Genomic DNA, 70161 nt, shown 5'->3' on the forward strand with positions numbered 1-70161 from the left:
TAATACCACTCCTAAAAAAACAGGCCCTCCAGTGCACAGTGAAACATCTCACTCAATGGAAATGTTTACCAAATTTACCTTACATGGAAATGTTCACATCACAAGTCCCAAATGGAAAAATGCTTAGGTGTGCATGTTTTTTATACGTGTGTGTGTGTGTGTGTGTGCGTGCGTGTGTGTGTGTGTTTACTGCCTAGCAACAGGTGTTGTGCAAATTAGGAAAGTTCTTGCTTTATTTGCTTAAACAAATCTTTTTTGAAATATCTGTTATAAAGCCACAGAGTTACAGTGTTCCCCAATGAATCTAAATAAAGAACTGATGAAAAGTGTTCTCCTATCAAGTAAATGTCTGGGTTTACAATCCAGACGTTAAAGCTCTCAGCCTGGCTATTTGCTGATGTCAGCATTACTTTGATACTGTAGGCCACTGTTCTTCCCATAACAATGTTGAGCTCATCAACATGTTATCAGTTATATTTAATAGATGTAGTTTGCGCTATAAAATCCTATTTTTACTCTACCTAACCTATTTATTACACCATCAAACATGAAGTCAGAGGTTACATTACATTGTTTGTTATGTGAGCATAAGTGAAAATAAGATGAGCTACATTACTCAGAAATCTATATATTTTCTGTAACTATTCACACTAGACATAATAATATTCATATCATGTGGACAGCTTTGTTTTTTATTAAGGCCACAACAAGAATATAGTTTGCCCAATATCTGCTAACAGGCAGGTGTGGTCTGAGTAAATTTGACAGCTGCCATTTATTAAAACCTCAGCCACCATGAATTAGACTTTACTGCTTGGGACTTAAAAATAAGGAAGCACAAAAGGCCTCATGTTGACCTTTAAAAGGTACATATATGAAAGATTTTAAATGCTGTGTTCAGCTCAGGGATGAAACCTGGACCTTTAGCTTTGGCCGAAACCACAGTAAAAATATGCGTGTCAGCTACTAATGCATGGTGCAAATGGTCAGTTTTCTGTTTAATGGATCTGTCTCCATTAACATGGCTTAAGAGTCTTTACTGGTTGCATTGACTGGTTAATTTGACATTTTCATTTGCAGTTGTGGTCATTATGGATCCTTATGGGTGATCAGTGCGCCACCCTGTGGCCACCAGCAATGCTATCAACCTATAAAAAAACAGCACAGAAATAAACTCAATTAGTGTGATTTTTAAACGGAGCTAATTTAAAGGTTGTGTTTTCTTTAAAAAAATATATACATATAGAAATAAAACATGAAGCAGCCTTTTGTGTTCCCTTAACAGGGAAAAAAGCACCAAAAAGCAATTTGAGTTGGACCAGCTCATCTTTAAGAAAACGCATGAGGTTGCAATGATCAGCAACAGTGAAAAATAACTACATTTCCATTTTGTTCTTATACTGAACTGTGGACATTATGAGAGATTAAGAGCTTGCGCCTTATTTTGATTAGAAGTAGTTTTTGGTATATGCAGGCCACCGTAGAGGCTTTTGCCGTTTTGTCATGTGATGCAAAAAATGTCAACATCTCTGTACACTGTTCCATGAGACTAACAAAATACAGAAACACAGAAAGGTCGTTTTCCCTTATGTACTAAGAGCACCATGTTTTAGTACTAACTTCTCCAGGGGAAGAACTTCATGTTAGTTATCCACGTCCTGGCTGTCACTGCAGAGGTTTGTGGTTTTAGCTTGGCTACCAGGAAATTAGCTGGCAACACAGCGTTTTGATTGCTAATGTTAGCTAGCGTTGCTCTGAATGTATCAATTGTAATTCATTACTATACATATTATCATAGCGATGTGGTTACATTTAGGTCAATAAGCTGACAAGCCAATATCTGAAGGTTAAGGTTAGCAGCTCCTCTTTTTAGGAAACGTGTTTAGCAGCAGCTGCAGAAGAGGAACAACTTATTTTGATTTCTGCTGATACATAACTTGTCAAGTCACGCTAACATTTGTCTTGAAATGTTACAGGATGGCTGCTTCTCACTCTGGCCAGTCCCCCCTTGTACACAGCTTGGCCACACTCCTCCGAAATGATGGTATGTTGTGGCGTGAGGATACACTGAAACACACTGAGGGTATTTAAAACCACATCAGCTTGGGCGACAACAGGGCTGTGTCAAGTGTGTCAGCACTTCACAGCAGCCTGAGCCAAAACAATAGCAGGGTGCTCTGTATCAGTGGGTGTATTCAACTAGACAGGCGCTTATTAAGACAGTGTGGAAGTGTGAACACCAGGCTATGGAGATTTCCTTTGTGTGAAAGCCTGATGCTACTACACATCTTTTTTTGCAATTATGAAAACCTAATGTAACTGTGCTTTGGTCCTGCTTGCACAGAGATATTTTATCAGAAGTGGATTTATCTTATATGTAGAAATTGATAGAGGGATTAGACAAGTTCAGTTTAACATTGCTGTAATTATGGCAATCTCAGCTTAATCTCTCACACTAACCTGAATGTGTCAGCTCTATCAGGATTTGACAAAGATAATAATCCACTGGAATTATTGCTTAGTGGATATTCAGTTAATAGATTTTTTTTTTTTTTTTTTTTTGCTGTAACCCCAACCCAAATTTTCATAGAGGTTGATCTTTGATTGTCTGATGTATAAGAAACTCGTTCTTTGTCTCATTCTTTCTCAGTTCCCTTTTGTTACAAGATTATTTTCGTATGCCTCTCTTCGCTGATATATTAAGCTTGTTTAGCATTTCCTTGTTCATTCTGTGATTTATACATTGTTTTATAATGTTATTTTATTATTTTAATGTTGACCCAAGAAAGACTATTAACCATTTTCTGGAAATTAATTTGGGTCCAACTATTGAATAGAAACTAACTTATAGTACTCTGTGGATTGGAACTGGCTATTCAAGTCTTTAGACTAAAGTAATTTGTCTTTCCCAATCCCCAGGTGACTTGGTGCTGAATGGCAGCAGCACCCTGTCTTTGACGGCATCTACCTTACAGCAGCTCACCAAGCTGTTTGAACAGTACTTGCTGTCCAGGAGCCAGCAGCGTGGCTTCCTGGCACTGCCCTCTCATCCTGCTGACACAGCCTCCTTGCTGCAGCTGCAGTTTCTGTTTGATGTCCTGCAGAAGACTGTTTCCCTCAAAGTGAGCTAGTACCCTCAGAATTGGTTAAGGGGGTAGGGGTGAAAAAGGCCTCCCTAAAATATTAAAAGACAAGAATGATTGTATGAGAATGTTGGTTCTTTAATATTTGTTGAAGCACTCAGATCAGTATTTTCTTGTATTGTTGGTTGTGTAGAGCTAATATTTCTGCTGGCTTCTCTTTGCAGTCACACAGTCTGAGTCATGGTCACTTATTCTTTCTGTAGATTACTTTTACCTCTACTCAGTTTCCTTGATATTTTTTTAAATTCAGCTCATCAACCCACCAGAGATGAGACTTCAGTCTGTGGTGAAAATCTTCCCTTTCAAGTCTCTGAAGTCTTTGGAGGTAGTGTACGAACCTCACTACATTCATTCCCTATTGTTTGCCTTTTTCTCTTTTTATTTCATCCTGCTTCTTCCTGTCTATCCCCAAATACTTATGGTTGTCTCTCTGACTAGCTGAAACGAATCCCCCCACACTGTCTGGAGGGACTCAGAGGAGTTTACTCCCAGTTGGAGGTCTTCACCTGCTCAAAGAGTCTTAGCTCCCTGGAGGTAATTTCACTGGAGTGCATTTGTCAGAAAGTGTCAGTGAGTGTATGTGTATGGCATAACTGACAGAGGAGAAAACTAAAGACAAAATGATATGTGTGTCTGGATTGTTTTCTAGGAGCTGCTTTCTCTGTGTGGAGGTGACCTGAGTTCTGCACTGCCTTGGTTGGACCTGCACACCCTTAACTTCAGCTACAACTTTATTGTCTGCCTTGACCAGTCACTAGTAAGCAAAATATACACACATAAAAATAATTACTGACTTATTAGCCAATGTTATCTTTTTCTGACTTCAGCCTTCTTCATTTTCGTTTTCATAGAGTTTACTGAACATCCTGAAATCTTTGGATCTAAGTCATAACAAAATTCAGGAGTGTGCTGAATTTCTCAAGGTAGGATGGGTTCCACGACTGGCATTGATTTAATTTAAATGTCATTTTTAACATATAGTTTTGTATGTTGCTAGTTATGACAATTCCTTGTTTTGTTTTTCTGTCTTTCTTGTATTTCCCCATTACTTTCTCTCAGCCCTTGAGTGAACTGGAACACTTGAATCTCGGCTACAACTGCCTGCAGAGGGCGCCAATGCTAGGCCTAAGTGCCAGGGCAAAACTCCGCATACTCATCCTCAGGAACAATGAACTGGAGACTATAAATGGTGAGTAGACAGATGTGGTCAGTCACAGAGTTTCTCTTCTTGTTCCTCACAGACAAACATTACCTGGGCAGATCAGAAAGCACAGTTAGTCTATACAGTCAAACTAAGGATAGCATTAGAATGAGATTTCTGAACTCCAGGTTCCTTTTTATGCCATCTCCACCCCTTTCTTTGCATATGTTGTATGCTCTTGACATTTTTCCTGTTTTGTTGTGCTTTCTGATTAAACAGGTGTAGAGCAGTTGTCTTCACTCCAGCACTTAGACCTAGCCTATAATCTTCTGTTGGAGCATTCCCAGCTGGCTCCTCTTTCCCTGCTGCATTCCCTCAGCACAGTAAGAACTCACAACCACCAAATCTACAAATGCTCCAGTGTATACTTAAGTAGATGCATTTACTGCCTTAAGAGTTTGACTTACATACCATATGTGGGAGCAGGTTGCTGTAAAATGTGATATATTTTATTAGCTCAGCCTGGAGGGAAACCCACTGTACTTTCAGAAGACCCACCGCACCTGCACTGTCCGACATCTCTCCCCAAAGGCTGCTAATCTTCGAGTGAGTAATAATATATTTAAACCATCTATAATAATAACTAGTTAACTTGTGAAGAAATGTCGAGCATACCTTTAAAACATAAAATAGGAATGGAAACTGTTAAATTTCCAAAATCAGCTATGATCTTAAAATCTACTGTTACAATTGTAGCAGATCCTGGCTCATCTGCTCTACGACAATAAACGACAAGAAAGTCGTTATATGTCTTAATTTCTGTGTGAAAAGCACAGGCCATTTACATAACAGCTCCATAACATTTTCATGTATACCATGCATGAACTCTAAGGTGTCTTTATGACTGGCTGCACTGGTCCACAGGCTTGTTTTCTGTCATAATGATCAACAAAAAATCATGAACATGTACCAGTGGTCACAACTGGAAAATGGATTTAAAAAATGTTTTATTTTGTTTTCTTTTTACCAGCTTAAACTTGATGGTATCCTGCTTTCTTCATATGAATTATCAGTAAGTTTCCTTGTGATTATCCATCTAAAGCAAAATGTGGTTTTTAAATTGTAGAGGTAAAATGAATTTATTGTTAATGTGAGTAAATGATGTTTAGCTGCATTATATTAAGTTATAATAAACATTTATATGTACATGTACGGTATGTTGGAGAATGATTTTTAGTCTAATGATCTAGTCTTTTACAGGTTCTGCCAAAACCAGGCCAAATGACTTTGCCTCCAGTTTCCATGCCACCAGAACGGAGTTACCAAGAAGCATCCAGTGGTGCTGGGGAATTCAGTGATAGCATGTCATTTGGAGAAGTGGGAGTCTCACACATTCGCAGGAAGAAAGTGAAGGTGAGAGATGCAGATGCAAAGTGAAGCTTATTTGTATGTCACTTATATTTATAAAAGATTTTAATTCACAAATCTTTTTTCTTAACTGATCTTTCTTGACTGCTATATACTGGCAAAGTCAATGCTGTGACATGTTCTTCATTTTCAAAAAATGTTGTGTTTCAGAGTAAGGTGAAAGTGCGGAAGGCAAGCATATCTGAGCCCAGTGATACAGATTATGAGCCCAGACAGCTCCCCTACACACAGAGTGGGTTTTTGTCAAATGTGATTTTCTATTTGACTAATACTTTATATTAAATATCTAAATTCATCCTTGTTTTCTTCCTGATTTTGAGACTTGTAGTTATAAATACTGCCTTCTTTTAATGCTGGTGACCAAAAGTAAAGATTATTCAGCTTTTAAATAATGTAATTTTTTCACTAGGCATCACCCTTCCCTACCAAAAGGAGATTGAGCGCATGTCCAGGTTTAGAGAGCAGCTGGGGGATGATTGGCTGAGGTACCAGCACCATCTAGATGGCACTTCCACCTCCAGCGTCGCCACCACTGTTAGCACTAACGAGCCAACCCATCACCCAACCCTTCCCAACGGCCTCAGCACCACCACACCATGTCCATCCACCAGCACTCGGCACCAGGCATCTCCACCTTCCACAGAAGTCTCGGTTTTCCCCCCACCACTTCTTTCATCCGAACCCAAGGTGGAGATGTCCGACATGGAAGCAGACCTTGAAACAGAGTCCACCCTTCAGTGGCCCGGTGAGAACACTGGACACACAGAGTCCACTTTGGAGGACAGTATGGTGGGTGGTCAGGTTGTAAGCAATGGAGTTGTGAGCTCTCCTGGGACAAGTCAAGAGTGCCAAACATCGGTTAAAGCAGAGAGTGGAGACAATAAGGAGGAAGATGAGGAGGAGGATCTTGGAGGTAGGATATTTAAAATTTATTTAAAGTCATCACAAGAACCAAAATTCAAGTGATGCTTTAATGCTTTTATCATCAGTGCTTGATTCATTAAGCATTTAACATTGTTCTGCAAGATGAAATTCAATATTACTTATCAAATGCATATGGGTGTATATAGAGGATCATAACAGACAGAATCACATTTATATGACAGATTTTTGTAGGAAGAATAAATCATGAAAGACTCCAGAACATCTTAAACTGGATCCATTTTCATCTAAATTACATAACCATTACTGCATGAAGGTAAACAAGAGTAAGAAGAAATTACTCTTTACTATTAAGGCAACTAGTCTTACTTGTAACAGTATTTTTTTTCTTATTAAAATGATCCTTACAAGTGAGTAAAAAAGTCAGACCAAAAAAGCTTTTAAGGGTGTCCTCCTTTTCTGTTTCTCTTTTTTTGTTAGTGGATCTTTGTCACCCCCTACTTGTGGGTGTCTTATCTGACAAAGAGAATGACAGTGGTCAGGAGGAGAAGGGGAAGAGGATGGAGGTCTTTCTGTGCATTAAACAGCGCCTGCTGCTGGAGGTGGACGTGCAGCATGGGCAGGAGAGATGCCGCCTGGAGCTAGATAGCTTAGCTCGGGTGGAAACCACAGAGGCTGTATGGGCCCCTCTGGTAGGCAAACTTGACAGATATGAAGCTAGTTAAAAATGTGTTATATTCTTCTAAACATTTTAAACCTGTATCTCAATTTCAGCTGACAGAAACAGTACCAATAGGATTTCTGATTATTATATCGATAAACTCATATAGTTTAATAAAAGTTTATAGAACTTTGAACACATATGCCCCCTAATAATTCTGTAGTAGCGTTAAACTACTTTCTGTGCAGTTTTATTGTGATTATATTATCATAATATAATAATATTATATTAATATATTATATTAATTATTAATAATAATATTACCATGAACATGCTGCTATGTGACTTTTTACACGTTTGCTACATAAGAAGATCTATTTGTGTTACAGAAAATATAGGTTAATGAAGTTTACAAATTAGTTTTTTCCCCCTCTTCATCTCAGGATACAGAAGAGATGCGTCCAGCTGTGTCCCTTCAGTTCCACTACATCAGCAGGGCGAAAAAGAGGAGGCACTATGTCTTACTGGATGATGACCCACAGCAGTCACTGCAGGTTAACAGCCCTTGCACATATACATTTATTCACATACATTCTGAGTCCTGTTGCCATTAAGGTATATGATTATTTTCTTATCTAACATATATCCTGTAAGAGGAGACAAAATGTACACACTCACCTTCAGGATATGCATCACATGCAAGTCCTATACAGTGAAGCACTGCACATACAAGGATGCATACATGAGAACTCACCCAGCCACTGACTTCCTGGATGTTTAGTACAAGTCTGATCATGCTCACAGGCTACCCTCTACCCAAACTGTGTTACCTTGGTTTTCAAGTGTGAAGTCAACATCCAGCAGTACATGGTGTAGCATGGTTACTACTCTACCTTGTTAATGTTATTTTTTGTTATTTTTTTTCTTCTCATACTGTGCAACATTAACTTTCATACAGTTACATTTTAAACACAGAAAGTCAGTACTGATTGTAGTATGCGGGCTGTGTTTTTCTGATTTTTCAGTCAAACACTTGAGATTTAGGTTTTAATAACATATGTAGATCAAATGACAAGTATAAAGCCCCAGCAAACATCTTGAATTCTACCATAGTTGCCCATGCAACAAGACAGACTATCTAGAGAACACTTGACCTAAATTACCAGCAGTAAAATTTGCCTTTGTGAATTTTTTTTTTTTTTGCTCTTTGAGGTTAAGGCAGCTGCATAGTGTTTAACATGCCAATAAATTTTTTGTGAGTTTTGAACATTCCAGACAAAAGTAAGACATAACATCAACAGGGAAAAGAGGTAGCCTCCATATCTGATGAGCTGCTGACAGCCAAAATATGTGGCACACTTTTCCCAACTGAGAACCTTTATTTTGTAGGAAATAAATTGACTTTTATATTTCTCAGTGTGTTTTAAATATTATAATGTTACTGTTTCCTGACCAGGCTCTGACTGATGTGCTCAGTCATGCGATAGAGGAAAACCAGCAGCGTGACTCTGAGCTTCGTCCCAGCTGTGTCCACATGCAGTGCCTCCGCTGCAGGTCAGAGTTCACAATTCAGGCAGAGGGCAGTCAAGAGGAGGTGGGAGGAAGACAGAGAAGCAGAGGTGCTGTGATGCTGCTGAAGGGTGCGGAAGAACGGGATGAGGGAGAGCTGACAGAGGCTGAGTGTGATGAGAACAAAGGTGAGAGCAGTGGGATCCTCTGTTGTGGTGGCAGTACAGAGTATTTGTTCTGTTGCTTTCAAAGACGGATATAAAGAGGCTCTTTTTTAGGCTCACATACTACAGACATCCTTAAAAATGAAGAATGACATTGCAGTTAGCTTTTACTTAGTATAATGAGTTTTCATTCTTTGCGCTTACATCTGGCTTTGTGCTTGAAAACTGTAGATAAGACAGGGCACAGGACAAGGTCACACATTTCAGCTGGCACATTGTCACATCAATGTAAAAAATGTTTATCATTTGACGTCAAAGCACTTGATCTCTGTTTCTCAGCTATCAGGATCCCACAGAGGGCTACATATTTTCCCAAAACAAATGTTTCAGGTTTCAGGTGGGTTTAGGTGAAGCATCCCAGTAGTTATCTCTTCAATTTTATTACGAAGTGGCCCATTCTGCTGAGCTCCCACTTCTGTAATCAGCAGGAGTCGGATAATACTTTCTCCTTTAGTTCTCCCAAACCTGACAGTAAGACCTGCTCTGACATGCACAGAGTGCACAGGATTTGTTTGACAGATGTTTTGCAGGATTTGTTGGAGCCATGTTTCTTTGTTAGGGTAGGCTCTGCTTAGTTGTGGTGTACAGCTTTAATTTCACCAATAAATCTCTTTTTTATTTGCACGTGCCTGATCTTAGACATTTGTTTGACTGAGTTACAGAAATAGAGGCCCTGCATAAAGTAAAAAAAAATGTCTTCTTCATATGAAACTTGCTAAGATGGAAAGCATTATGTCATTTTGTCATCAGAATGATTAGATTAAATCCATATCCAATCTTCATGTGAGCATGAAGATTAAACTGCCCTTATGTTGAGTTACTTTTTAGTTTTATATGTAGTATAGTAATATGATTTTACATTTTATTTTTCAGTTTTTAAAATGAAATGAGTTTTGCTATGTTCCTTTCTTTAAAGATTTGCAATTAACATTACTCTGTGAACTCATCTTTATTATCATATTTCTTAATTAAAAACATTAAGAATAACCGCACAGTTACAGGTTTTGGTTTTTGATTGATGTTTTTGATCTATTGATGTTGCAGTGTGCAGATGTGGGGAGGGGAGCATCACCTGTTTTTGTCAGTGATTCTGATGTATTCACCATCAGCAATATGTAATTTTTTGTAAATACCCTTCTGTGTTATATATTCATTTTTTTGACAGGAAACAGTAATATTTGTTCAGAATGTGGTAGCGATCATGTCGTCCAGCTAGTCAGCCAGTCAACACCCTACAGCAGTACGCCCGTTCATCATCCGTTAAGGCCCGACAGTGCGGACGATCATCCTGATATAAACCAGAGCAATTGCAGCATCAATAAGGTTGTTTGATCAGTGACACATTTCTTTTTCTGTTTTGTCTTTTGCTGTAATTGCTAAAAAAAAGACTCTTGTTATTATTTCCATGTTGTCTTTAACAGGATGACTACACAGATGCCAGTATTAACAGTGGTCCTGTCCAAGACACTGCCACCACAACAGAGGATCCCACCTTCACAACTGCCCAGGGAAGCTCCTTTTTTATTGGGGATGGTCCCGATGATACCTGCAGCCTCTCGTACAACACAGAATGTCAAAGTAAAGAGGATCTAGCTGGAAGCTACCACTATACCAGTACCTGTACTACACTACCTGAAAGGCATACCCCACCTGCAGGAAGATCCACCCCAAACGGTGGGTCTGTTAACACTTTTCTTGAGGGTCTCTGCAGTATGAAAATCTATTATGGAATTTCCCCATAAAAAGTAGTGAAAGCACAATCATTTAATGTAAATGAGGCAATGCTGAAAAATAAACAGAAAACTCAATGAAACTAAAAAGGTGGATACAAAAGTTTTGTATAATTTTTTGTTACATCCACAAACTCATGATGGACCTATGCTCCACTTTTACACTATAACATATCAGGTGGAAACTAGTGCTATAGTGTATGAAATGCCCCACAACAAAACTTCACATTGTAGCAGCTAGAAACCGCGAATTGACAACTAATTTGGTTAATTGATTTCAATAAATCGTCTCGAGAAATGTACTTTGTACATCAAAAGTGATATTGTGATGTTGGGAATACTGTTGATTTAAAAAAAACAAGGCCACACAGCAGGCAAAAGTAACTGGTATTTCATTACTTGATTCAGTTTCTATTGTTCATATGGTCATTGTAAAATCCATCAACTGTGGCATGTGGTCTAAACTGTTGACATCGGCTTCATTGATTTTTCTGAAGATCTATTTAAGTCCTAATTGAACTGAGCAGGGAGTGGAAATACTTGGATCTTGTGGATATTGCGTGGCACAGAAATTCTTCGAAGAGCTTTGTATCTGTATGTAGCATCCTATTTCCCCCACATCTGTCTGCCATTTTTAAGATGAACCATATGGTAACCGTGTAACAAGACAGATTGGAGTCATTACTGAAAGTGATGGGAGAGGAATGAAAGCCTAAAAGCGGGAGGGCTGAGTCATAATAATAGCTGTCTGTGTCTTTTTGTAATACTGTAGTTGTGGTGCCAGTACCATATAATCTGTCCTTCGGAAACCAGTCTCACACCGGAGGAAACTTATACTCATCCTAAAATACTGACTGACACTGAATATAGCATCTCCTTTTGGTGACAGTGCACCCATTGTTGTTATTTTTTCCTTGTTGAAGATTAATCAACCTGCACTTGCACATGCCCTTTTCACCTTTAAAAGAGTGCTGTCTGAAGGTTCAGAGGTATTTTAATATGATCCCTGTACTTTTTTCAAATGAAAGACATAGGGTTTGTTTTGGCTTCTGCAGGCCCATGTCTTGTCATTATTGATTAGCTGTAACCATTTATCAGTGTTCAAACAACCTCAAATGGTGTGTATTGTTGGTAGCTTTAGTGCTCTTAAATTCATTGTTGCATCAGGGCAGTTGGGAAATGCTGCAGTAAAATCTGGCAAAAAATTAGAAAAACCCAAGAAATTTGTAAATTTTTTCATTGCTGCTAAGAAACTATATCGTAACTCTAATACAAGATATTATTTCATGGAAAAAATAAGGTACCAGTAGCCAAAAAGATTGATTTATTGTGCATATTACTAATGAACAATGAAGATATGTTTTTTATGTAGTAATGAAAAATACAAGCAGTAACAGCACTGGATTTTAGCTAACTGGCACCTGCTCACATGCAACATCTTGGTGTGGTTATTGTTGTAGACTGGCAGGTTTTAATGTTGATGAATATGTTTATAGATGACTTGGACCTACTGTCTGAGGACTGTGAGGTAGTGGACCATCGGCTAAAACTTTTCCTGGATGTGGAGGTCTTTGAAGAGGAAGAGGAGTTTCGCTCTTTCCTTAAGGTATATACAGTAACGGTAAGGCATTTATGCATTAAAACCCTAGACATCTCTAGTTTTTTTTTTTTTTTTTAGGTGTTTTACACTCAAAAGTCAAGTGGGTTTTCCAGCTGAGCCCTGCCTAATTAAACCAGTGAGAAAACTAGGGGAAAAACAAAGCTTTCATGTGAAATAACCAATATTCTTCTAAGAAAATATGTTTTTGTGTCCATCACTAGTAGTAATATAAAATAAGTTTTCATTAGCGTTAGTTTAAAATCCTTACTGGAGTTAATATTTAGAAAACTATATTTATGTAAGACTCTGCTCTTTAACCTGTTAGGTACCCCGCCCCTTTTTTTGCATACGGCCGAACAACACATAGCGAAATTAAACTACATTTTACATTTTACTCTTACATTTTAAGAGTTATATTGACGACCTTGGTGTCGTTTGAAGCAAAAGCGTCCCAGTTTTCTATCGGTGCGCTGTAAAATGTGAAACATGTCTCCCCTCCCCCTCTAGCGTCGAGCGCTGCTTGCCCAGTGTTGTCAAGGCAACATTTACAGTAGCGGAGGGGGCGCGTTAAAGCCCACTGCTGCGTCATCTGACATAACGTATCATATACTGTTGGAAAGGTCTCATCATTGGCTACGAGATGCGTCAGTCATCATTGGCGAACAATGTGACTGGCTGATTCTACTGTCAATCGAAGTTAGTCTATGCCCCCTGACTGGGATTATCTGTGAGGATGTGAATTGTATTGGTTTTGGGTTAGTTAAGCTGTGAAACGTAACAAACATGTTTGTTTGATTGAGGCCTCATGTGATTCACAGAAGCTTGCTATGTCAAACTTTATTGAATAAACGGCGAAATCAACCGTAAAACGAAGCGGATTACGGCTTTTTACGAGGAGGGCGATGGTTTTATGGATTTACTGTATAATATTACGTCTTTTCGACTAAAACATGGGTGCACTTTGTTCTATGGATTCTAACGAACAAAGCTATATGCTTTTGTTAAATATTAAGAAACTGTAGTCGCTGTGATTATTCAATCCTAAATTGCTTTATGTCATTTGAATCATGAGACTTTAAGGTTTTATTAGACATAACATTCATTAGACTGTATCCACATTTTTCCGACGATCTTTGGTGACATATCTGGACATACAACTATTGGATCGGATCCGCTCCAGGGGCACCAGAATTTAGCTAACAACGGCAGCTTGGGACACATTGTTCAATTTTAGCAGCAATGTGTTTCTATGTTGCTGTTACTGTTTCATTTGTAATTGCGGTTTTGAAAGGTCTTATAACATATCTCCCTGATAGCATGAAGATTCCAGCTTAATGGGTGGTGACAACTTTAAGACCTACAAAACTGAAGCTGTGGTTTCATCCCTGTCAACCAAGATTAATAGTCAGTAAATCTCCTGTGTGCTTATTCAGCCGTACACCTTTTAATCTGTAGCTCCTTTGACTAGTTTTTGGACCCCCTCATCCCATCCGCTATCACACAGCATTCTTTGAAACCCATTTCAATTAATACTGGGAGTTCTTCAAATCAGCAAGCTGTTATTTTTCTCTGTCAGACACCTGGACGAACACTAAAGAGCGGAACAGCATAGAGCAAACCACAGCTGGAAGCAGGAGGTCCTGCTCTATTCATCTTAGTTGTGTTTATTTATCCAGTGACAGGAGCTGCTTATGGTTTTACTTGTGCTTTTGCTTTGCATGTTGTTTTAGAGGGAGTGAAGCAAGACCTTGGTGTCAGGGTTTGAATTTTAACACAGTAAAGGCTTATGAAATCTAAGAGCTGTTGTCACCTGAGAATATTAATAATATAAAGTCCAGTGTTGAATTTATAGTTCTGTGCTCATTAGTATGTTGTAATCACAGGGGAGAGGAGTTGTTTGGTTTATGTGAAACTACTTTGAACAGATTTTTTTTCTAACTTTAGGTCATGTATCTCTTTTTTTTTCTATGTGCTTTTAGATGTCTGCTGTCAAATTTGGGGAGCCAGGGGAAGTTCCCTCGCTGTTGGTGTTGTCAGACCAGCGAATCTATTTTCTGGAAATGACTTCAGAAATGCAGTAAGTAGAGCAGTTTTACAGGAAAATAAAAAACTTTGGTTACTTTAACTGCATAGTTGTTTGCATTATTGCTGTATAGTTTATTTTCTGCATGTATGATTTTTTAACTGTCTTTTTTGCGTCCATATAAACCTTTGATTTGTGTACAGTAAATATAAACTTCACAAAAAACATCTAATTGGAAATGGGGACAGAACCTCAACATGTAATATTAAGCAGTTCAAATGCAGCATGTAGTGGAAGAGTGTTAATGTTAAGCAATTTTAGGTGTTTTTGAACAGATGGTCTCAAACCACCTACATTACTAGGAGATTTTGTGGACTAACAAAAGGAAACAGAAAAAGAACAGATAAATAAAATCCTAGGTACCTTTTACATGGTATAAGCTAAGTCAATGACATATTCCACATCCTAGTTTATCAAAAGTTTAATCAGCTCCTGTGGGACAGTGATTCAAAAGAGGGCAGTACACACACACAATTATGACTTTTAATGTTGGTGTGCAGCTCCACGCCCTCCATTTAGGATGTGAAGAATATTGCAAAACCTGCTCAGGTTTCTGGGTCACATCTTGAGAACACATTGACCTCAAAGTATCAGCTGAGGTATCTAAGTATTTTCGCTCTTGGCTAGTTTTATAACCATTTCTTATTTTTCATGTCCTCATTAATGTAAATGAAAAGATTTCCTTTCTCATCAAAGCGAAATTTCCCAAGTCTGCAGCCTGTTTTTTGATGGCTCACACAAAGTTACTGTTAGTTAGTCAAATCAACTCAGTTTTCTTGTTCTTTGCTTTGTGCAGGAAACTTTACTATTATTTTGACCTTTTGCCTTAATCCCTAAAAAAATTAGGTATTATGTAAGGTATTAACACATTTTCATTGAATAAACCTTGGAATAAACTGATTAACAAACACATTTTAAAGTGTTCCTCTGGCAGTCACACCTCCAAGCCCCAGAGATCAAGTAAACAGTTTAACATGACAGTATTTTTATTAATGCCTCCCATCCTTTCCCAGCAGAGGCCAGCAGCTGTCTGACTGGCTGCAGAAGAGGGACAGTCATCCAATCATTGAACTCAGCTACCTAGAGGTGGGACTGGGCTCTCAGAGCATCCACATGGAGTTTGGAGACTGTGGTGTGGCCTACACGGTCCTTGTGAGGGACAGTTTACGCTGCAAACGCTTCTTTGGCCTGTTGACAGGTAAACACTGCCTAATACAGGCAAAGTGGATAATGGGTTTTGTTTAATGTATAGAAAAAAACAAACAAAAAGGAAATTTTAATTTAGTAAGTGGGTGAAAGCTCGTGTTCTCTGTACACTTAGTGGTTACACTGGTTTCACATGTTTCCTCATGGGACTTTAATAGTAGATGCCACTAAATAAACCATGGACAAACTTAGATTAAATAAAAAAAAGTTGAGGGGCACTGTTGTATCCCTGAGGCAGGTATGCATGTTTTACTCATAGGCATTGTGTCACAGATTGAGAAACTCAAACTACTCCCCTCACAAACTGATATTATACCACGTGTGCTGTGTGATGCAAACTTCTGCCCCGTCCCCCATGATATTAGGTTCACACAGACTGTACATTCTGCCCAGACCCACCTGTCTTCAAAGGAGTACCAGAGGCGGGGAGGAAAACATTTTATTAGGCAAGGGCTCCTGCTCAAGTTTGGAATGTCTAGAAAAATATGGAAAATTAATTTCACTATTTCTACCCACTAAACATTTATAGAAAACAGGAAAACATCTGCATGTTTGAACAGTATTGAAATTTAGTTCTAGTAGATATAATTTAACATTTTGGGAAATTTGTAATTGTATTTTCCCGTAATTACTGCTTCATATTACCAATTTTGTAGTACAAGATACTGAACATAGGCAACATACAAACTTATTAATATAGCAGTGCACATTGTTCCACAAACCTCTGCCTCCAGCTATTGTCTGAGAGCACTTCTGTCCAACTTTCACTCACACACAATCAAGTGAGATTATTTCAGGAACTGGCTGGAATATTTTAACATTTTTCGTGGTGTTGTATACATGGACTTATATTTATGTAATTTTTGAATTTGTTTAAATCTATTTGAGGTGAAATTCTCTATTTCAAGGGAGAACTGGCATAGAAGGTAGCATGAAACATTGGTACAACAATAAATATGAAAAGATAACTTATAACTGTCACAGGTTACTATGTAAAAGTATTATCTTACATAAATTTTACGTCCTTCTTTACATTTTTCCTGGAAGATTAGATTGTGAAACTAACCAGTATCAAGTAATATTTTAGGTAAATGTTTCATTTTTTCCAACTTAACTGCTTTTTTTTTATCTCTCTCTCTGATTCCCTTGCTTTCTCTCTGCCCTCTTAGAGCTTTTTCTTACCATTTAAATTTATAAACAGCTCATTTACTCTGTTTTATTCTCTGTGGCTGAAAAATGATTCCAGATTTCTTTCAGCGAGACCACAGAGTTTGTCCAAAACAGAACAGACAAAATGAAAACATGAATAATGGTTTGCTATAACCTTCCAGGTACACCCTAAAAATTGCATGAAAATCTGATATTTCTGTTCTAGTGTCATTGTTTAAGTGCAAAATACCTACACATAAGGTGTATGATGTTCAGAGTTCCTGTTATTCTTAAAGACAATGGTAACTGGTCTCTAATATACCAAACGCTGTTATGAATGCCAGATTAACTCCAAAGCAGCTGTTGTAATATTTTGTCAGAAAAAGTATGGAAAAACTTAACCATAACAAACCCAGTCTATCATCCAAGCTGGCTCTCATCATGCGCATAGAGTTGAAAACCACAACTGGAACAACGAAGGACTCGCTGGCTGGAAGAGAGAGGGAGAGGATGTGGTTATATCTGGGGCAGTTTTCTGGAGCTCGAAGCTTCTTGGTTTGACACAACTTTAATGAAACATGAGAGATAACACGAGACCTATGGAATCTGCAGCCAGAAGAGACAAAAAGTGTCTCATCAGGCATTTGTGTTACTGATCTTCTGTTTCTGTTGGCCACTTGTTGTCTCTGTGTTTGGAAAGAGTGATGGATATGTCACCACACATGGTTATATTGTAGTTTTTGGTACCACTGAGAGAAAACATGTTGAAAATGCACCTTTAGCTGTTGCTTTGGAAATTGAGATCTAATCTCTACCCATTTCCTGCCTCAACTTTCCAACATATCAAATAGGTGTGAGGTATTTGAGTCTATGTGAAAATCATCAGGGCTATTGGTGTGCTTGGTGAAGGCCAAAACTGGTACTTAAACAGGAGGAAGGAGGAATAATGACATAAAGCAGAGTCAACTAGAGTCCAGTCCAAAGTTGGTTCTTAACCAGCTTGACCTGGCATTTTTGAGTCCTGAATGGCACCTTTCAAAAAAGGCCATGTTAACACCTTATTTAATCTTGTAGTTAGTGGGACCCTCAGTGTTTCTCCTTAAACATGTAAAAATGTTGTACCAGTAGTGTGGGATACTGTGACTTCAGTCCAACGCAAATTTTTGAGAAAGTGATGGAGCTGTCTGCCATTTTTGTCCAGAACATTTTGAGACAAACTGAAACTCATCACTGGCACCTATTTCTTTGAAAAAGAAATTATTAAAAGACTGAATTGTGAATCTGGTTAAATAGTGGTGCAAAGCATAAAAACATCAAAGACATGACAGAGAGCACCCTTTAAATCCAACAGCACAGATTCATTTTTTTTATTTGGACTTCAGAATCCTCAACATTTTAACAATTTTGCAGTTAAGGTACAGGTTAATGCAGAAGTGAAGTCATTTTCCAAGCTGTAACATTGTGTCCTGTACCCCAAATACTTTTTTGAGTACTGACTAAAATCTACCCATATTCCTGAGTTTTGACAACTGCCAAGCGCTGAAAGCATTGAAAACTTGGTCAGATTCCTAGTCTTGTTTACTTAATCTTTGATCAGGTGGTTCCTGTTTGACTCATAATTCAGCTAATTTTAGACAGTACATTAGTCAGGCAAAGTCCTCATATGGCTGTGTTCTCTTAAGTTAAATTTAACACATGCATTTGAGAAGGATGATTTTATTAGCATAATGTTTTTGTTAACAGATCTTTGGTCCAATAGTTCTTGTTTAAATCAGGATTGTATAAATCTAAGACAGCATTTTAGTTTGGCAGAGGCTTTATATGGAAAATTACTGGTAACACATTTGAGGAGGTTGACATATTTTGTTAATCATGAAAAAAAACATTTTTGTAGAAAAAAAGTAGGAGGGTACCAACAAAAGTAGCATTATACCATCAGTACTGAAACTGGTAACATATGGGCCTCAAAATCGAAGAGGTCAGTGTCTGGCCACAGAGAATCTGGTTAAATTGATAAACATTTTGAGGAGTTTTCAATCAATATAAACTCATGGGATAAAACCCAGGATAAGAGATGGCTGATGAAAAGTGAGGGCTATCATTCACCTTTATATGAACTTACTGAAAAGCAGTGAAGGTGAGTCAGATTTTCCTAAAATCCTATAGTTTAAAATGAATCCTGGAATTACCAATTCAGATTGTATTTATCTTGTTTAAGGTTTAAAAGATTTTCTGGTTTTGCTAATTTTAATCAAACTATCAGCAAACTCATATTCTGTCTAGGTGTTTAAGGTAATCTGATGTCTGACACGTTTCTGCTTTTGTCTGAAATCTATTGCACAAGCCCCCAAAAAATTAAGTACAAACTGCCTTGTTTAAAATGCTAACAGTCACTACTTACATTTATTATTGATAGATATTATTTCTCTGGTGGTGGAGAAAAACCAGAGAACCCAGGGGCTCTGTGGTACAGCCCATGTTGGACGAAGGTGCTTACAGGACAAATAATGGCCGCTGAATGTCCCGGTCCCCTGGTAGTGGTGGTGGTGAAGAACCAGAGAATGAAGCAGCACTGTTGTATAGCTCATGACGGGCAAAGGTGCTCACAGGCTGGCTAAGCGTGGCTGAAAGTCCCGGTCCCCAGGTGGTACTAAAGATTCAGACAACCAAGGGGTACTGTGCTACACACACCCCATGCCAAAAGTGCTCAAAGGATGGCTAATGGCCGCTGAACATCCCAGTCCCCTGGTGCTAGTGAAGAACCAGAGAACCCAGGGGCACTGTGGTACAGCCCATGGTGGACGAAGGTGCTTACAGGCCAAATAATGGCCGCTGAATGTCCCGGTCCCCTGGTAGTGGTGGTGGAGAAGAACCAGAGAATGAAGCAGCACTGTTGTACAGCTCATGACGGGCAAAGGTGCTCACAGGCTGGCTAAGGGTGGCTGAAAGTCCCGGTCCCCAGGTGGTACTAAAGATTCAGACAACCAAGGAGTACTGTGCTACACACACCCCATGCCAAAAGTGCTCAAAGGATGGCTAATGGCCGCTGAACATCCCAGTCCCCTGGTGCTAGTGAAGAACCAGAGAACCAAGAGGCACTGTGGTACAGCCCATGCCAGGCGAAGATGATCACAGGCCAGCCCCCACTGTTGCACTTTTTTGTTCCCTTTAAATCCTTTTGAAGTCCCATCTATTTAAACTTGACTGTGAAGCTGCACTACAGATATCCTCTGTGCCTTGTATTGTTGTCACACTCAGTGTCATGCTACAATTTGTGAATGTGAGCGTGACACTGTGCATTGTGTTTCCAACATTTTCTCACTCTCTCATTTTACAAAGCTGACATTTTACACCTGCAACCGGAGAACCTTTGGCTTTCTGATTAGAGTTACAATGTCTGGGTGTGACATTTTATGCCACTGTGCTAACTTGTGTGCTTTTCATCAGATTTGTTGTAGCACCACAACTTATTTGCCTCCCTGATAATGTCCATATGTGTTTCATCAGTTTTTTATTCTAAACATCACATTAATGTGCACAGATGGATCTTTCCATTCTGTGTGAGGTGTGTTTGACATTGTGTGTTTGAGCAGTTACACACAGCTGTTTACCTTGCCAGCTGTTTCAACAAGCTCAGAGCTGTAAACTAAGTGCTGCCCAAATGTGGTGCATCTTTTTTACAGTCTTGGAAATGAGCTTTAATTCCTGAGAATAAAATCAGCATTTAATGGATCTTTTGACTGGAAAACAAGCTTTTAGAAATCTACTCCATCCTCCTTCCTTGTGGTCTTTGGTTTTGAAATCATTTGTGAATCTTTAGTACTGTGACATTGCTACAAATGTGCCATGGAAGACACACAGCTGCATAGTAGATTTTCCAGATTGTAGCTCAAGAAATCAGACTGTAAGTGTGATCTAAGGCTGCAATGAATTAGTATTTCTTTTAAATCATCATGAATCAAACATCCAACTTCACTAAGCCAAATAAACTCTGGCCTTCATGACTAAAAACCTTCACAAATGAATGTTTCAATAGTGACTATAAGACTGATTTTGGTGTTTTTAATTTCATTTGTTTGGTTGTTTGGTTTTTTTTCAGGAATTGTGCGTGAGATGGCGCACAAATCAGACAGCAAGCTGAAGTCCATCTCCACCACAAGACTCAACCCTCAGCACCATCTCTGGTATGTGGTGCTCACTCTCTATTTTGTTGAGCTTTGATTTTGTTTCACTGTATATTTATTAATGCCTCACTAATTGTGTAAGATGTGGTCTAAATAGTGTTGTGCACATTTGTATGTGGTTGGGTTCAGGTGTATGTTAAAGGGGGTGATGGCTGTCACGTTGTAACACTGCACATTTCTGACACATCTTAAATTCATTACAGTCAGCTTTTTTTAGACTTCATTTTGTAAAGCTGCTGCAGTAAATGAGCTGGTAAACCACATTTTAATTTGAAACATATGTTCCTTTACAAATCCTGACACATGCATGTCATGTGGTACTGTTTGTTATCATGTGCAGCTTTTTTTTTTTTCTTTTTTACACTTTGTATGTTTTTCTCTAGCCCAAAACACTGCAGCGCTTTCTCATTGGAAAAAGAACATGGATGTTATTTAGTGTTGTTATTCATTATTTCAGTCGAAGTTGCTAATATTTCAAGTGCATAATGGGCAAAAAATACACTGTGAATAATCAGAACGGAATAATCAGCTTGGACAACCAGGCAAACATGCTTTACATAAGTCAACATAAGTCAGCAAACAGCAGTTTTCCTTAAGCCTCGAAACATAAGGAAAAACAAATCAAAGCAGCCTCTTTCTGTCATTTGATTGCACAGTCCAAGTCTTATCAATTATTACTGTCCAGTATCGCTGTTGTTTTAGAGCTGCCATGAAATTCACCCAGTGATGCACTGCTTCCCTCTGAGATAATATAGTAGCAGCTGCCAACTACATGCCACCCCAACACTGTCATCTTTATGAAAACAAAACCACAACCAGAAGGGGAAGTTTTATGTACATGCATTTTTATGCCAACACTTTATTTCTTTTGATCCAGGCATCTAGTGTGTGAAGACATCCAAGCAGATGCGGAGGATGGCCAGCTGTTTTTCTACATTTTGGCTTTTGTTCTGCAAGGTGACATATCCTCTTACTCATGAACTTTCTTTGCTCAATGTCTCTCTCAGCTCACCAGAGTTGTTGTTTCCATCCATCTCACCGGGTCTCATTTTCTTCACTGGTTTTAAGAAACATTTCAAGCCAACATGTCATGTTTAGTAACTTTTGAAGATGCAAAGATAAGAAGATAAGAGCTGTTAACACTTATTACTTCATACGATGCCACTATCTTTCTGCCTTCCTGCATTTATGCTGGTTGGCTTTATGTGGATGGTACTAAAGTTATTTATATTTAGGTTTTTTAGTTCACAAGAAAAACTAGAATAAGCTACTGAGTAAACATTAAATTAACCTTCCGTAAGGCAGCTAAGACAAAATGCCACAAAAAGCCTTGACATTATTCATGTGGCCCTACAAATATTGAAAGCCAGTGCCAGAAGAATGTGCTAGATGGGAGAAATACATGTGAAAATGATATTAGGTTTTATTTTCTTTTGAATAAAAGCAGACAGGAAGAGGAAAATGCAGAAGAGATTTGTAGGGAGCACCTGAGGTGAGGTGCCTGTTAACAATCCATGTGAACAACCTTTGCCATAAAATGAGAGAGAAATTCTCTGTTTTGACTGCACTGGTTGACGGGCGACAGTTTTGGCATCCGTGCGGTCTGTACATGTGTAGTGGTGCTGCAGGATGCCTTATTGTCTGTGTCTGAGCAGAAACATTTAAAGCCAAGGTAGCTGCAGGCTACACACAGCTGTGCATGCCAGTGGAATTTCAAGCACCATAACTTCAGCGTGCCTAGATCTGCCTTTTTCCTCTAAAGACAGAACCCAAGCACCATAACTTCAGCGTGCCTAGATCTGCCTTTTTCCTCTAAAGACGGAGCCTTCTGACACGAAATGCAATACCAAAACTCAATACTCAGAACAAAAAGGCACCTTGTAAAGTATTGACCTCTGACTATTTACTGGTACACACCACAGCTGATAAAATCTTGGCAGTCCTATTTATGAAAGCTCTTACTAGTTAAATAAGCAAGTTAGAACAATTGTCATGAGGAACTAACAGCATCTTTGACTTTTTATATGGTATTAAACTGCTCATATTGTCATCTTTTTGTCTCAGAGGACATTTGGATGCCATTAACAGTCCTGGCAACCCGGGAAACTCTCTGCCTGCTCAGAGAAGATCACCAGTGGAGAAGGAGCTCGAGCAGCCAGAGCGTGAATGGAAACAAAGAACAGAGCAGCGGCGGCGTCACAGTTTTAGAAACACTGCCAATCAGCTGTGTGAGCTCAGTCCACCTGTGGCCTTCAGATCAGTGCAGAATGGATATAAAGCTGTATGATGAGGTTAGTGTGATTTCCCCTCAGAATTTGAAACAGAAAACTAAAATACCACTAGAAAAAATGCTATCATGCTGCTTGCTTCTGTTTCTTTTGTGCTAGGCAAAACATACACGTTAACTGGGTGTCACTGTTACAAGACAGACTTAGCTTCCTAAGTAAAACAGGGGTGTTTGTGTCATGTCATCATCTCTTTCCAGGTCCTGTATCTGAATTTACTGAGCTATGTTTTGTGCTGAACTGTGCATGCTGTTGTTACTAATCTGACTCCTTTTTACTCCTTTTCACCATGATCTATCTGCAAACATGTCCATACAATTAGATAATCCAGAGCAAGATCAGTATAGTGTTAACTATAATTTACATAGGTTTGTTGGTTTGTAGAACTGTGGTATCAGTTTTGATGCATGCAAACACAGGTTTTCTTGTTTTAATTTAGCAGCAGCCTGTTGGTTTTGTCAAGTTGGATTTTGTTGTGATTAACTGCTTGAATTTTTAGAGTTTCTTGTGTTGGCTTTTTCTCTTGCAGACTGTGAAACAGGAGAAGATGTGGTGCGTGCGCTCAGAGAGCAGTGAACTCCTCCAGGGTCTGCTGGCCTGGGTCAGAGCACAGTGGGAGGCCATGTTCGGAGTAAAACTGCACACAAGCCTGCAAGACAAAGTGGCATAATGTGGGGGGGGGGTGGAAAAGAAAGTTACACAATGTGCATGTGCTTCTATGTCTTTTTTTTTTTCCGTGCGTGTTGATTCAGGGAAATGTTTAGTGAGCGTGAGTGAGTGTTTCTTTATTTCCTCTCAACACAGTCTGCACTCAGTCTAGTCCCATTACACTCATTGTTTTCATCTTCCTTTAAGCCTGGGACTGGGAAATGATTGCACTCATTCATGTAGTATACAGGCCTTTAAATGGACTAGTTGCATAATTTTTCCTTCGAGACACCATTCCACTAAACTTTCCTACAGCTGAAATGGAGTGTGCCTTCTTTCTTTTGCTGCTGCCATATTTTCTTAAAACGCACCTCAGTGTGTCTCACAGTCACTGTAGCACTGAGCTGATATGAAGCAGATTTTAGTTTTTTTTCAACAAGGCTTCAAATTGAAAAGAAATAATGTTCTGTTGCAGGTAACTGAGCCTAAATTTGTCTGTGCCCTCTTCTTAAGCTGACAGCCTTTCCTCGCCATCTGGGGGTGCAATGAGTTGTGACAGCATGAGGATGGGGGTGCTTCTGAGAAACCAATGCTCAAGACAGGCACTAAGAGTGACCTCATGGCCCCTCGCTGTCTGTAAAACAGGGAAGTGTTTATTTTGTTTGTTTGTACCTGTAGTTTTTTTTTTTGTTTTTTTTTTTTTTTGCTTTTCTGTAGAAAGACATATTTAGGCATTCTCTGCATTTAATAGGTGCTGTGGATTTGCAATCCTATTTACAATATAACAAAACTGGTGCACTTTTGTGGATTGTGTATGTAGCTACTGTAATGTGAAATTACATATTATGTACAAATGCAGTAAAGGTCAAATTGAAAGATTGACCATTAGAATCTAATTTATTTCTTTGTTAGCATTACAATGTGGGTTAAATCAGAGAAGTGTATTTTTCTATAAAGACAAAACAAACCTGATGTATGATATATACAATTAAATATAAAAGTAGTGTGTTCATTTGTGTCAGTTTTCCTTTTAGAAACAGTCATACAATGAAGAGAAAGAACAAATGTGCCTTCAGTGTTAGTATTTTAAAAAAATAGTTAAAAAGTTAATGTAACTTAATTTGTTCGTGTTAAAATGTTTCTTTCCTGTACAAATGTTTGGTACCTGGTTTCATTTACACAACTGAGTGACAATGCAAATTGTCATTCATGTCTACAAACCAACAAAAGGATGTAATCCAACAGTCTGCACATTTAAATCACTGTTAATCCCTTGAAGCCATCATGATGAAAACCACAGCAGTAACAGATGAGGTTTCTAAATGTACCAAAGAGGGATTAAAGAATAAATAGTCTAATAGTCTGATTAGTCAATCCATGACCTCTAAATTAATAAGATTTTGCAGTTTAATATTTTTACTTACCATATAATTTAATTGATTTATGTGTGATCATTATGAGTGATATTTGTGAAGAGTTACTTTAGCAGCTCTCTCTCTATATAAAAAAGTGCACATATTTGAGAAAAGTGGTTAAACTGTACAGAAATTTGTTATAAACCTGTGAAAACTTGTGAATGTTGTAACTGCTCCCACAAGTTCCTTTACCAGTTTTACAAAGTCATTACTTCATTGGTTCTAAAACATCATTTAAAAAAGACTTTTAAACCTGCAACAGCCATTTCTATCTTATTGGGGCAGCTTAATCACAGCACTATTTCTAGCCCCAGTTAAAAGGATCAACAGTGAAGGAATGCTTAAAAGCTGCAGAAGAAGTCATGGGTGTTACTGACCTTTTGGTTACACAGCATTCCTTTGGGGTGTTTAATGCCAAATTGCCAATCCCACCCTTTTAAGCAAAGCAGGATTTTAGTCCAGGCTCAGCTGTGTGAAAGGTATGTTAACCAGTTTCACTGTGTAAATATTTCTTTAGACACCGGTGCTGTACATGTGCAGTGCACATGCCTGATGAAGACCTAGATCACCTTCAGTTGCACCCATGTGTCTGACAAAACCCTGATCCCCAAACTAGTGAACAGGAGCAGGTTTACACACAAATGACTGTTGAGCACTCACAATTTTCAAGCAGGCTGGTTTTAATGTTCTTCACATAAATCTGATTCACACAATAAACAAGAACACATGTTGTGGTTGATTATCTTTTTTCACTTTCCATTTGTTGTCTTTGCAAAAGAAGGTCAAAGGTATGGTACAAGTGCGTAATGTCACCCCTGGAGCTGATATGCAGACACTGTCCTGCTCAGAGACACTCTGGCAGGGTTGGTTGCTGCCTCAAACATTTGACCACAATTACAAAAAGCCAAAAAAAAAAAAAAAGTAATAAGGTTTTGTTTTGATACATTTTGGCTGTTTTACAGTGAAAGATTCCAAAAAGCCAAAGGAATTAAAGGATATGTGCAGGAAAAAATGACAAAGCTTTCATATTAAGAATTCATGCGTTACAGCTGTAGTTCCTCTTGTTCGAATTGTAAGATATTATGTAGTACATAAATCAACAATATGTATACTAGGGGTTTGATTTGGAATCAGAAACTCTTCTCAGTAGAATACATGCCACTATCTATATAACTAACATTTACTGTTTATGTAATTTAAAATGAACTTTTCAGTTCACGTAGTGGTGTCTCAACTCTTTCTTTAAACTGTCTCTTCTATCTTTTTTGTTTCACTGGGGGTAGCTGTTAATGAACTTTAATATCTTCAATTCTAAGGCATGCATTCAGCTTAATTTATTCTTTTTACTACTTGATCTGACTCATGCTTCACAGCGTTCTCCATTCTGTAAGGAATAAGCTTGTAATGGGGAAATACTGAATCCTGTTGTTTTTTGGCCTCAAACATGGTCAAATTAATGAGCCTGGAGAGTCAGATGTAAAATATCCACGAGTCATAACACCTGAACGCCTAAACACAACATGGACATTTAGAACAAGAGGCAATAGGATGTGCAGGTATAGTAGATGTCAAAATTGCTTCATACCAGCAAGTTCTGCCTTTTTTAAAGCAGATAATATATTTACTGCAGGGGGCTGGGAAGGAATTTAGAGCCCCAGGAGAGAGTCCCCCCACCTCGATTCCCATTTCTCCTTCAATTGCATAGTCTTAGTATTATTTTGGCCATTATCCAGATATGGGGCCCTACATTTCAGGTACTCCTCAACCACACTAACATCTCTGTGTGAAAATGAAAGATTTGGACTTTTCCAAGATTTCATGAGATGAGTTAATTGTCTGTAAATAAGTGAGGGTAAAATGGTGCAGGTGAATGAGTTCATGCCTATTTTGAGAAACAAAGGAAAGAAGGGGAGGTGGTTTAAAGAGAAAGCTGGGATGTAGCCATGCTGATTTGGCTGGGCGCACACATCTGGCCTGATTCGACTTCCCACAGCCTCCTCCAAACATTTCAGGTCCTCTTGGTAAATCAGGAGCACTACAGCTGCACTGTGCATGACAGCACAAAATCTGTTGTTTTGCTGAGCACTCAAGTCAACTAAATTCTTGGATGGTGGACCTCCTCTTCTAAAAGCTGCAGTCACGCAGTGCTCTGTGAGGCCAGTGGGCTGCCAAACTGTGGTCCAGGGGATAACATAGGGTCGTCAGCAGAAAGAGGAATGATTAGATTATGGTAGTTGGACTCAGTGTACGTTTTAGCATTAAAAAGCATGATTGTATACAGATAAACAGATTCTAAAAACACATCTTAAAATGAAGTTCCTTTGACAATGAAAGTGTTTAAAGGAGCATTCTACAAATTTTACAAATCAAGACACCTGGACACAGAGTTTTGAAAAACACGTTTACCAGGGAGATTCTAATGAAACTCAACCACACTGCATTATGGGAAGTATATGGCAGTAGACTGTTTCTTATGTGGTACTGATGTACTAAGTATAACTGAGTACATATATTGAGGAATAAGAAGTTTAATGTAACATTTTTTGTATTTAATGTACAGACATACAGGTTAGCCACAAATCTTATGTCGTTTTCTATGAGTTTGGCCAACTTTTAAGTGCCTTTATAATACATGTACTATATTATAGAAAGGTTTTTTCACATATATGTTTTTGGTTATTTTAACTGTGAGCCCAGCGGCCTGGATATTGTGGAATAATGCGTCTGGACTACTGTAAAATGATATAAACGCTTGGAGCCGTATTGTGCCTTATACTGTTTGTACCCTATAAAATCCCCGAGCTGTGGCATCTGAAAAGCATCATCGTATTATAAAAGTCCTTTTGTCGTCAGGGCCGAACGGTAGTCAGCGTCGTGGATCTCAGGTTTCATGCGAGGGGCCTCCTCTTCTTGAACAGGGGCCGAGTTAGGTGGAGGAGGTGCGGGAGGAGCAGGAGGAGGAGGGGAGCAGGAGCCTGCAGGAATCAGAGCTCTCGCTTTTGTCCTGTTGTTCGGGACCCCGACACATGGGGTCAACGCAGGCTGCATGGGTTCATACTGAAGGTTGCTCAGGACGCGGACGCACGCTGACGCCGATGAGAGCGCGCGTTAATTAGGAAAACCTGGTTGAGCAATTAAGCGCGAGGAGAGACGACGCGCGGACTGGAGTTAAGGTGGGTGTTTGGCACCAGGAGAAGTTGGTTTAACTCTACTTTGATTTTTACAAGTTAATGAAACTTCATTTGAGCTGTTTGGCGCCCAGACAGTTTATTTTACGACCAGGGTTCTGTCTAAATTTACCAAGTCGGTTCCGCGTGACGAGGAGCAGTGGTTGCCGTGGAGCGGTGATTCGTCCCGTTTTCGTCCGTTTCAAGCCCCGGAGGGACCATTTGATCCAGTAAGACTTGGTAATATTCTCTGCTACAGCGAGTCCAAATGTTGTGAGGTCAGGATGTGATAGCAGTGCCAAATTAAAGCTACTTATACACCAAAAGTTCCCCCTCGGAGTGGCCAAACTCAATCCCAGCAGCATGTGGCATTAACATTACAGTGGTTTGTTTCTGCGTTAGTATCATATTTATAGTGGTTTAACATTCCTAACTAATCGTGTCTCTGACCCTTTAAACCATGCCTTCATCTTCTAATTCACAGGATTCTTGTTTGCCCACCAGACCCGGGCAGCACTTTGTTTTCCTTCAAGAATGCCACAATTTCCAAAACATTTCGGTCTGAGTCAGCAGAGCTTGTTCATAAACTTCAACAGTTCTGCTGAAGATCATTTAAAGCTCCTTTCATCGTCAACCTACTGCTTATTTGAAACAGACGAAGGAGCATGTCTTGTGGGTAAAGACATCAGCAAAGTCAGAAACTGTCTTCCACTGAGCAGTGGTTGATGTTCTCTTGCTGCTCAGAGTGCATGGGTATTTCATGTGCCCTCTCTGCTCCTTGAACCCTCAATCCAGCTTTCTGCTTTTGGTTAGACAGGAATGTTGACTTGCCTTTGCTTTGTCCAGATCCTTTGCCCAAAGCTCTGCAACCCCCTCCGTCTCCTCCTGGAGCAGAGTGACTCCTGAAGCACAACCATTAAATCATTTGAGCTGGCTTAGCCCACATGAGCAAATAAGCTACTGTTTAAAGCTGTCTTTGGTCAGCTTGTGGAAGGGGGGTATTGCATTTACTCGAGCCATGAAACCAGTTTGTCTTGGTCAGATCCGTTGTTGAATAGTGAGCTATGTTGTGTTTACCTTTGTGTTGTTATCTATAGAGGAGAGAATCCCTGAGGACATTTAACAGTGTGTTAAGAAGTGGTGCTGCAGATATTTAGCTGTTGCTGTGGGTGGAGAGAGACTAACCTTTTCCCTTCGCCCTCTGCAAACCTTTCCTGACTCCACTGACATCATGATGGTGTTGACAGTTGACTCACACATTTGGCACTTTGTGGAGAATATTAAACTGAGCAGCCCATGCATGTATATAGTCTGTACCATGTTTCAGTCAAACACTATTTCTAACCTCTGTGTTGGCAAGGAGTCTAAATTTTCCAGGTGCTCTCATGTTTAGGTGAACGCAGTGTCGTCATAAGTTTGTTTAAAGCTTGATAAAGTAGCACACGGATAAGAAACTCCTTGGAAGTCAAATTCAGATGTCAGTCTCTGGCTTCTTGTGCCCAGCCTGCATGAAAAGTTTTTGATTCCATGGCCGTAGACTCATGTAAGTGACGCCTTTCGTTCCTCAGAAGATGGTTTTGGACGGGATTTTGCAAATTATGTCGTCTTGAACAAAGACAGCAATGTTTCAAGAAGCGAGGGCTGAATATTGCCTCACAAAGATCTGGAAGAGGAAACCAAACACAGCGCTGAGACAGGTGATGTTTAAAGGGACAATACACCGAGTTAAATTAGACTGTTCAACCTGTGCGAAACTAACACATGCATATGCATTTTAGGTGTAATTGTGAGGTAGAAATAAAACAGATGTCATTTTGCAGCTGTACTTGTTTCTGTCTCTAATTTTCTTTCAAAGTATAAAGTTGTCTGCTTTGTCCAACACCTCAGCCATTCCCTCAGGGAAAGTGTCTCTGAAGGCCAACACAAATGTCTGTTTTTGGAAGAAAATGTTTCTGGTCAGGCTCAGGCAAGTCACAGCAACCACATCTCAGTAAGTCAGGGTGCCAGTCTGGAGAAAGAAAAGGAACTGATGAGTAAAGTCCTGGAGATTAGACATGCCCACAGATGCTTGCTGTGGATAATGCTCTATTGTTGCAGTTAATCATTGCTGTTGGTTTGTCTGTTTCACCCTACTGAAAGTTGAAATTCAGAGTAGATGGGTCATTTCTGGTTCTTTATGTTTAGTGTCATTCAGATGTATCAGTTAAAATATAGTTTCAAATGTTTAGGCCAGCACAGACATTAGACCAAACTGAAACTGGATAGTTATTTTTTCTTTTAACTCAGAGCTGTATCCATTTAATTTCATCATTCAAGGCAAACTAATCTTGAAAGGTTAACAAAGTACCAGATAGTTTGACATCTGTTTTGTTTCCAGTTCCTCTTTTTTTAAAAAAAAAAAAAAAAAAAGAAAGAAAAATTCAGTGACCCACTTTATTGAAGGAGCAGTCACTTGGTTACTGAACTGAAAAAGAACAAGTTCTGATCTTTTCTTTGTTTAAAGATGTAATGTTTGACAGTGTGATTAAAAACTGAAATCCTAACTCCTTTCACTGCTGTAGTATCCAAAGCCACAGCACATCTCCTCACACCTAGCTGCAACATGCCAGCCAGCACTTTGTTGTTTAAGCAGCTTAGGCCTGTCGGTTTACAAAACTACCAGAACTAGTGCGCTCTGACCAACAGGACTGATTGTTGTGCAGTTCTTGCTGAGTTACCTGCAAGTCCCAGGGTTCTATGACTGTAAAGCATGTGTTTATTTCTTAGCTTTGTTGGTGATGCTGAACTAGAACTGCACCATCATTTAGATGTTTTTGTGGGTGTGTTAACCTTGTTGTTTGGTGCTTATCAGTTTGGGCCAATAAGGAAGATTTCCATATTGCTCATAGTTTTTAAAAGTTATTATTCACCAGTAATTTTTTTTTTTGAATAATCATTGCACTGTGAAATACTATAAAACATTCTAAATATCTCTCTCTCTCTCTCTCATCTTCAGAGGTGAATTAGCTCCTTGGACACCTTGGCATCATGAGTTGGAGCTTCCTAACTCGTCTGCTGGATGAGATCTCCAATCACTCAACCTTCGTGGGGAAGATCTGGCTGACGGTGCTCATCATCTTTCGCATCGTGCTGACAGCTGTCGGAGGTGAAACCATCTACTATGATGAACAGAGTAAATTTGTCTGCAACACACAACAGCCTGGGTGTGAGAATGTGTGCTATGATGCATTTGCACCACTTTCACATGTCCGATTCTGGATCTTCCAGGTGAGCCATGTCACTGAAAATATTATCTGCAGTGTGCATTTTCTGTCTTGGTAATCAAATCTAATTAAATAATCAAATCTAACTAAAATTGACCAATGTGGCTATGCTTTGTCCAGGTAATCATGATCACCACTCCCACCATTATGTACCTGGGCTTTGCCATGCACAAGATCGCCCGCATGACAGACAATGAATACTGTCATGGCCTGAAAAGGAAGAAAAGGGTGCCCATTGTGAGCCGTGGGGCTGCTCGGGACTATGAAGAGGCAGAGGACAATGGAGAGGAAGACCCAATGATCACTGAAGAAATTCAGCCAGAGAAGCCTGATAAAGCAGAAAAAAGTAGGGCAACAGAATGTTGTTACATTTTTAACGCTATCTAATTGGTTCTCTCATCTGTGATATAAACAAGTCGGACTGTTTCTGTATTTCAGGCTCAGAGAAAAAGCATGATGGTCGTCGGCGGATCCTGCGTGACGGTCTGATGAAGGTCTATGTATGCCAGCTGCTGTGGCGCTCTGCCTTTGAGATTGCCTTCCTTTTCGGCCAGTACATCCTGTATGGCTTCGAGGTGATACCCTCTTACGTTTGCACTCGCTCACCTTGCCCACACACAGTGGACTGCTTTGTGTCCCGCCCCACGGAGAAGACCATCTTCCTGCTGGTGATGTACGTGGTGTCTTTCCTCTGTCTTCTCCTCACCATCCTGGAGATCATTCATTTGGGGGTTGGAGGCATCCGTGACACCTTCCGCAGGCGAGCCACCCTCAACTCACGTGCCTCCCAACCACCTTCCTCGCGTTCCATACCAACAGCCCCACCAGGATACCATGCCACCATGAAGAAGGAGAAACTCAAAGGAGAGCAAATGGCTGACTCTGGAAGGGACAGTTTTGGGGATGAGGGATCATCATGCAGGGAGCTAGAGCGGTTGAGAAGGCATCTGAAGCTGGCCCAGCAGCACCTTGACTTAGCTTACCAGGCAGATGAAGAAAGCCCTTCACGAAGCAGTAGCCCAGAGGTCAACACAGCTGCACAGACGGCTGCTGAGCAGAACCGCCTCAACTTGGCCCAGGAAAAGCAGGGAGAGGCAAGCGAGAAAGGTAACGAGGCATTCAGTCAAATTTTACAGGCTCCAGCTTCAATAAACAAGTGACAACAGCCCCTTATTTGCTGTATTCTTGCAGTGTTTTGAGATAATCCAAATCTTATAATAATAAATTAATTATCCAACAGTGTTAAACTGAAAAACTTTCCGTGGTACCAACTTCTCAGAACTAAGGATTTGTGACTTTCCCCTGCTTTAAAAAATGGGTTTTATACCATTGAGTTAAAGGGGGTAAAAAAAAAAAGCAAATCTTCTGCAGTGTTTGATATTTTAGAAATATTTTTTTACATAAATATTTTCTAGACCAGGCTTGCAACTTGAGTCTTCAAGTGGACAAAAACTTATGTAATGGATGATTCATCTATATTGTGACATTTTCTAATACCTTGCCCAGGTTTATTTCTGCCACATAAAGCCAAGCTTCGTCAGTAAAACATCTTACCCATAAAAGAACCTTTTGAAAAATTCAACTTTAAGTGGAAGTATATGCTCAACTTTTCTATTTTGTCTCTTCTTCTCCCAGGAATACATGCCTGAACGTGCTTCCTGCCTCAAATGTCTGTCCTTCCATTCCTACTGGCCTTAAACACATGGGGGAAGCACATACGGGAATGCAGTCAGACCACTGAGGCAGACCAAAGCATGTGTGTGTGTGTGTGAGTGTGTGTGTTTATATGCATGTGTGGATGAGAGAAATGAGCCTTTCAGTATTATGGTCAGTCCAAAACAGAAATGTTGACCAAGTTGTGCTGTGTTGTGACAAATGGTTCATCTCCACGACTCCAAACTTGAAATCCTTCCACATCTCAAGTTTCTGCTTGCCGACCTGTGTCTCAACCTCCACTGTGCCTTCAGCTAAAACCTTGTGTACACCCTGCTCTTTCGCCCACTCTGTTTTAGTGGCCATGCAGTAATCCTCATCCATTAGATCTTGGAAGGAGTAGGGTAAGGTTTAAACTCGGTAAACTTGGTAAACTTTTTTTTTTGTCTTCTCTTTTTATAATATGTTGCCAAATATTAACATCTCACTCTGTTTAGGCTTGTTGGCCTTAGAGAAACAAAGCCTTAGGTCATGTCATTTCTGAAGCGTGTGCAGTTTTTTTTTTTTTTTTTTTTCTCCTCTCCAGTAAGGGTGGCTTAACTTGTGCAAGATGAGTCATGTGTCATGTTTAATTTAAATAGATGTAATGATAGGCATTCATTGATGTTTATTAGCCACAAGCCACACCATTTCAGAAATGTTTGACAGATTTTTGAAGCCTGTATATTTACTCAAATCAACTAAAATGTTTACCTGGGAAATGCTTGAATCAACGGGAAATGTTCCAAGAAATTTTCAAGAATTTTTTTTGTACAACCATTTCATTTAAAATATTCGATTTATTTTAACAGTAACTTTTTTTTTTTTACTAGGACTTGACCAACGATCTTAATTGGTTACCATTATGAATTATGAATGCCACCTGTTTCACACCACAGATGAAAAGTTGGCACTTGGATGTCAGTAAATTCATCCAATCCTTGTTGAATTTTGTGCTATGAAAATGATTCACAATGTTTGTCATTGCTTATCACTGCTGAAAGCTTAAAATTGTGACTTTTTGTGGGTTTGTTGCTAACCAGCTGGGAACATCTGTCTTCTGGGGTACTGTCAACAATGAAACTCCATCCTTGTCTCTTGAAATTTACATTCTTCTTTGGTGAGACATATTTTCCATCCCTGACAGGCACCACTAGTCTTCCTTTGTACTAAAACACAAATGGTTTTGTGCATCCTGGGAGAAAAAAACAACCTAGCTGAGGAAAAGATGACAATCTGCTGCTGATGTACAGCCTGGTAGTATGTAAACATGTTTAATCTTCAATTCATCATGAGACAAAGTTCTGAGTTTTTTCATAGCCTGTGAGTTGGTTTTATGGTCTGTGGCCGGAAAAACAAAACTACAGATTGCCAAAGAGCTGTATGATGCTGTATTTGTGTATTCATCTCACTTCAGTTTTGCTGCTTATTGCAAGGCACGACATTCCATTTTCAATATGGTACTTTTTCATCGGTTTATACTGTATTCTATTGCAACTTTTGTAGTTTTTGTAACTGTAGAGATTATGTTGTCTTCAGAGAAAATAAATATATTTGAACAAGGTGGTGTGGTCTTCAGATCCCACTCTTCCTGTATATTTTTTGTGTGTGTCAAATATCTTAAATCAATCAGTTTATCATTTTTAATTTTGTAAACCGATCCAAAGATTGACTAGTCGTTTAAACACCTTTAATAAGTACATGACTTAAAATAACTCAGGGCTCTTTGAAGTATTGTCACATGGAGTTGTACTTGGAAATTGCAGAAGACAACTAAGATGGTGTTTGAATCACTTTATTACATTTCTGTGTACATCTAATAACAGTTAAGTCAGACTGTGACGGAACCTGACGTGAGCCATGCAGACTAAAAGCAGACTTATACTGCCCTCTAAAGATGAAACAAAGGAGAGGCAGTACAGTGCTGGTTTAATTTCTGCTTACAACTGGCAAAGCAAACAAAACCAGCAACGCCAGGAGTCAGGACATGGATAATTTGTATACAAACTGCAATGATTTTACAAAGATTACTTAAAATTGACTAAGTATAGTAACTACTAAAATACTTGTTTTGTGTGTGCCAATTATGGACAATATATTCCCACAATGAAATGCACTAGACTCAATTCAGAGATGTAAAACATGGATGGCTGATTGCAAGTGAGCACCAAGAGCATCCCAGAATTTTGGGAGTCCCTTTTCAGATGCAAGTGCACTCTTCAGCTATAATGTTAGGCAAGGTCTCATATTTGAACGAGTATCCGCCATCAGATGTTGTGGTTATTCTCAGGGACTTCATAGTCCCAGGGACTGGAGCACAACACTGGGTGATTCCCAGTATGGTGGAGGTTTGATCCAGGGATGAGCAGTTCCCATGACAGTAGTAGAAAGTGAGAACTTTTGGATGAACAATCCAGTTGTCCCAGCCTAGCTCCTCGAAGCTGATTCCAATCTCTGCTCGGTGGCAGTCTCTGCGCTCAGGCCTGTTCTGAGAGGGGCGCTGGAGCAGATCAATAACAGAAGGAGACCAGGGAATGGTTAGTGGTGTGTGACGTGGTGATCGAACAGGACTATGGGGCTGAGCATGGAAGTGCAGAAAGGGCATCTTGTCTGGTTCACTGTCATGGCACTGACATGTCAGACAGTGGACCTGGAGCAGAAAAGGGCCCTCAGCCACATAGGCCAGCAGGTTCTGATCCAGGTGGTAGATGGTCCATCCGTCTGAGCTCATCTTTGATGGATCTTCTGCTGCCTGAAGAAGCTGCTGTGCTGAAGTGATAATAAACAGAGGGGCAGAGGAGTTTCCTGTTATCCCTTCGCCTGCATAGAACCAGAAGTGTGCAGATGTGACTAAAGTCCCGTGACTGTTCATGGAGGGCTGGAAGTAATATGTGAAGTGTACGTCAGAGGTTTTTCCAAGAGCCAAGTCAACTCTGGCACAAGATGAGTCTGTCAAGTAGGAGAGAGAAAAGTAAATGACTGTAACGCTTTTTATTTGACCATTTTTGGGGCTGCTGTTATCAAGAGGAGACTTCACTGTGGATCAAACTTCACATTTTTTAACTTCAGAGTCATACCATCATACTAAATCTAGGCTTTAATCTAGAACTTTATTTCTGATTCAGATCTGCTGTTCCACATCTGCAGGATGCATAGTGTGTCATTTGATATGATGTGATTTCAACATTTTATGTATTTAAAACATAACAAAATATTCAAATATATTTGGAATTTCAAATCTTCAGTGCATCTTTACAAAATTTTTGGTAGTGTATCTCAATCTTTCTGCAGAATAATCATTTTACAGGACAAAAGCGCCTTTGAATTGTTGTCTTGAATTTAGGGATCCAAAGTTGAGCTAAATAATTTAGGAGTAAACGTGTTGAAATAATTTTAGGAATGTTATTAAGGTAAAAATACAACAGCTTCTCACCAGAAGTGGGGAAGAGAATAATTTGAGACGTTTCCTTGTTGAGACTGGCTTGATGACTGACCCGTGCTGTCCTGCTAGTCCTGGGAGCCCTCCAATGCCTGAGCCTTGCTTCTGCTTGTGCCATGTGCCCATTAGGACCCTGCCTTGTGCCCACAGGAGGCTCCTCTAATCCAAGGCCCTCCAGAACCCGCTCTGTGAACCAGGACAACACAGCTTCCCTCGACAGCTCCTCTCCCTCGCAGGCTTGAATCAGACCATGGATCCACATAGAACCCAGGATAAGAAGAGCACAGGACACCATGACTAGTGTATGACAAGCACTTAAAACAAAATACCTCTGAGAGTCTGAATATATTATTGGTCTAGAGAAGCACAGAGAATGTATCAGGATGGACTTCCAATTGGGTCCAGAAAACTATAAGTCTCTCCTGTAACTTTCCCTATTCTCACACATATTTGTTTGACTTTGCAGTTATCTGAGTCTGAGTGAAGTTTGCAAGCAAAAGCATTTTACTTCCAACACACAAATGGAAGATAGGAAAGAATGGCCTTGAGAGTTGATATTGCATTATCTGTTTCTGTAGCTGTTTCACACAGTATTAGGGAAATGCGTGTTTTATTTTTTTTCTTTTGTGTTCCACAGACCTGTTTTTGTTTGGTTTTGTTTACTTAAAGCTCAAACAAGAATCAAATTATCATCTGCGCTAAAAACCAATGTACATGTGCATTATTATTGTAAAACACAATAATACAGCCTTGGATTCTGATGTAGCAGTTTCTACACTATTGTGAGGTTAGTGTCACATTTTCTGAGCTATTTTACTGTACATGAACTCTAAAATTACTTGAGAGGCGTTATACCAATACAAATAACTTCAGTAATTTGTGACCTGCAGACATACCTCAAACACAACACACCTGTTTTCCCACTAAACAAAAAGTCATCGTCTACTGTAAGACAAACCTGTGTGCGCCTTCTTTATCTCACCGGCCTTGAATCAATTTCTGGAAAATATTTTTGTCAGCAACTTAACAGGCCAAAGACAAGACACTCAGCAGAGACTTTACTTTGAACCAAGCAGTTGTCTTTGGAGTTGTATTTTTAAAATAATGAATAATCAATAATGAAGCATCACACAACTTATGACACGGATCTGCTAAAACTGCAATAGGCAATGATTAACAAATACCTACTAATAGTAATAATTTACAAAGAAATGCACATGAACTTAAATGTCATACGCAATTAAAAAGTCTTAACTATAAAACTTTGCTGAACAGCGACTACTGTGGCCACACTTGGAATTGCAGGTTTATAAGACGTTAAGTTTCATTCACATTTGACGTAAAAAAAAAAAAAAAAAAAAAACAGGAGTAAACACTAAAATAAAATTTGCCTCAGTTCTCTTAGTAACGTAAGGTTACTGTGCACACTGTGCTCCCCGTCTGAATGTACCATATTAGAAACACCTGTGCTGATCGCCCTAACAAAGATCACCTGCCTCAAACAACAAACGTTCCTGTCGAGGTAAGTGTTTGAACCTTTTATTTTACTGTTGTGGTTAAAATGTTAAATGTTTGTCACATGTTATTTGCTGCTTTCGTTTTAAGGTAAATTGCTCTCCATAAAACTAAACAGTAAAATGTATCTAAAACCATCACAATGACAAACAAGGGGTATATCTACATGGAATAAAACGCCTTCTTGAATAAGTGTTTTGAGTTAAGTTAAACAAAGCCAGACTGGCTCCTGTGGCCTCTTATTTGTGTTACATATATTGCATTTTATCCAAGGGCAAAATGTAAGACTGGGATAATCTAAAAGTATCATACTGTTTTTATCAGTAGGGGGCGCTAATACACCACCAGATGTGCCTGGAAATGTTCTTGACAGTCTTTGGCCACAACGTTATTTTGCTTTAAACAGCTGATGTGTGAAAAAAAAGTTCTGAAATTGACTTCTAGTCTATTTTACATAATTGAGACGACTTAATTCAGTTCAACAATTCAAATTCACTGCTAATATCTGTCCCAGAATAAAGAGTCTGAATTATTTATATATATATATATATATATATATATATATATATATATATATATATATAAATGCACAGTGTGTGCGTGTTTTTATGTAGCACAAACACTGAAATCATTTCACGTTGACTGCCTCAAATGAATAAAAGTATCAAACATGATATTTTGTTACTTACAGCTATTGTCCCAATCAAAATGATTGGATATGTATGTTGTGCTGTTATATCACTGCCGTACAGTTGTATGAATCACTAAGTCCTGCCTTTATTAGACTTTCTTTTTATAGCTCCAACTGTCACACTCATGCTGTCTTTCTCACACACACAAACACAATCAGACACACAAATTTGGGTTGATAGCATTATCTGACAGCCTTTGAGTGTGACAACTTTGTACGTGTGTGTGAGTGTGAGTGTGTGCGTGTGCGTGCGTGCGTGCGTGCGCATGTGTATAGGTCATGCATGGCAGCTCAAGAAGTGTGACCTATTCGTGGTGGTGCAGCTGTCATTTCCAACCTGAGGGAGTTGGGGCTGAAGCAGTGAGATGGGGGAGAATGGAGAAAGAGAGGAGACAGATAACACAAGCTGATGTAAGTACCTAGAAGCCTAAAAATGTGTACTTTTTAAAGTACTTAGTAAAGTATTGTAGTTACTAATAAAAACACAGTAGACCAGAAAGTCTGTGTGGTTTGACATGTAGGTAAAAGAATCTCTGTCTCACCACTCTTCAACAGGATTAGGGCTGCTGAAAGCGACCATGGCAGTGGCTGATAATGCTCCATGATCTAGGGTGGACTTACACCTACATCCTGTGCTTGCTAAAGCTCACACAGACATGTTGGCTTTTGTAAATGATTTATGATGAAATATTTTCCTCCATGGATCTTATTACCATAACTTGGTAATAATAATTAAGGACATACTGTAAGTGAGGTAAGGTGCAATTTATTCTGTTATCATGGAAGGTCTATTTTAGGCAACTAAATTATAACTTAGCATGTTAAGCAAATTCAAATGATGACATATTCTTGTATTCAGTAATAGTTTTATCTATTATCATTTGAACAGAGTTTAGATTTTTAGAAAATTGGATAAACTTTAAAATGAACTGGAGAGTTGAAACAAATCATGGCCTCCAATGTACTTTAGTAAGACTATCCAATAAACCTTCCTCCTTTGACTTTTATAACTTTTACGTCTTTATACCTACATGATTATCCACTTGATAGAATCTGTAGCTATAGTAAAAATGTTCTACTGATGGGTAACTGCATATTGGGCCTTTAGGTTCCTAAAAGGCATCAGGCTCCAGAGAAACACAGATCATTTTCACTGAATAAGTAGTGACCCTATCAATGTTAAGTGTTGTCACCTGCAATCTATCTTTTCCAGAGTGAAAATTGTTAGTAGATAACTTCAGTGTCATTCTAATTGACATCCTATGGTCATTATAGCCTCCAGTGCAACATCCTCTGTACTTGCTGAGAGCCCAGAGACATCTGAATCAATGGAGTCTATCAGAAGTCTTCAGTAGCTGCTGTTCATTACAAATCAATTACCAGAACAAAAGTACAGTTTGTAGAGAAGTGTAACAGAAGCATGATGGCAGAAGACTTTGGATCCACTCCCGGTCTCAACATCCGAGCCAAAAGGGCCAAAAATATGATGGATCAGGTTGTTCCAGAAGTCGGGGCCTCACCGCAGAAAAGCATGCCACCAGTTTTCCTCCGTAAACTGCGCAAGGCAGCAGTGGGAACAGGCTGTGATATCCGACTGAGGGTGTCAGTGGCAGGATTTCCAAAACCTTCGCTGGCCTGGTACCACAATGATGAACTCCTTCCTCCATCAGAAGCCCAGGATCCAGGGGGACTCTGGATCCGGGACTGCCACACAAATGATGCTGGCTTATACACATGTGTGGCAACTAATGACCTGGGACAGGCAAGCTGCAGTGCTGTCCTGGCCATTATGGACCTTGGTGAAGGTAAACACACACAGCTGAAACATACTTTGATAGTTTAATAGAATAGTCTCAATCATATTTTATTTTGAAAAGGTTCATGTTTAGTACTAGTTAAAGAAAAATGGAACAGTCGCCTACTTACAGTAACTTTCCTTTGTGTAAAGAATGTCAGCTGATTTCTATTTCTTCCCATGAAACAGTATCCCAGTCGGGATTGTCTGTCATTTCCCAGTTTATCTTTTCACCTCGGCCTTGCAGGGAGAAGGACAGTGTTTGTTAGTGTGTCTGTGGTATGTTTTAAGCTAACTCTTCTCCATGCACCTGTAACTAACTCTCATATGCAATGCCAGAATCCTAGATGTGACTTATAGTTCTATTTTTATGTCACAGTTTGCAGTGGAGGCAAACTAAAAAAAAAAAATAAAAAATAACATTTTGATGTCTAGAGCACTGCACTAAACTGCATTTTGCAACAACATTAACATTGGTGGTATAAATATTTGCGACCAGCTTGTATCATCCATCCTTTGCCTAGAATACAGAATATGGTTTGCACAGGGATCGCTGTATAGACCATGGTCTTGTTGCCTTAGACTGTGGAGAAAGTTGACAGTTGAGCTCACATGTTACCAGCTCTCACACTATGATCTGGCACATATGGTCCAGCTGGCATATCAGTTAACACCTCTCTCTCCCGCTCTACTGGTTTTGATCTTCTCCCATCAGTTCCACTTTAGTTTCTACTTAACTTGTTTTTATGTTTGTCATGATCTCTGCTTTTGTCTTTGCTAATTCATCTTATGTCACATTTTGAGTTTGGGTTCTTGTCTATCTCTTGAAGAGTTGAGAATTGACTTGGACTTGAGAATTGAAACCCCAAAGACTTGAACTGAAAGTAATTTTAGGTAAAAGAAGCAATTAAAATAAATAAGATAGCAACAGGTAGGCCAAGCCTAAATGTGAACCTTAAAATATTTTGTTCTTTTTTACCAGTGTCCTTGTTTTTATTCATTTTCAGTGTTTGAGCTGTTTTATTATCTATCTGACCTCCAAGTCTTCCTCCTCCCCTCCTCTCTCTGCTTGTGGTTATTTATGGCCTGGTATGTGCTGTATTAGCCAGAGGGCTCGTGCTCTACTGATGTGTGGATGCCGCCGGCTCCCTTCTCTGATTGCACCAGCAGACATCACAGATAATTATAGCATCACCGTGGCCAAGACACGGCGCTGTCACACTTAATCACAGTCAGTGTGATGAAACAGAGATGAGGACAGTGTGCTGGGTTGAGTGGGGGTTTGTGCATGTGTATTTGTGTTGATGTCTTTTAGTGTGTATCTCCAGTTACTTTTAATGGCTGTTCTGGCTGCTTTTGAGCGGCACTCAATGAGTCACTTGGTCAGTCCTGTCTGTCACTTTAAGATATCATCTTGAGATCAGACCAACCGGAAAGCAGAATGGTGCTGTGTCACAAGTCTAGACTTCATTATTGACGTCAGCCTGTGGCGTAGTGCTTTTGATTAACATACTGTCAGGCATCTAAAGGCTGGATAAGCAATTTGATGGAAGCTCCGAAAAAGCAGCACATCAGTCATCTCTGGTATTTTAAGCCATTTTTACAATAGGATGTCAGTTTTTAGTTTTTTTTTTTTGTTGCTGTGATGCAGGAGCATGAACATTCCAGATGTGACTTGCTGTTTCTCATAAGATAACTACTGAAGTGCTCTTTGTTGCACCTTTTTAAAACAGAAGTCCCAAGCTGGGGTTTGGGACCCCTTAAGGGCCAAAAGATAAATCAGAGGAGTCACATGATTATTCTACATGGAAATGGACTTTCATCTTTACTGCATTTTTCAGATATTGCCTTGTTGTTTAGGCATAGATCCTTTTAGTAAGAAGAACATTGTGTTCAGGTAGCTTTAGGTTTCTGGGTCAGAGCAAACTGTCTTTTCTGCTGCACTAGTGTCTAAAGTCTAAAGGAATTGAAGTTGCAACTGCACAGTCGGTCTGTTTTTTTTTTTGTTTTTTTTTTGAAGTGACATAATTTTACTTACATAAATTTGGAGAACCCCTGAAGCTGCCAGGGTTGAGACATATCCTGGTTTGTAATCTGTAGTTTGGTTTGCACACCCAGTGATACTCAGTCCTATATTTCCCTATGTATACCCTTCTACAGACATGCCATGTTGTGTAAATGTACATCTTTCAAACTCAGTGCCCTCTATGCTTATACACTGAGGTTTTCATTCATGAGAGTGTTAGTAAATGCACACATGCAAAGAATCACTTTGAATCCTTGTGATCCTGTAATAATTTCTCTCCCATGGTCTGAACTATATTTTATCTCATGAAAGGCTACAAGGTTATTTTCACCTCCAGCTCCAAGGTTTCTGAGCAGTTAGCTCTTTGAAATAGATACATCTCACTTCATCTGGTGTCCCTGTGTCTGTCTCATTGTCCCATAATGTATGTGCAGTTTTAGCATATGGGTAATGGTGGATTTAAACATGTCTGCCTTGTGCTCAAGTTTCAAAACTCCCTGTAGTCCAAGCAGTGTGACCCAGTGTGACAGCAAAGGTCGTTCACTTTCTGTATAGCAGTGTTTAATCTCCTGTTATAACTGGGGTGGTACTTTTTTGAGAAAGGGGGTGCAGAGGGAAAGTACAGTACAAGTGAAGGGGTTGTACTATGCAAGACTTGAAATAGACTGCTGAAGTTTGTGCTCATTGGAGGGAGGACTGGGAGAAGACAGGGGAAGAAATACAGTCATGGGCTGAAAAAGATAAAGTTTTCATGCCCTGCAGCTTTTGTAAGATGGAACATCCTTGCTTAACTAATCACTCATTTCATGCTGCAGAGGCCATTTTAAATAGATGTCATAGTAAGAGAAGACGGCACTGGGAGACGTTGGTCTGTTGGAGTCATTTTGAAGTTCTCATATTTTTAGTGACATGTCTTGATAGAAAAGACTTGAGGACAACTTGTACTTAAGGAAAAGTTCTTTAGAGTATAAGAGGCCATCTCGCCAGTTTTTAAAGGAACATACTAAAGAAATCAAGAACCATGTTCCGGAAAGAGCTGCTTGATGCACGGAAAGCTTTGAGAAGTGTCAGGGAAGGTGTGGGTGGGCCGAGCAGCAAGAAGCAGAGAGGTGAGTGGGAGCTGGGAGTATAATTCATATACTACAATAACAACATTTTTGCTGGGCCTCCGTTAGCAGGTTGATTTAAGATGGATCATGCTGTACCGAAGAATTATAAAAAGCATACTTAACTGAATGGAACAGATGTAATGGAAATGTAAAAAGGTAATACACTTGAGGCTGCTGTTGTTGCTGCTTAGCTGGATTCAGTTAGTCTCTCCTTTATGGTCATGGATAATGCTTTTTACTGCAGGCTTTATTTTAATGTACAACGTTCTATCTGGCATAGTACAAGTATAAATATGGCTGTGTCATTCAAAAGCATTCAAATTGTCCAAATGGATCATTTTCAACTGCTTGAAGAAAACAGCAATAGTAATAATATCATTGCCTCATCTGTTTTACTGAAAAACTAGCCTGGAACCACATCTGAAATAATGTTTTTCCAAAAACAGTAATAAAATAAATATTGTCCATTTAGTTCTCATGTCAACACATGATAATTTACAGAAAGTATGTTTTCTCCTGCTTTTAAAAGATTTCTTTTAAAATCAGTCAATCAAAGATTTTTTGTGTCAAATGTGTTACAGGCTATTGTTTAAAAGACCTTTAAGGAAATTCTGTAACTAAAGGACCTTGCAATTTAATGGCTGGTAAAATATGTTAAAAAGTCCTCAATGTCCTTAATCTTATTAATTTTAAGTGTTGCAGTTGAACTTTAGACCCACTTGCCTGCTCAGTTAATGTCCTGACTGTTACGGACCATACACAGTATGACATTCCTGCTCTCATATTACTTGTCTAACCAGTCCTCTTGATGGGACTGCGACTGCCTTACATTCGCATACTTGAGCTGAGATGATCTATAGCTTGATTTCACAGTCTCTAGATATCATGTTCACAGGCAGTTAAGTTTTCTGCTCTCATGAAGCAACTGAGGCAATATTTGAGGGTAAAACCAGTGCTGTTTCCTTGGTGTTTGGTCTGGCAAGGGTGTGTTTGTGTTCCATCCCATTGGTACACAGTCATTCACAGGAACCCGCAGGGATTTGGTCAGGATTAGCTGGTAGGATCAGGTTGCAGTGTGACTGTCAACATTGGCCACTGTCATTTGGGATTTCCAAACCACTGCAACATATGAACCGAATTGACATACTCCGACTCATATTTGCTTCTGAAGGGTTTTTGGTGGCACCTGCTTTACTGTTTTTCTACTTTGAACAGATGAGTGCACAGCACTTGAGTGTCTAATATGTCAATTTGGTCTATGTTTTAGCCTAAAACTACAAATACATGTGTAGCATGCAGGTATCACAACTTTAAATGCATCCATATAATGTTATTAGTCTTCTTCACACATTTTCCTTTACATACAACTTTCTCATTCATAGCACAACATCTAACCCAAGGGTTAAACCTGAACACAGATCCTACCTGTGACAGCAGACGTAAATTACAACCAAGATATGGAGAGGAGTGGTGAAATGATGTTATTTATTTTTAATTTTTATATTGATTCAGCCATGGCATTGACTTAAAAACAGTTTTTGTTTGTCTGGTTTTGTTCTGGAGGTTCTTGTTGCAGCCTTTTCATTTTTGATCTCACCATGTGATTTTACTGATTCTGTGTGTTGAGGACACAATACAATTTGAGCATTCATCTGCTGCATAGACAGTTGAAAGGGAAGATCTGGTTTGGTATGACTTGGTCTGGACTGAAAAACAAAAACAGTACATGTGATGTAACAGAAGCTGAATCTGTTTTTGGTCACAGAGATTATGCCACACTTGCTGCTGATAAAGCTGTATGCCTGGAAGGCATCCATCAAGGCAGCTCCACAGAAAGCAGCCTTTGTCACAAAATCAATTGGTTTCCATGAATGCTGCTTCCTTTCTGGTTGTTTTAAGCTAATTAAACTATAGCATGCTCCACATTGCACCTGTCCAAAGACTTTTTAATGTCCATTCAGTGTCTGTGACTTCTCCATTGCTGTTATGATTGCAGAAGACAGGTTGCAGAAGACAGGTTTTGCATCTGTGAGGCTGTGTCTGATACATGTTGTGGATCAATAATGAGAAGTGACTTGTTCAAGTATGTGTACGTTGCAGGTTTAAGCAGTGCAGAGGACAGCGTGGCCTCCAGAGCCATTAAACAAACCAGATTCGGAGTAAGATAAATGACATGCACCAACAAAATCACATAGTCTTTTCTAAATGGATGATATTTTGTGATATTCCAGCCAGAGATCGGTCAGTTGTGGCTTTTAGTGAGCACCCTCATGAGAGATATTTCCAAGCAGCATGAAATGGAACGCTCACCACCGTATCTGGCCTCTGATTGGATGACGGTCATGCAATCTTTTGTCATGATGGACTTATTGATCTTGGGGTGTTTGAACTGTTACTTGGGGGTGTATCCCGTATCACGCATAAAGCATTGGTATTGATTGGTGCACTTTCTGCCTGACCGAATGCCTCTCACTGGTGATGGATGTAGGAGGAGTGTGAGGCAGGCGAGGGTGAAGAAAGGGCGTTTGTTAAAATAACAGCAAACTGCATCTAGGTTTATTTTTAGTGAAACAGGATGATAGGTAAAATTCTATAAAAGAGGATCTTCTTTAGCTGGGAGATAATCATCAGATAAATGCAGAAAGAATAATACTGACCACAATCAATTTGATGAAGGACATGTGGGGGAGCACATATGCCTCTGAAAGAATAATTAATGTGTTGTTTAGTGACACAGTGAGGGAGGTTTGAAGGGGGAGGTAGATGGTGGGAAGCAGTTACATATTCTTGTCATGTTTGCTCAACAAATCAGACATCCTGGACAAGAGCATTTCATTATATCTGTCTCTGATTTACTGATTTACACAAAGCAAATGTTTATCAGTAATAATTCTGTGAGATGAAATTGATGTGAAAGAAGGAGCAACCCTTTCCTTTCTATGCAGCCAAAATGTGCAAGATTTGATCCAAATGTTCTGATATAAATCGATGTAAAATTGCTTTTTGTGTTACTCTGCTTTGTTTGCTGACATGTTAGCCATATTTATTTCATAGGATAGAAATATGTTGATGTTGTATTTACAGTTTGTCCAAAAAATCCATATTTGGCTGTTCAAGTCTAAATCGCTCTCATCTGAGGCTGTAACCTTGACCCTATCACTGGAATAATGATAAATAATTGATTGGTTTTCCTAAGGACTACTAGCTTCCTTAAAAAGGAGAATAAAGAGGGGAATGGAGGAAGAGGGTGTGAGGATGATGTAAAGATTTGGTTTTATTCAGAAGGAATGGACATTTTCATATTTTTAAGGAAACAGACACAATTCATTTACCTTTCCCCCCTTTTTTATGTCTAGAAATTCCACTCCTTTGATCCTATCATCAGTGCCTCTTCCTGTAGCTTGTTTTCCTCCCGCTTTGCCTTTTCCCTCATGAATCTTTTCCCCAGCATCCTTGTCTCGTGCTCACGCCTCCACTCTCTGCTTTCCATCTCTGCTCTTTGTCTATTTTCCTCTCTCTTCCCTTTCTCTCTTCCTATTTCTTTCCCTCAGTCTTGCTTTGTCATTTTCCTCTTCTGCTGCTCAGGAAAAAAAGTCATCATGCCTTAGTTGTAGCCATTTGTTTTCCTCATTTTTCCCCCATCTTCTTCTCTTGTTTTTTTACTCTCATCAGTGAGACCTCCAACCCCCACCTCCTCTTGCTTTGAGTGCGCTCTTGATTTAAGCAGAATGGGCAAGGGGGTGTGAACAAACCAGCGGAGAATTGCCACTCTAAAGGCAACCTCCACGTCAGAGAGAGATGCTTTTCACATCAGCGGATACACACTTAGACACAAAGGCACCTGGCTTCGGCATATTTGCATCCTTTCTCTTTCTCTCTCCCTCTTTTTACTCGTCTTTGCTGCCAGTTAGGAGAGTAAACACGCCCACGCACAAAAGGCAGTTGAATCCCGTGTTAAATCTTGATTCTTTCGTTGATGCCACACCCTGGGCTTTTTTCTAGGGATGTTTTAGTGAGCTCATGCCACAGGTAATCTTGCACATTTGACAGGAAGTGCTATTTGAAGATGAAGAAGATCTGGTCCAAAAAGAGATTTCAGGTGAGTTTGCTTCTTTCTAGAGAAAAAACCCAACATTTATTGCTGGTGTTATTAAGCTGTATCCATGCGATTAGTAGGTTTGTACAAATTGAAATGTCATGTCATGCCCTTGATTCCTGATAATCAGATGCAAATTGTTAATTTTTGATAACATGGGTAAAAAGAAATTAATTTATGTACAGCCAAGCAGCCAATTCTGCTGGAAAAATACTAAAAAAAAAACATGACATGGATAGACATGATGCTTTCTGTCCTGTGTTTGTTGTCTAATATCTGTTGACAAATTGAGGATAAATCAGGAAAACTAAAGAAGAAAGCCCATGGAAACTCTGGTTGCCAGGTAGTATGAGAAATGCTTTTTAGTACAGTATGAGAGATGAAAACATGCTGAAGCTCTTAAAATTCACTTTCGCATCATCAAAACATTGGAAATTTCTGCTGTACCACTGTGCACACTCTCTGTCCTGAAACTTCTATTTTTCCTTGGCAATCCTGACAGTTTTTTACTTAATAAGTAATTCATGTAACAGGTTCCACAAAGTCGGAGCAGATGAAAAGTGTGTCAGTAGGCTACGCTCCATGGAGACATGAGAATCAGGGCAGCCAGTCACAAGGGCTACGAATAGAGCAAAGCACAGAATAAAGGTGATTTCTGATGGTTGCTTTGCCTCCTCTGTATTCAGCATCAGTGTCAACCCTGCGAGACATGTTCTTTTTCTTCCAGCAGTAGAATTGTTAGGGTTTGGATTAATGGAATATTTTCAGAAGTATTTGGCAAATCCAGCATTTTCAAAAGAATGCTGTTTGTGGCTGGGTTTTGCTGATACGATTGCCTTGAGGCCTTAACAATGGACTATGACTGCGATGGAAGCTTCTAGTGGAGTATGTCAAACAGCAGTTACCACCAGGCTTCAGTTAATCAAACTGGCTGACACCAAATGTTATCCTGTGAGGAGTGCACAGCAAATATAGGGGTAAATGTGTGCCAAACGAGTCGTTTCTCATTTGCTACTTTTGCTTTCGATTCACTGCAAAGCTATGAGTCATTCTGAGAAGCTTTCCTTGGTGCTGGTCAACAGTCTTTCTAAGAAGCAGTTTTTTCAAGCTGTACTATCAGTAGAGACACTTACTCAAAGAGAGGCTGTTAGATATTTTCCATCATAGGACTTCATCTTTATTATAGGGTAGATATGACCAACTGATTAGTTGATCAGGAGAAAATACTGTAAATCAGCAATCATTTTGATAAAGTACAGTTTCTCCATTTTCAGTTGTGAAGACATGCTGCTTTAAATTAGCTAATTTATAATCTAAATAAATATCTTTTCAGTTTTGGACATAGGAATCCCCCATCTTGCTTGTTTTGACACATAGCATTAATAAAAACAAAAGACATCTTTGCAATGCATACAAGAACATGCAAGAGCCCTGTGGAACTCACAATTGTTTTTGTTGAATAAGAATAATTTGTTAAACTTGCTGCTGTCACCATAACTATGTGTACAGGATCAAACTCATAAACATTACTGTCTAATAAACTTTCAGCTCAAAGGTACACTTACTGTCCTTTATGGAGAAACCTGAGTCTGCTCTATTAAAAGAGAAGTAGCACTATGTGTTGGGATTATTTGGTTACACATACTGTTCCCAAGGTCTGGAATGACCCTTTTGGACATTTCTTCTAGTTTAGTGAAAATGCTACAGGATGTGATAACCCCAGTGCTTTTGGTTGGATCTTTGCAGTTTGCACTCAATAGATAACCCAATATTTGGCTGCGTTTGCTGCTGAATAATATGTTGTATTTGTGTCTTGTTTCAGAGAACGGGCCATTCTACACGGACATTTGGCAGATTTACCCATGGTGTGTTGTCAGTGTGAGATTTATAATTCTATTCTACTGTCACCTACTGTGTTTTGTACTTTGTTCAATTTCTTCTTCTTTTCATTTGTTTCTGTTTGGGGTTTAGCCTTCACCAGTATGTTTCACCTGTATTTAATCCTCTTATAACTCTTTTGTATATGAAAGTTGTTGTAGAACACCGATAATACTTCAGGTATTTATATGTCTTTACTGCTTGACTGCTTACACCAAGAGTGGGTTTTATTATTGTTCATCCACCCCCACAAAACAATGTTTTTCTAATCGCTCTCTTGCCTCTGCATAAAATCCTTGAGTGAATAATGTCAGGCCTTCATGATTTATGATATAACATTTGGCAGTTTTAGAGCAATGTGTGCTTTAAGGTAAACTAGAGGCTGTACTTGACTCCATCGTACTTAAGTTACATTTCAGGTTGTATTGTGAAATATGGTCCCTCATAATTATACTGCTGAGTGTTCAAGCAATGCAACTTTATGCGGTACAACTCGGTGGCTCTACATACTCACACCAATGGAAATACACTGCCAGCAGTGTGATGAGTTAATGGTCATTGTTCATGTTACACTGGTTTTCTTATCATTAGGCCGACCTTCTGGAATTATCTAATCAGGATCTGAGGCACAATGAGGTGCAGCCTATTTTGTGGTTTTCGTCCTCTTCCTGCACAAGCTCTCTAACCAGTAAACATATCTGTCAGCAATTCAGCAGTTTGGCTGGTGATTTTAGACACTAATGGGTACGAAGAGGATTGGTCGTGTGGGTGAGAGAGATGCTGGTTTCCATAGTAACGGTGCTCTCCCGTCTGCCCTCTCTTGCTGCCACTATGGAAGCGAAGTTTTCCGCTCCTGCCGAAAGCAAAGCTATGGTAAACCTGCCTGTCTTGATTCATTTTTGTCTTTATTTTTTCTACCCATTCGTCCTTCCCTGGTTTCATCTGTTCATCTTGCTGTTGTGATTTCACTGTGAACTCTCAGAAATGTGGTTCAGGCAGTTTATTATGAACAGGTCTGTGGTTTTTGTTTTGTTCAGTTTTCTTTTTTTATTGTGCTTTCTTGATCTTCATATTTAAAATCATCTGCCTCAAGAAATCATAACTTTATAACATTATATTTGTCTACACATGCTGTAGTTGTCTTTTCTTTCTGTTTTTGAATGTTCCTTTAAAACTAAGACCACCTCCCCCTTCAAACCTCCTTCTGTCACTTTGAATTTTCTAAATATTTGATGCTCTTTTAAATATTCTTAGGTTAAGCAATAATGTGTTTCAGATGAGATTTTACAGATAAAAAATAATTATAGATTAAATACACAAAAAACCACAATAGTCAGTCTAAAGAAAGAAACTTAGTGAATTCAGCTCACTCTGCTGTTTTGTTACCAAAGTCAAACAAATCCATACCCGAGGGAAGAGCTTCTATACATACCCCTCCCCTCTATGTATCAGCCATGTATTTTTATCAGCCACAGCTGGCTTCATGTCACGCTCGAGCTTCACCCCATTTATTTCACTCTTGGCGCTCTCTGCGGCTCTTTTCAAGGACCCATCAAACTCTGTGCTGCTAAGCAAATCTGAAATGTCATTTTCTCCAGAACTCCAGCTTTGTCTTTTCTTCTTCCACTTCAATTTCTCTCTTCCTGAATTTCCACCTTCCATCTTCACAAATGTGTTTTTTTTTTTTATTTCAGACTCTGAGACCACAGAGGATGAGACCACAGAGCCTCAGATGGAAACCAAAGAAGGGAGGCACCAAGACAAGGCTGGACGGAGAGGGCCTGCAGGTATTTCATCCAAAATCTTAGTTTATGCAGTTTCAGCACCTCTTAGATTAACAGCTGACATTTGAACTTTTGCTTTTTAATTTTACACCTCCTATACTTGAAGAGGATGATACAGTAAAAAGAGTTTTAATAGCTCTTTAAATCAAATTTATGAGGTGATACTGCAGCACAGACATTGCTGCCAAAAATGCCCTTTTTCTAAATCAAACTTATGATACAATTCTGATCAATAGATTTAATAGTGTGTTGTTATCAGATTAGCCCAAGATATGTTGGATGAAGTTCGATATGGCAGAATGCATAAATCCCTCATGGTGTGATGCAACAGTGTGACACACTGCCCTAGTTTCCAGCAGGGAACCTGTTCAGGTCTACTTCAGGATCGCAGTCTGTGGTGTCACAGGAAACGTAGAGGCTGGTAAACTGAAGCCATTAATTGTACGGTACAGTGGACTAGTGTTTTGCCAGCTTGAATGTATTCTGTTATGACAAATAAAGCTGAGTTGATCACCTGAGATACTGTAGATCTGTAATACATAGTCATTTTATTTATATTACATGATAGTGAATAGACAGTTTTCTCCTCTACCATTTAGAAATGTTTTCTTCTTTCTTTGCTTATACTCAGAGTTAACGTTTTCTAAGGTTTCATTTTGGCAGAACCTCATCACATCCCTCTAGAGACAAACAACAAAAAAAAGGAAGAGACTATCAAATGAGAGAGGGATGATGTGATATATCATTTGTTCTCTTCAAGAAACAAACTGGTTGGCACTACTGCATGCGAAAACTAGAATACCCTTGTTAAACAAGCAAGTGCATTTTGTACAGACAGGCCTTGTTTAGACCTTTGGGACATGTTTGAGACAAGACTCCATTAGTTTTATAACATAGCACTGGAAGCTGGTCTCGATGTTCTGTCTTCAGCAGAAATGCTGCCCAACATTACAGAGAATTAAAATCTGAATTTTTGAAGCTCAATAAATCAAGGGCTTGAAATGTGTAATCTTTTCTCAGTGGTCCCTCTGAAAAGATTTCTCATAATGTTCTTATTTTTGGCTTCATGAGAAACCATTTGGTTTCTGATAGTGGCCCTGTGCCAGTATTGTTTTATGTCCTTAGCTCCGATGCTGTTTTAAGGTTTCTGTCATTAACGGAAGATGCTGACTGCTGTTTCTTTTTGCTGCCCAAGCATTCCTGTGTCTGTTGCTCATCACTAAAATGTCAATCATTACCTAATTTGCAATGGGGGTGGGGTTGGGTGGAGGGCTGTTTAAGTGGCGTGTAACGTAGCCATTACACTATCTCCCTTATTTCCTGTTTTTAAGCAATCAATACACTCTTTATCCATCCATCCATTCTATTTTATGCTGAATATTGTTCCTGTACTACTTCTTACATCAGTGCAATTTACTGTCTACTCTGTATTCTTGATGTTTGTTTTGAAAAATAAGCCTGCAGATATTGTTTGTTTTAAACATTTTTCAACAAATCCCATGAAATGATCAAAACCAATAATGATGTGAAGTATTTTCTGTCAAAACAAAGCCTGGTATATTTTTGTCATCCGTCAGAGACTTCTATCAAAAAACTAATCAGAAGTTTGTATTGAACTGGTTGGCACTTTCCTTCATTACAATGTCAGTTGGGTACTATAGTTTATTTGAAGTCACCGTCCTAATTCCATAAATACTATTAGAGCGGAGAATGAGCAGGAGTCTGTAGCTAAAAATAGCTCCTGGCACAGGCACCATTGGTACCCTCTGTTAATGAACAATCTATGTTTACTTGTTTTATTAGGAAATTACTGTGCCTTTTTAAAAGTATGCAGTGCATTAAAGACTGTGTTAATAATTTGTACCTTTATTACCAGTAGATGTAGGGTTTAGTGCCATAGACAAGCTATGGGAGTTGAAAAATTTTCTTAGATTAATGAACATTGACAATAATGAATGAATTATTGACAAGCCCATGAAAAAATATTTAATAACTCCAACTATATTCTTTTAATTTATTGATAAGTCATATTAATTTGTGCTTTTTAATAAAGCCTCACTCTGTGTTTGCCTCCAGGTGAGGGAGGGAGGATGATGGATTATAATCCAGATGCTTCAGATCGTAGGGCCACTCTTCCTGGTGCCTATGACCCTGTGGTGGAACGGGAGCTACGTGCTCTGGGCTCTCGTCCTCCAGGGTCCCAGTTGGATCCCACAAATCCAGCCAGGCAAGCTCTCGGTGGGGGTCCCACTGAAGGGGCCCCCCCTGTTCGTCACCTGGGTGTGGAACCGTTGATCCGGGCATCTCATGCTAACCTGGCCCGGCCTGTTCAAGGGTCAGAGGAAAGTGTTTCTGTAGGGAGTGATTACTATGGGAGCATGTTCAGCCTCTACAGAGGGAGGACATTTTCTATGCCATTATAGCACATCACCTTTTATTTCCAGGATTCCCCTACAAACAAAAAAGACTGGCCACTAAGTCCAAATTGCAAAGAAAAGTGACATTTTATTCTCCATAGAAGCAATTCACAAAAAATGTACTCCATATAAGCTGTAAAGTTTTTTTGATCTTGTTTCATATGTTCAAGCTTTTTCATGCAGTGTTACTTCTCATTTTTATTTTGAGGTCACACTTTCCTTTGACTCTGTTATTACTGAGTGTAGTTTGATATTAATCTAACAACAATTTCAAGTCTTACAAAATATTTCTTATAGCCGTTACAGAGGACACAATCTGCTAATATGTGCTAATATGTATTATTCAGAACTTCCGAAAACTGTGATTATTACTCCTTTTACCCACTGCATGTTTTCTAGAGCAGCCCATCACTTCTGGATTAACACCATATTTTTATAGGTTTGCTGTGGCATGCATGGGTTACTGGCTTTGATCTAATATTAGCATGAGTGTTCTCACAAATTAATAATCACTTGATTCACATGTTCTTTTTAGGCATGATGTTTTTGTATTTGAATTTAAAGCAGGGAGACCTTTTCTGGCATTTTGTAGGACTTCATGCTATGTATCCGTAGCTTTCTTAGTGACATGTCTATAATTTCCAGTTAATTTTAGAGTTTCTTTAACTTCATCCCAGAAAAATGCTTTTCATTGTTTCTGTTATTTTATATTCCTTTCACTGCCATTTTGTTGTATTCAGACAAGAGCACAGACAGAACACAACAAACTCACTTGTCAATATGAAAGCAAAACACAAAACAATACAAATGGACATTCATCTGCTTCTCTATTACTCGTCCAACGCCTACGACAACTGCACTAGAGCTCTAACTTCACACCTCCATTTTCCCTCAATCCTTACACCTCTAGGACTCAAACTGATGATGAATCACAGGGGCTGTCTTCATGTGTCCCCCTGCCTTCTCCACAGCCACCTCCCACTACACACAAAAACAGCATCAGTACTCCAAACCAAGGCCAGGATAAAACAAAACCTTCAGATCCTCAGTCTTCTAAGACAGACTCATCAGCTAATGTTAACAATATTGTAATGTCACCCAAGCTGGCTTGTGCAGGACCCAAGATTTTTGACAAGGTCCGAGCTTTTGAGGAGCGAAGGGCGAGCATTGATCTGCCAGAAGGAATTGGATCTGTTTCTGGATTTGGATGGACAGGTAACACTATAAAGAAGACAGGAGGCCCCAGCAAGGAGGAGGCCCGAATTCTGAAGGGTGCAGCTGAGAAGCGAGCAGTATTCAAGGAACGGGCTTCTTCTTTAGAGGACAAGACAAGCTTCTCCCAGAGGGTCCAGAACTACCAGAGTAAGTTTGCTGAAGAGCTCCAGAGAATTAAGAAACTCGTGGGGAAACCAAGTTTAAAGAAGGCTTATTCCACTGAACAGCTGTCACAGAAAGAAAGACTGACCACAGGAAAGCTAGAGCCCATTCCTCCCCAAGTGGTTAAAAAGTTGGAAGCAAGGGAACGAGCCCTGGAGGAAAGAAAAGCTGTGGAGAAGGAAGGAGACAGCAGATCACAGACTCCTCTGACAGCCCAAGCCAAAGTTCTGGGGAATCAAAATAACATCCCTGAAAAGGATGAGATGACACAGCCTGATTCACAGGGGAAACCAGTGGACAGCTCATCACGCGGAAGCACAGGGAAAATCTCTGTTACCATGGAGACAGCACCACTTCACCAGTTACCAAGGAAACCATTGCCAACAGCCACAAGGACAAGCTTCACCAGGTTTGAAGACTATCTTTACAGATGAATTTGTGTGCTTTTTAAAATTATGTAATAATTAAAATACACACACACACAAACATATATATATGTGTGTATATACATATCACCTTCTTGTCATTTGTATGATTAGCAATTTTCAAACAAAATAAAATGGATTATTTAATACTTTCTTAAATCTGATATTTATTCCACAGTTGTTGGTATTACATAACCTTTTGCTTTCTGTGCACATAGGAAAACCCTACAAAGCTCTTCAGCAGCTGACAATGATACATTTGTTGCCACATCCCACAAATCCTCATCCTCATCCAGAGCCACAGTTTCAAACAGAGATACCAAGATGGATAACAAAGCAGACCATAAAACACCCAGTTCAAATGGGAAGAGAGAATCCCCTGTTGCTCTGCAGGAACATGGGTCCCACTATCCTCCCAAGCCTTCCAGACTCACCCCATCATCACCGACTTCCATCAGCCCTCTCCTGAAAAGAAGGAAGGCAGAAGCAGGGCGAATGTCTTCAGGCTTTAAAGTGAACATCCCCACTATCCTGGTAGAGGATGAACCCATGGAGACAGAAAGTGTTGCAGACATGTGCAACAAGGAAGATGAGACCAGGAGGAAAGAGAGGAGAGTTCACAAGAGCAAGAAAGGTCATTCAGCTCAACCAAGGGCTCAAGAGGAAGGTAGGCCATATTTTATGATGATTGTTGATAAAGGTTTTTGACAAGTCTTTTAACCACAGAGAAATATACAAGACATGCAAAAGCCTTAAGATGTAGTTATACTGATACCAGAAGCTGCCACATCAAAGTCAATGAGAAAATCATTTTTGACTTATAAGGTTTTTAGAGAACTATGTCTCTCTTGCTTGCAGTATGAAGTTTTCTGCAGTTCTAAACCCTGCACATTAGCTAGTGTTCTTTAAGATATTTAAGAAGTCTTGTTAGGCCTGTTCAGCTAAAGCAAGTGTTGGCAACTTGAAGCCCCTCAGTGGGTTGCAAGATAAATTAGAGATGATAAGTTTGGTAAAGCACAGAGTAGAACAGGTGGTAAAGAACTACACCAGTTGGACACAATAGCATTAAAAAGTATAACAACAGAGATGTGAACACATTAAACTACAGATTTGATTCTAAACTTGAACAAAAAAGTACAGCATGGATCTATTATGTTATCCACCATGGAAATTTATACAGTACACACAAGGACCAGACTCACTTATTTCTTTTGTGGACCCAAAAAAAAAAAAAAAAAAAAGAATGTAGTCCATGACTCGTTTTGGAGTCTGACCCATTTATGGAACCAGGTAACAGGGGACAGGCAGTTCTACATAAACCTGTTGTTTTCAGGCGGCTCGTCCGATGACTCCTATCTGTCTGCTGATGAAGAGCCAGCTGAGGGCCCAAGATTTGAGAAGCCTCTTAAGGATATCACTGCACCCAGCGACTCAGAGGTCACCCTGAAGTGTGTTATCAGTGGGAGCCCGGCCCCTACAGGTTCAGCCTTTTTGTTTGTTTGTACTTTGTTTTTCTGTATGGGTTTTTATATTTTGTTGTTTTCGCTTTACTTTTTCATTTCATTTTGAAAATTAAAAATGAAATTTATATTATAAAAGGAAAAAATTAGGCAATACTACAAAAAAACCCAAATGACATTTTTAACGAAAGCCTTTTTCCTTTTTTTTTTTTTTTGCTATATGAATATACTGCAGATTTTTGCATATCTATTTTTTTCTTAATCATTTTTTGGATGTTTTCTGAGTGTCTTTTGGAAGAAAAAGCAAGGCTTTCACCCAGGGACAAAATGAAAATTCTGTTAAAAATCCATCTTGGTGTTTTTCTTTGAGCAGCTGTAAATACATTCCTTACACATCCTTGAAAGATGGATTGTGCTATATTTAAACTTTCTGCTGGAGCTTTTATTGGGTGTTTGTCATCTGTGCAAATGTGTTTTTCTCTGCCTTCTCAGTGACATGGAGGAAGAATAATATGGAGATTCAAAGTGACACCTTCCATGTGGTGAAGGCTGAGGGCAAGAAGCACAGTCTGGTGATAAAGCAGATGAAGCTGAACAATGCAGGGTCGTACTGCATCACAGCTGTCAACACAGCAGGCACAGCATCCTGCAGCTCCACTGTCTACATCCAGTCAGGTGAGAACAGGTCAATGATGGAAAGATATTATAACTTGCAAAAGGATTTGCTGATGGACTGGCGTTACAGCGACACATGTAACATAAATTTAAACAAAAAGCAATGAGGCAGGAAAATGATGCTCTCCTTGAAATACATGAACATATTGAGTCACATGAAAACCTGCTTTAATCCACTGCCAGCCCTCCTCCGCCTGACATTCTGTCTTAATGACTACAAAGGCCCACTGGAGCGCAGTATCCCGACCTGGGCTCCTTGCAGCGATAGTTGCCATGGCAACCCATTAATTCTTAAAGGCGCTGAGTTCCCTTGGTGCACATTCAAAACGGGGACCTGCCCTGTCACACAAAGGTCTCTCAAGTCTTAAAGGCAGCCCTGGCATTCAGAATCAAGAGTAAACAAAATAAATATTCCTTTTGGAAAAGGTTTCTGTTATAAATGTGCCTGCAGGGGATGTGTGTATGAAAAGATTGCACTCCTCTCAGAGTGTAGACTCAGTTCATGTTAATGCATCCTGCTCTTCCCTAGTTCTGTCAACAAAAGTGAGCATACACTCTGGTACTGTCTCACCAGCAGCAACAGGGCCTGTGTTGCCATATTAGGACAGTGGAGTCTAACTTGTAGGAGTATTTTTAGCCACCCTCTTGTTCTCTTGGGTAATTGCAGTCTGCTTTATGTCCCTGTGTGAGATTACTGCTGCTATCATAGAGTTTTTCATCTCTAGATTTCTTGATGCATGGCTTGGAATTGGAGTTGTGATGGTTTGGTGGGAAATTATGTGATTCATTTCAGCTGATTTAGCTGGGAGCACAGATTATTGGAAGGTCAAGTCAATAGTGGGAGAGGAGGATTTATAGGCTACAAAAGATGTCAGAGCTCTACAGGGTGTACGATATTAACACAGATATTAGCGTACCTAAAAAGTCTGAAAATTCCCAGCTGTTTATTCATTGTGCAATTTCAACATGCCCTGTGGAATTTTCTGGTATAAAAATCACCAGGACTTTAATGAATCTATACAACATTTAACTTTTTTACACACTATTGTGGTGAAAGTATTGTGATGGTCAAAGAGTGCTTGAGAAAATGGACCTGACAGTGAATGGAAACAGAGCGGAGCAGAGGATGAGACTGAAAAGGAAGGTTAGCTGGCTCAGATTGTGAGCAGTTGTATAAGAGTTGGCGAGTTTACGTAAATACTCCTGGGAGTTATCCCCTGGTGCACAGACGCTGCGCAGAGATGTGACTCTAAGTACGTAGGTTATTTTGTTTTGTTTTTTCTTTTTAATGCCAATATCTGTTCTCGTAAAGTGGAATTGCAATAATTCAGCATGAATTGTTTTTCTAATTGTTGCTGTTCAGATTTTATTGCTATAACTGAGGTCTTTCATATATATTAAGATTGAATACATTTTTTAATGTATCTGTGCATGTGGACAAGCTTGTTATGCACTACCTTTCTGTATAACTTAATGTCACTACTTGAACACTTTTATCTATCCACTCTAACTGTTCTTGTCCTCTCAAAAGAGATTTAATTCTTGTTTCACTGATTTTGAAGTTTGAGAAAGAATGCTTGAAGAAGAGAAAAAATAAAATAATGTGAGAAAGAGAAGTCTAAAATAGAGGCAGGGTGGTACTGCTTTGTATTTCTCCATCCAGCGGTGAATTAATTCTGACTTTAGTAGAGCTGCCAGGAGTCCAGACACTGTGTCTGCTCTGGAACTCCATGGGAATAAGCGTATGATTGGGTCAGGGATTAAGGGATTAATTCATTATCTGTTCAGTTATTGTCACGTCAAAGAGGTACCTGCGGTGTGTGTGTGTGTGAGTGTATGTGTTCGTGTGTGTATGTGTGTATGTGGTCTACTCATCTCTAACTCATTGCTCTGTGTTGCCAGCTGCTCATCTTGGCAAAGATAGTCATCTCCAGAAAAGCAAGCAAAGACTTTAAAGATCAGTGCTCTGACATATTGTTCTAATTGAAAGGTTTAACTCACCACCCTTGTGCTATGTTCACCATATTTCAAAGAGATTTACATATAATTATTTAAATTAAGAAGCATGCAAATCAGAGTTGACTTTGTCATGAATGCGAGGAAATATTAGATGTAGTAGCATTGTATTTGGTCAGCAGCACTCTCCTGTTATTCCAGAGCTGACCCACATGCAATGTGGGAAACCAGTCATATCCTTGGACATCAGTAGTCCGACCCAGTCAGATGAGGAGTATCTGAGCCCTCAGGAGGAGGCAATGGAGGTCGGTGACTCACCTGTTTGGAGTAAAAGCGTCCACTTCAAAGAGCCTCCCTCATTTCAGGTATGAGAGCCTCAGGTTGAAGTAAAACCCACTTTTGTTTTTCTGATCTGTCAAATAACTTTAGGTATGATAACTTTATCATAACTTTATTATCAACTTTATTATCCATCAGTCAGTCCCAAAAGCTGTTCATTTTCCTAATACTGACCCAGCACAGCAGACTGGATGAATAATGGGGGAGCCTTTCACTTTGCGTCAATGACAACAAGAGGACACACTACCTTTCTTGTCAAATTCAAAACCTTAAGATACTTAATTTACAGTTACATAAAGCCAAAAAAAAAGCTAATTGGCTATTTTGCTTTTTGCTCAAAAAAAATTTCTATAGTGATTGTTGCAGCCCAACTTCAAATCAGTTCTGGGCTGTGAACACTTCTGGGTAACCAAGATGTCATTTTTTAACAAAAGGTGTCACCATGTAACCAGGGGGTAACAGAGGGTCAAGATGTTGTTCTCGCAGCGAAAGTCAGAGGACAGCCCACACCTATGGTTTACTGGTAAGTCTCTTTTGCTGAAAACTTTATTGCAAAGAAACATTTTAGGAGACATCTGGAGCTATTCCCTAAACTGAGGTTACAAACAGTCCCTGTCTCACACACACAGAATTCTATTAGACACAAGAATATCAATAGCTCTGACATCCACTTTATATTGACCCAGGTTGAAGGACAAAGTCACTGTGAGGACAGCAGGGCGCTTTACTGTGCAGGAGACTGAAGACGGCAGCATTGAAATGAGAATCAGCTCAGTGCAGAGGTCAGATGCAGGGCTTTATGTTTGCAAGGTCGTCAATGAGTATGGTACCAAGCAGGAAGAGTGCAGAGTGGAGGTGAAAGGTAAGTAGCAAGGAATTGAATCTGTCCAGTTTAATCATGTTGAAACATGTTGTCTTATATCTTGTTGCTATACTTTCTGTGTTTTGTTCAGTGGATGCAGCTCAGACAGTGCTGAAAATCACCAGGGAAGTAAAACCCATAGTAGTCAGGGCTGGAGAGTCAGCCATGTTTGAGTGTCACATTACAGGACCTCCAGATGTTGATGTGGACTGGCTGTCCAATGGGAAGCTGATTCAACCAGCACTGCTCAACTGCAAGATGCATTTTGATGGAAAGAGGTGGGTTCGTTTGTGTTGAAAATTTTGAAAAATCTAGGACATTTTAGGAGTAATGTTGGTTGCTGATTAATTTTAAAGGACAAATGATCTTGGATGATCTTTTTTTTTATTTATCTATAATCATTATTATCATCATTATTATTTCCAATTTTAAATAGCTGGATTTTGGTGAAGGCTGTTTTTTTATATCTTACAGGTGTCGTCTGCTGCTAAATTCAGTACATGAAGATGATAGTGGGACATACATTTGCAAGCTGAGCACTGCCAAAGGTAAACCACAGATACTTTCCCTGTAGTTTAAAAGAAGATGTAAAATACACACTATCTGTTCTTATCAGCTCTGCTAAGGAGAATGGGATTGTGACTCTTTGTTGCCTTTTAGTTGGACAATACAAAAATATGTGTGAAAAGTTGCTCAAGTCATTTTAATATGCAGTTGATCTGAAACCAATAAAACCAAAACCAATTAAAAAAAAATACCAACATGGAGTAAATTAACATATCTTTTATACTTTTGCTTAAACCAAATATATGATTATAGACTGTCAACTGATGTCATCTAAATTTCATCTAAGTTTCTTCAGATTAGTATTCTGCACAAAGTGTGATCAATCAAATGATAGTGACACTAACAGTAAAAATAGTGATTAAAGAAGTATCACAGAAATACTCAAAAAAACATTACTAAATGAAGTGTCATTGTCTTTTCAGAGGAGTTGACCTCAAGTGCAAACCTGAGGGTTACTCCATCCAAGGAGCCTTTGTTCACCCGGAAACTGGACATCCTGGAGGTCATTGAAGGTCGCACTGCCCGGTTTGACTGTAAAGTGAGCGGATCACCTGCCCCGCAAGTCACTTGGATGCATTTTGGTAAGAATTTCAGTTTCAGTTCATATGTATGATATTTGATGCATGTGGTTTTCAAGATAACAGCTGTAGACTCTTCAGAGGGAATGGGATTGTTTGATTTTTTTTTTTTTTTTTCCCCAGAGTCACAGGTGGAGGAAAGTGATAATGTTCACATTCTTCAAGAAGGGGGTCGTCACTCACTTGTCATCACTCATGTTAGCAGTGACACAGAAGGCTTCTACACAGCAGTTGCTCAAAACACTTATGGAAAGTCTGAATGCACAGCTGAACTATATATGCAAGAAACCAGATCTGCCATATCTTCTCACATGTAAGAGAAGTCAATTGTATGGAAAACATCTGTTTTAAAGAAAAAATAAAGGATAGGTAGTTAAAATTCAGCCAGTCATTTTATGATTTTCAGGAGCAAAGAACAATAATTCTTTATAAAAAAGGTCCCTCTAAATGTATAGACAGGCAAGACATATAGGTCCATTAATCATTCAGCATATGTTCTCTTTTAAAAAATCAATCTGTTCTTCCTTCTTCCAGGGCAAAGTTGGAGAAGATGCCATCAATCCCTGAGGAGCCTGAAGTGCTGGAGAATGAGGTGGAGAGGAGGACCATGCCGGACTTTGTCAGTCCTTTAGCTGATGTGGAAGTGATTGAAGGGAAAGAGGTAGTGCTGAAATGCAAAGTGGCGGGCCTGCCCTATCCAACCATCTCGTGGTACCACAATGGCAAGCTCATTGAGAGCAGTGAAGAACGCAAAATTACCCAGTGTAAGCAAAGAACTGCATAATAAACAGAGCTAAATCATTTTCTAGAAACAGGGAAATAAGAAACGTGTGTCTGTCTTTCAGACAGGGATGTCCACAGTCTGCTAATTCGGAGTGCTTGTCATGCTCATGGTGGTGTCTATAAGGCTGTCATATCCAACAAAGTGGGCAAAGCGGCCTGTTATGCACATTTATATGTAACAGGTAAGGATGGAGGCTTAATGTTTAATATTCATGACAGAATACACGATGCTCATTGTATATATGGTAATTGATTTATTCATTTGAAAACAGATATTGTTCCTGACCCACCTGATGGCCCTCCAGTAATTGAGGCCATTACAGGGAAAACTATAAGCCTCAGCTGGAAAAGACCAAAGAGGCTTGACCCTTCATTTGGTAGGATCTTTACTGTCAGTTTTATGTTATGACTTTTTTTACAGCATTGAGGAAAGATGAATTTTCAGGAACACTGTTTACAGCATGCATTTATTACTGTTTATTTATTGTCTTTTGTGAGACATATTTAATCCCTGTGGAGTTTAAAATCTCATCTGTTGTCCGGACAAATGACCTAAACACTGTATATCTCTGCAGATGCCGGCTCTTTGCTGTATGTGGTTCAACAGCAACCTCTTGGCTCTATCCAGTGGTCTGTATTGGCATCTAACCTGAGGGAGACTAACTACACTGTCACTTCCCTGTCTAAGGGAGTACGCTATGCGTTCAGAGTCCTGACGTCCACTGGCAAGACATTGAGCAAACCATCACTCTCCACTGACCTGGTGCAGCTGCTGGACAAAGGTATCAAGGCTGCAGATGGCTTGCACTGTTACTGGCCTAAGAATTCTCCTTTAAGAGAATAATAAATATACTCCACATATACATTTAAATTGACTAAGTACCTATTTTCAATCTTTGATCTCTGTAGGACCCTATTTGAGGAAAGCACCAGTTATTTTGGACAAACCAGACATTGTTTATGCGGTTGAGAACCAGCCTGCGAGCATCACCATCACACTAAACCATGTGCATGCAGTTGTCACCTGGAAAAGGTTAGTTCTTCTGTGACTAGTACCAAATTATAGGTTAACATGTAAACAAAAGACACTTAGTGTGTTGTATAGTCAATAAGTCAATAAGCATTAATTTCTTTGATTGTGATTGTATCAGTAATTGTTTCTTCAATACATCTGGAAAATCACTTCAGTGCAACAAAGTGTCAGTATGACCACAAGCTAAGAAGCTCATTGCATTTGTGTTCAGGTCTTGACTTGTCAGTAGGCCTAACTCTTATATACTGCCTCTGTCTTTCCCAGGAGGGGGGTGGTGCTGGTCAGCAGACCGGGGATGTATGAGATGAGCATGCCAGACGATGATCAGCACACTCTGAAAGTGCAGCGAGTCAAGAGCACAGATATTGGCCAGTTGGTAGTCACAGCCAGCAACCAATTTGGCAGCGATCTCTGCACGCTTCAGCTGGCCATTGCAGGTCAGTTTAGTTCAGGCAAAGCACCACATTATAAGTGTATCGTTTAGTGAATATATGTAGGACCTATTATTTACTCCTGGTACTGTAGCAGTAATGGACACAAGGGAAAGCAGTTTGTAATTTAAGTGAAGCATTTTTGTAATAAAGGCTCATAAATGTTAAAATCAATAATAAAATAAAAAAAAAAAGTTTAGTGTTTTAAAATGAAAACCTTCCTCTCATGTGAATGCTGCCTCCTGATTGTTAACTTATTGTTTTAATGTCATGAATTTTAAAATATAAAAATGTCACTACCCTCATGGGGCTTTTGTGCTAATTTACTAACCAAAATAATTTAAAATTGGAAATACATTAATGGTTTTATAGGTGTTTAGTATTTATTCTTCTTTTAGTTGAATAAGATTTAACGTTTATTTATCCCTTAGTGCCTCCTAAGTTTGAAACCATCATGGAAGATGTGGATGTGCATATCGGGGAAACATCTCATCTGGCTGTGGTGGTTGAAGGGAAACCAGACCCAGATATTCTGTGGTATAAGGTATGGTATTTGAGAACAGAAAAAATGGCATTTGACATATTTTTGATGCTGGAAAATCTATGATATTTGATAGCAAATGTTTAATTGGCAATCTGACATTGAAATCAGCTGCATTATTAGTATGTAATCTAAAACCATCTGATTTCAGGATGATATGCTTCTCTCCGAAAGCAACCACTTCACATTTGTGTACGATGACCCAGAATATTCCCTTGTTGTCCTCAATGCCCAACCTGAACACTCTGGTGTGTACACCTGCACTGCAAAAAACCTGGCTGGCTCCATCTCTTGCAAGGCTGAGCTGACAGTCCACACAGGTCTGCAGTCACACAATATGCACAGGCACACTTTACTTTTAGACAGATGCTGTTAAAAGGATTGTGGAGGTAGCATTTATTCATGATAACTTCAGTCAGTCATGTACTGTCACTGAAATAATAATACACTGGGTACAAGAAGAGCAGATTCAAGTTCAATTTACCATCAGCTTTTTCTTTTTGATACTGACCATTTCCTTTACGGAACAGACCAGTATAAGCTTGTTGTTGTTGAAATTTGTGCCTCTAAATCTGCACCATATGGGGAGGACCACAAGGTGTTTTGAGACTATAATATGAAACCATCTGCTACTTTGCTGGTACAAATGTACAGCCAAACACACACACACACACTTTCAATATAAATGCTTATATTTGTGCTCTCTGCAGAACGAAAAGAGGCAGCGGAACCAATGGAGGATGAGGGAACCATTCTGAGGAAGTTGAGGCGTTTGACGGATTACTATGACATACACAAAGAGATAGGAAGGTGAGCGTGTATATGTGTGTATGGTGCTCATGGCCCTTCACATCCTTTCACAAACAGTGGGCTGGAGGTGCAGGGGGAGTGTGCACCTGCTTAACAACAGTAGACAGAAATGAGAGATGAGTCACCACCCTAAGTGGAGTGAATACATTGACAGATGATTTCTTTTGGTCTGACTTGGTGGAAACAGGCATTTACTGTGAATTGGAACAGCAAAATTGCAAACAGGAAAATCTTATTTCTAAACTCCACTTTTGGTTATTGAACATAACAGCAAACTCAGTAATGAAATTCAGATTCTGATTTCTTCTCCCAGACACCACATGAAAACATTCTACAAAGGGACATTCTATTCACAAGATAAATTTGTCAGTTCTGTCCCCATTCTTGCAATATCATTAGAGCTATTTTTATGGCATGCATCTTCAGTACAGCCCTACCATGTACCATAATAAATTCATTTTATTTGTATGCAGTGTGTCAGAGAATGGGTTTTTAGTCATGTCACTGTACAACAAATTTTCAGATATCCACCCTTAGAGGGCCCAACATCCTGATGCTGAATTTCTATACATACCAAAATGTTAATGTAGTGATTCCTAAATGTTAATACTGTGTGACTATTTATACAGGGGTTCCTTCTCCTATGTGAAAAGAGTAACGCAGAAGGAGGGAAAGGCTGAGTTTGCTGCCAAGTTCATTTCTGCACGGAGAAAGAGGAAAGCCTTGGCCCTCAGAGAGATGGACCTGCTGTCAGAGCTGGACAATGACAAGATTCTCTATTTCCACGATGCGTTTGAGAAGAAGAACATGGTGGTACTCATTACAGAGTTGTATCCTTTCTGTGCAATTTCATTTTTACTGAAAGAAGATGTACTTTATTATGCTGTTATAATTCCATTGATATGCAATGTATTTTAACACAGAACTGCAACAGGACTTTTGTTGCAAAGACAATACAGTTTTCGAATAAGACGTGCTCATATCATTACGTCAAATGTGTGGTACTGTTTCAGTTTTATGTCTTTTACTGTTGACCAAAAGTGCACTTAAATGCATTTCAAGGACACTAAAGATCCAGCACATTAATCCTAATGTCTTCTGCAGTTTCCTGGAGGCATGCACAGTTTTTTTTTCTGACTCATTGCTGATGAGTGGAATTAACAAGAGATAAGATGTGTGGGAGTTTTGCTCATTTATAATTCATTTCTCATGCACCTACCACTTGGACTCTGCAGTCAAATTAGAGCTCTGTTATTTTCCTTAACTGTTGTACAAAGATGTCACGAGGAGCTGCTGGAAAGAATGGCCAAAAAAACAACAGTCATGGAATTGGAGGTTTGTGTGCTCCTAACTGCATTGCGCTATAATTATGTAACATGACTTTTAGTTAATTCCCTTCTGTTTCTCCACAGATCCGCTGTAGTGTTCAGCAGGTTTTAGAGGGTCTTTGTTATCTTCACCAGAAAAACATTGCCCACCTTGACATAAAGGTATCTGTCCATTCTACTACAGGTGCTGTATTAAATCTACAGTATTTAGTCAAGATGGTTGTAATATTTCACAGGTACATAACATTATTGTTTTTGGGTACACTCCCTTCTAGCCAGAAAATATTTTAATGGCAAGTTCTGGGACTGACCGGATCCGTATTTGTGACTTTGGAAATGCCATAAAAATGGAGACCTCAGAGGAATATTACTGCAAATATGGAACACCAGAATATGTTGCACCAGAGATTATTAACCAAACTCCTGTCTCCATGGCAACAGACATATGGTGAGCCACATGTTTCTCCAGCACAGAGAAGTGACTATGTGCTGCAGGCACTACCTTGTTTTCAGCAACAAAATAACACATCTGTCTTTTATGCGATTTTATGTTTATCCTGAAAATTGACTTAGTAGTTTGTCTCTCTCACAGGCCTGTTGGTGTCATCACATACCTCTGGTATGTTATTCAGATTCTTACACTACAAACATAGTAGAATTAGTACTCAAATCTTAATCAAGGACATTAATCTTCTTTTCCTTTTCTGATAATGTTTTTTTTTTAGCCTGACTGGTGTGTCTCCTTTTGCTGGTGAGAATGACAGAGCCACTGCCTTAAACATTCGGAACTACAATGTGGCATTTGAGGAGAGCATGTTTTCTGACCTCTGCAAACAAGCAAAGGGATTTGTCATCAAACTTTTGGTGGTGGACAAATTGTAAGCATCTTGATAACTTTGTCCTATCCTTTGTCACAAATATGCATTTGGTTGGTTTGACCGACCATTGTTACATTTAATTAAACTGTCTAAACTGGGCCACACGGCGGCTTAGTGCTTAGCACTGTTGCTTCACAGCGAGAAGGTCCTGGGTTCATAACCTGGCAGGGGCCAATCTGTGTGGAGTTTGCATGTTCTCCCTGTCCTTGCGTGGGTTTACTCTGGGTACTTCAGTTTTGGTGATTGGTGACTCTAAATTGCCCATAGGAGTGAGTGTGAGTGTGTGAGGTTGTTTGTCTCTATGTGGCCCTGTGATGGACTGGTGACCTGTCCAGGGTGGACCCCTGCCTGTCAACCAAAGAGAGCTGGGATAGGCTCCAGCAGATCCCTGTGACCCTAAATAGGACTAAGCGGGTATAGATAATGGATGGATGGATGGATGGTGTCTAAACTGCTTCTTCCTCATATCCATTTTTCCCTCACCTAGGAGGCCCAGTGCCATTGACTGCCTTCGTCATTCTTGGTTCAAGGTGAGCCATTCTGAAACTTTTCAGTGTGTAATAGGTTTTGTATTTATGTCTCCACTAAGAATATTGACAACCGCCCTTTCCTTTTTGTATTGCAGTCACAAACAAACAAGAGCATCAGTACAGCTATGCTCAAGCAAGTGTTGTCTAGGAGGCGTTGGCAGGTAAGCTCTGTAGAGGACAGCTTGGTAGAAATCCACTTAGAATGTGGAAATAGAAATGGAAATTTAGAAATTCAATACTTCTGAGTTAAATAAACATATTCATTCTAGAGAGGTGACAGTTTAACCTATGTCTCTGGCGATGTAATAACATTAGGTCTGTTTCTGACAAAATTGTCAAACAAAATCAGTCAGACAGGCACTTACTCTGACGGAAGCGATCCAACAGTTTTATTCAAATCAGGTCCTGGGAATCACTTGTTCAGTGGGAGTTACTTACAGGAATTATAAACCATAATTTATAAATCCTTATGGTCTGCAGTTCTATACAGGCATTTTTACAACTGGGAAGGTTGAAGGTTGTCACAAATACTTAGTGGAAAATAATCATCATCATCCTTGTCAACACGATAATAACTAAATATTTTACATTGCCCTCTGCTGTCTTTCAATCAGCGTTCCCTTATCAGCTACAAATCCAAGATGGTGATGCGCTCCATTCCAGAGCTCCTGAATGACTCATCCAGCCACGTCTCCATTGCTGTGGCCCGGCATTTAAAAGAAGGCTCCCCACCACCCTCCTCTTCCTCTGACTCAGATGCAGATGTGGATGAGCTTCCGTTCATTCCTATGCCATTGTCCATGTTTTCTTCTGGTTCCAGGGTCTCCCTTAATGAGATCCCAGGGGACGAAGATGACACTGGATGGCCCAGTGTTTCTGCTGATGGGACAAGGAAAAAGGACATCGAGGTAGCAGATACAAGAGGAGGGGTTAGTAAACAAGTGACAGATGAAGAGGAAAACCTAAATGAAGAGAAAATGGAAAAGACAAAACGAGTTCCCCTTAAGAAAGGATCAAGTGTAGAATCAGATGAATCACAGACAAGAGCCAAGCGAGCTACCATGAGGAGAGGCAGTTCTGCTGACTCAGCGCTGCTTCTCCACATTGACCCAGAGGAGGGAAATGACAACAAGGATTCAGAAGCAAGTAACAAGAATCTAAAAAAGGCTGTTTCTATGGAACTGCCCAATCGCAGCCCGAGCCCTGGGGCAGCGAAGTTAAGCCAGGAGGATTATGCCCTCAAATTAGAGCTGATGAGACAGCGCCTGCTTAGGGGAGGAAGCATTGACAAAAAGATGAGTGGCCTGCGAGGGCCCTTGTTTGAAACACTTGGGATGGAGGATGAAAGGCGGACAGGGTCTCTTGATCGAAATTTGAGGAAATCCAGAGCAGGGCCATCAACACTCACTAGAGCAGCATCTTCAGAGT

General features: G+C 39.5%; 4 protein-coding genes across 15 annotated transcripts in view; 3 read left to right on the forward strand and 1 right to left on the reverse strand.

Moving 5' to 3' along the window:
- The first annotated feature begins 1501 nt into the window (after positions 1-1501).
- On the forward strand, positions 1502-24885 carry stk11ip (serine/threonine kinase 11 interacting protein). Of its 3 annotated transcripts, XM_026302150.1 has the most exons (27): positions 1502-1676; positions 1977-2044; positions 2920-3122; positions 3394-3468; positions 3582-3677; positions 3793-3900; positions 3995-4066; positions 4203-4332; positions 4564-4667; positions 4801-4890; positions 5315-5356; positions 5545-5697; positions 5863-5944; positions 6122-6197; positions 6291-6625; positions 7075-7286; positions 7699-7809; positions 8712-8952; positions 10154-10311; positions 10410-10662; positions 12215-12324; positions 14298-14395; positions 15415-15599; positions 20856-20940; positions 21818-21897; positions 23005-23231; positions 23755-24885. In XM_026302150.1, exons 2-27 carry the CDS (start codon positions 1978-1980, stop codon positions 23893-23895), a joined length of 3534 nt encoding a protein of 1177 aa, XP_026157935.1. In that variant the 5' UTR covers positions 1502-1676; position 1977; the 3' UTR covers positions 23896-24885. The 3 variants fall into 3 exon arrangements, with proteins under 3 accessions (XP_026157935.1, XP_026157933.1, XP_026157934.1); XM_026302148.1 differs by having other exon boundaries at positions 6122-6625; XM_026302149.1 differs by having other exon boundaries at positions 6122-6625; positions 15418-15599.
- A 3373-nt stretch (positions 24886-28258) lies between these two features.
- LOC113127512 (gap junction gamma-1 protein-like) lies at positions 28259-33915 on the forward strand. 2 transcript variants are annotated; one of them, XM_026302188.1, is made up of 5 exons: positions 28259-28461; positions 31451-31722; positions 31839-32064; positions 32157-32825; positions 33354-33915. In XM_026302188.1, the coding sequence occupies exons 2-5, from the start codon at positions 31483-31485 to the stop codon at positions 33365-33367; spliced, it is 1149 nt and encodes a 382-aa protein (XP_026157973.1). In that variant the 5' UTR covers positions 28259-28461; positions 31451-31482; the 3' UTR covers positions 33368-33915. The 2 variants fall into 2 exon arrangements, with proteins under 2 accessions (XP_026157973.1, XP_026157974.1); XM_026302189.1 differs by lacking the exon at positions 28259-28461 and adding an exon at positions 30068-30152.
- Positions 33916-35610: 1695 nt separating this feature from the next.
- Positions 35611-37144, reverse strand: inha (inhibin subunit alpha). The gene is made up of 2 exons (XM_026302191.1): positions 36844-37144; positions 35611-36359 (listed from the first exon to the last, which is right to left on the reverse strand). Exons 1-2 carry the CDS (start codon positions 37142-37144, stop codon positions 35611-35613), a joined length of 1050 nt encoding a protein of 349 aa, XP_026157976.1.
- A 2256-nt stretch (positions 37145-39400) lies between these two features.
- spega (striated muscle enriched protein kinase a) overlaps positions 39401-70161 on the forward strand; it is a 40456-nt gene continuing 9695 nt past the window's right edge. The window contains exons 1-34 of one of the 9 annotated variants that reach the window (XM_026302093.1): positions 39401-39466; positions 39611-39809; positions 40331-40860; positions 51654-51746; positions 53820-53970; positions 55071-55946; positions 56181-56629; positions 57296-57442; positions 57915-58097; positions 60255-60418; positions 60827-60915; positions 61079-61254; positions 61346-61532; positions 61729-61802; positions 62244-62402; positions 62523-62712; positions 62934-63163; positions 63245-63364; positions 63455-63559; positions 63758-63964; positions 64092-64215; positions 64480-64652; positions 65078-65190; positions 65339-65507; positions 65898-65997; positions 66627-66827; positions 67275-67332; positions 67410-67487; positions 67601-67773; positions 67918-67944; positions 68051-68203; positions 68691-68733; positions 68829-68894; positions 69348-70161. The exon at positions 69348-70161 is cut by the window's right edge and continues 1869 nt beyond it. In XM_026302093.1, the coding sequence (XP_026157878.1) occupies positions 40476-40860; positions 51654-51746; positions 53820-53970; positions 55071-55946; positions 56181-56629; positions 57296-57442; positions 57915-58097; positions 60255-60418; positions 60827-60915; positions 61079-61254; positions 61346-61532; positions 61729-61802; positions 62244-62402; positions 62523-62712; positions 62934-63163; positions 63245-63364; positions 63455-63559; positions 63758-63964; positions 64092-64215; positions 64480-64652; positions 65078-65190; positions 65339-65507; positions 65898-65997; positions 66627-66827; positions 67275-67332; positions 67410-67487; positions 67601-67773; positions 67918-67944; positions 68051-68203; positions 68691-68733; positions 68829-68894; positions 69348-70161 (6277 nt within the window). In that variant the 5' untranslated portion in view covers positions 39401-39466; positions 39611-39809; positions 40331-40475. Of the gene's footprint in view, positions 39467-39610; positions 39810-40330; positions 40861-42316; positions 42435-43578; positions 43986-48036; positions 48085-49903; positions 49960-50480; positions 50833-51653; positions 51747-53819; positions 53971-55070; positions 55947-56180; positions 56630-57295; positions 57443-57914; positions 58098-60254; positions 60419-60826; positions 60916-61078; positions 61255-61345; positions 61533-61728; positions 61803-62243; positions 62403-62522; positions 62713-62933; positions 63164-63244; positions 63365-63454; positions 63560-63757; positions 63965-64091; positions 64216-64479; positions 64653-65077; positions 65191-65338; positions 65508-65897; positions 65998-66626; positions 66828-67274; positions 67333-67409; positions 67488-67600; positions 67774-67917; positions 67945-68050; positions 68204-68690; positions 68734-68828; positions 68895-69347 lie in introns of those variants that run through there. The other 8 variants (XM_026302095.1, XM_026302094.1, XM_026302099.1 and 5 more) reach the window with 8 other exon arrangements.

Source organism: Mastacembelus armatus, chromosome 2, assembly GCF_900324485.2.
Source record: "Mastacembelus armatus chromosome 2, fMasArm1.2, whole genome shotgun sequence".
In the NCBI taxonomy this organism is placed as follows: Eukaryota; Metazoa; Chordata; class Actinopteri; order Synbranchiformes; family Mastacembelidae; genus Mastacembelus; species Mastacembelus armatus.

Bases quoted from the DNA above. Each gene is read 5' to 3' on its own strand.
- stk11ip (XM_026302148.1), top strand. From the start codon at position 1,978: ATGGCTGCTTCTCACTCTGGCCAGTCCCCCCTTGTACACAGCTTGGCC. The intron at 10,663-12,214 runs GTGGGTCTGTTA...ATATGTTTATAG, and splicing joins AGGAAGATCCACCCCAAACG to ATGACTTGGACCTACTGTCT. The intron at 23,232-23,754 runs GTTAGTGTGATT...TTTCTCTTGCAG, and splicing joins ATATAAAGCTGTATGATGAG to ACTGTGAAACAGGAGAAGAT.
- LOC113127512 (XM_026302188.1), top strand. From the start codon at position 31,483: ATGAGTTGGAGCTTCCTAACTCGTCTGCTGGATGAGATCTCCAATCAC. The intron at 31,723-31,838 runs GTGAGCCATGTC...TGCTTTGTCCAG, and splicing joins TCCGATTCTGGATCTTCCAG to GTAATCATGATCACCACTCC. The intron at 32,065-32,156 runs GTAGGGCAACAG...TCTGTATTTCAG, and splicing joins GCCTGATAAAGCAGAAAAAA to GCTCAGAGAAAAAGCATGAT.
- inha (XM_026302191.1), bottom strand. From the start codon at position 37,144: ATGGTGTCCTGTGCTCTTCTTATCCTGGGTTCTATGTGGATCCATGGT. The intron at 36,360-36,843 runs GTGAGAAGCTGT...CCTACTTGACAG, and splicing joins TATTCTCTTCCCCACTTCTG to ACTCATCTTGTGCCAGAGTT.